We start from the raw sequence: 72,089 nt of genomic DNA on the forward strand, positions 1-72,089 counted from the left end.
GCAAAAAATGGGAATTCCAGAACACTTGTGTTCATGTGGAAGCTGTACCTAGACAAAGAGGCAGTCGTTGGATAGAACATGGGGATATTACACAGTTTAAAATCAGGAAAGGTGTGCATCAAGGTTGTATCCTTTCACCATACTTTTCAATCTGTATGTTCAGCAAATAATTGGAGAAGCTGGACAATATGAGGAAGAATGCAACATTAGAACTGGCAGCTCATTCACAACCTGTGATATGTAGATGACACAGCCTTGCTTGCTGAAAATGAAGAGGACTTGAAGCTCTTACTGATGGAGATCAAGGGCTACAGCCTTTCATTATGGATTATATTTCGACATAGAGAAAACAAAAATCTTCACAACTGGACCAATAAGCAACAGCATGATAAACAGAGAAAATACTTAAGTTGTCAAGGATTTCATTTTACTTGGATCCCTATCAACCCCCATGGAAGGAGCAGTCAAGAAATCAAACAACATATTGCATTGGGCAAATGTGCTGCAAAAGACCTCTTCGAAGTGTTAAAAAGCAAAGATATTACTTTGAGGACTAAGGTGCACCTGACCCTAGCCATGTATTTTCAATCTTTTCGCAGCCATGTGAAACCTCGACAGTGAATAAGGAAGACCAAAGAAGAATTGATGCATTTGAATTACCGTGTTGGTGAAGAAAACTGAATATACCATGGACTGCCAGAAGAACAAACAAATCTACATTGGGAGAAGTATAGCCACAATCCTCCTTACAAGTGAGGATGGCAAGACTTCTCCTTATATACTTTGGTCATGTTATCAGGATGAATCAGTCCCTGGAGAAGGACATCAAGCTTTGTAAAGTAGATGGTCACTGAAAAAGAGAAAGATTCTTAACGAAATGAATGAACACAGTGGCTACACCGATGGGCTCAAACATGGCAATGATTGTTAGGATAATGCAGGACTGTTGTATTGTCATCTGTATTGTTCTGTTGTATTGTCTTCACTATGATTTAGACTGGATGGCACATAACAACAGTAAAGGCAATTTACCTGGTAAGAATTCTCCACCTTCTCTGTTAATGGATCTCCTGTGCTTTGTGAAGTGTCTGTTATTGTTAAAATGAAATTACAGACTAACCGAAAAATGATAATGCTGCCCATCTAGATGTGACAAAGTAAAGATCTGTGTCTTGATTTCATTGATGCTGGAACTCCACTAGGGAATTATCCACGGTATTTAAAAAACAAAGAAACTCGAGCATTCTGAAATATAAAGACTTACTGTGAATATATAAATAGGTTTGAAAAGGTTGAGTTTTACCAAAGATTTTATATCAATAAAATAGTAAAGCAAATGAAGTGGCTCTCCATTTACTACATTAAAATTTGCAATCTATAGTAATACTTTATACTACAGCAAGATGATCTAATAGCAAAACGTTTGACATTTTCCTTAGTCAAGTACATTATTATTCGATTAACTGCAATAAGTTTTTGCACTGCCATGCCTTCTCTCAATATAAATTTATATTTTATAGAATTTCATAGAAATAGAATGGAGGTATACACTCTTTGAATTATTTCATTCAACAAAATTATTTTGAATTCATACATTTGTTGTTATGTATCAATAGTATGTTCTCTTGGTTTCCCAAAGCTCCAAATGAAAACCATTGTGGACAGATTAACAATTAGAACCAATATATTCAGCTAGCACAGATATAGTTAATTTTTAATTAGAAATTCATCAGTAGATATTGAGACAGTTTCTTTTGTTTGTATCCAGTTATTGAATTTATACTCTTTTAATATCTTAAATTATTTTATTAGTGTTAATATTTATACATTCTCTTATTATTCTTTTAACGTTTATAGGATCTCTAGTAGTGGCCCTTCTTTCACTTTCGATATTGGTAATTTGTGTTTTCTCTTTTTTTCTTGGTCCATCTAGCCAGGAACTTATCAATTTGATTGATTCCTTAAAAGAGCCATTTAGTTTCATGGATTTTCTTGTTCTTTTTTACTGATTTCTATCTTTTATTATATCCCATATTTTATTTAAGTGGGTTTAGTTTGCTCTTATTTTTCTTGCCTAAATTGGAAACTAAGACCATTATTTTTAACCTTTTTCTAACATAAACCTTATATTAGTTGTTCTGCATCTTCACTTAATTTCATAGATACCTTTGATCCATGAGTTATTAATATTATCTTCCTTGCCAAACTCATTCTGTCTTCCTCATCTCATTTTGGTCAACAGAGCTTTATCTTCCCAGTTATTCTAGCAAAAACCATCCTTGACTCCTTTTTCTCACAACCCAAATCTAATGTCAGCAAGTTCTGACATTTCTACCTTCAAAATATATCCAGAATTTGATCATTATTTTAGCACTTCTATTCCTACCTTTCTGGTCCAAGTCACCATTGTCTTTTGCTTAAATTGTTGCCACCTAAAAGGTTTCCATATTTTCAGACCTTAGGCCTGGTGGCGCAGTGGTTAAGAGCTATAGCTGCTAACCAAAAGGCTGGCAGCTCAAATACACCAGCTACTCCTTGGAAACTCTATTGGGGCAATTCTACTCTGCCCTATAGGATCACTATGAGTCAGAACTGACTTGACAGCAATGGGTTTGCTTTTAACCCCTTTAATTATATTCACACAGCAGCTGGTCTTTCCAAAGCTTAAAGTCAGAATGTGTTACTCTTCTGTTTAAACCTCTTATGGTCCTTCATGATTTACAATTACCCCTTCTCCCCAGGTCACTGTGCTCCAGCCACACTGGCTTCCAACATGCCAGGTGGGACTGCAACCTTAGGACCTTTGCATTGGCTGTTCCCGATGCTCAGAAACTCTTTTCCCAGATAACAAATCATTATAAACCCTGGGCACTGAGGATATCCTGAAAAATAAGCACTGTACCCTAGCAAAGTTACTTCACATATTTTATTTAATCCTTACCAGACAGGAGAGCTTTCACTTTTTTTTTTCCCTCTCCTTAAAGTTTAAAACAATGCCTAGAACCAACCCTAAGTACATGGAATCGGTACCTAGGTGTGTCTACGTATGGTTGTTTCAACCTATTCCTTTGCTACAATACTCCCAATAAACTATTAAGATGCCTCTGGGCCATGGAACACCATCATCTTCATAGCAATAGTTCACCTTCTTTAGGGAGCTTCTTATTTAAAAAACGTTCCCTCCACTATACAAATGAAAAGCAGCTTTAATACCAACCAAAACCCGTTGCTATCCAGTTGATTCCGACCCATAGCTACACTACTGGACAGAGTAGAACCGCCCTATAGGGTTTCCAAAGAGCTGCTGGTGGATTCGAACTGCCTACCTTTTGGTTAGCAGCCGTAGCTCTTAATCACAGCGCCACTAGGGCTCCAGCTTTAATACAGGGGGAAAGAAAAGGAAAAAAAAAAAAAGTGGAACGATCTTTTACTATGTTGGAATTATCTTCTTATGCTTTTCCACACTGTTCTTTTCTGACTAAAAAAAATTATTCCTTTATAATAAACAAGTTACATATATATATATAGGTTAAGCTGTCATTTTAGCCATTTTCTTAGCTTTTGCTATTACGGTTTCACAGGATGAGATGCAGGTCAAAAATGGATGTATCTTAATTATTTCCTTGGGTTTATTTTCAGGAGCGGAATTACCGAATCAAACGGTCTGAACATTTTTGGGGGTATTGATATTTAAACGGATTGTTAAAAGTTACCGAAATCTACCTCCCCATCATCAGTTCACAGAAATAACGCAATTACAGAACTGTGAAGATCGAGATTGAATTCACATATCTTTATCCACCCACCCTCACTGTACAAATAAACTTAAAAGTGAAGCCTAGAGATTTGATCCCAGAACCAAGTCGACTTCTCCCGGGATTCGATTTGTTATATGCTGGGCCATCCCTTACGGACCCACTCCACGCACTGGCAGAGCTTCTGCTCCTGGGATCACTGGGCTCTACACTGGTCCGGGCCCCTCACCCCACGCCCGTAAAAAGTAGGGAAAAAGCGTAGAAAGCACCTCGACCCCCCCATCACTTGACGACACTGCGCCGACAAGGTCGTACACCAAAAAATCTGGAAATTCCTAGACACCCCCGAATCCCACCACCGGCTACGCAGTCTGCCGAGGCAAGTGAGGCCGGCCTTCAGCCCAGACACATCGAGCGAGGACGCCACGCCGCGGGGCTTCGCAGGCTCAGGCCCTGCAAAGCCCAGGAACGCGGCTCTAGGTGTCCTTGGCGAACGCCAGACTGGACACTTTTGTCAACCCGGCAAATCCCGAGCCCGCTTGGGGCAGGCGGCAAATCAGTGCCCCTGCAGGCCAGGCCGAACGAGTCGAACGCGGAACTAGGGAGCAGGCAGAAGCCGACAAGAGGTTGTGGCTCATCAGGCCGGGCTTGGCTTTCGGCCCCGGGCCTCCCAGCCAGGTACTCTGCGCCTGCGCCCGTCCGGCCGCCGCCAACTCTCCCGGCGCGCCGCGGTCCCGGCTGCAGCGCGCCGCCGCGGTGTCTGGGCGATCGATGGGCAGAGGCGAGGGTCACGATGACAGATTACAGCGAGGAGCAGCGCAACGAGCTGGAAGCTCTGGAGTCCATCTACCCTGACTCCTTCACAGGTGACTTCCGCGGCCGCGGACCCGCATCCCCCCCGGGGCGGAGTGGGGCAGTCTGGAACTGCCCCAGCCCCCAGCCCCCAGCCCCCAGCGCCTGGCCGGGGTGAAGAAGGGGACAGCGAGGGCGTGCGCCCACCTCGGCCACGACTCTCCTCAAGTTCTGCCGAGTTACTTGCCAGTAACTGCGGCTGTTTCCCTTTCCTCCGCTTGTTTCCTGAAATTCAAAAGTCTGGATGACGCTAGTGAGGGCCCGGGAGAGTATCAGGCTTGGTTGAGTCAAGGGCACTTAGGTTTCTGTGCAGCACATAGCAACCTATGGCTTGGTGAAATACTAAAAAGAGAGAGAGAAAAACTCCTAACGGGATTAGTCTTTCCTTCCCAGGGCCGCGAAGGTGTCAGTTTTCACATTTTCAGGCTTTATTAAAGCTTTTTTTCCTCCCCTTCACACGGTGGTGTTATATTTTCAGATTTGGGGGATTCAGAGGGTTATTCTCAGAGTCACCCCAAATCGGTTTTGAGAGTAGCATAGTCCCTGAAATTTGTCACTTTTTTTTTTTTTTTAATGGCGTTCTGCAGAATACCTAATGAATGCTGTGTTCATTCTCAGTTCTGCTGTAGATTTACAGATTGTTAGACTGGGAGGGACTATAGACATAATATAGCTCAGACGCCTCTTGTACAAACACGGTATTGGAGGTTCAGGAAAGGTAATTGAAGAAAACAAGCACCGTTGCCATCGAGTCGATTCTGACTCATAGCGACCCTGTAGGACAGGGTAAAACTGCTGCTGGTGGATTCTAACTGTTGACCTTTTGGTTAGCAGCCAGGCTTTTAACCACTGCGCCACCAGGACTCCTCAGGAAAGGTGAATGGAAAAAACAAAAAACCCAAACCCTTTGCCGTTGAGTCGATTCCAACTCATAGCGACACTGTAGGACAGAATAGAACTGACCCATGGAGTTTCCAAGGCGCGCCTGGTGGATTGGAACTGCCGACTTTTTGTTTAGCAGCGGCATCATTTAACCGCTGTGCAGGTGGCCTGCTTTTCGTTGGCCAGCGAGTTAGCAGCGAGGCTAGTGCTGAGTTAGATCTGGCGGTCTCTCCTGAACTTTCACCTTACAGACAGACGTGTGGGACTTGGGATCCAGCTTCAATAGGGATGAGGGGGAAGAGAGGATTACATGGTAGTTTAAGCTAGTGTAAAATATTGATAATTTCATTAGGTATATTTAAAAATATATATTTTATATTAAGCCATGCTTCAGAAGATTCTGAAAACGCTGCAGATGACCTTATCAACATGGCTTCTCTCAAATTTCATTTTTGAGAAGTGATCAAATAAAACTAACATGAACAGGTAGAAACCTAAGTTTGTGGGGTTTATGGTTCCCATCCCTTCCTTTGAGTGTTGTCCATCATTGCTTGTCAGTAATTCAGAGTGTAAAGCATGTACATTAACTCATCAACTCCAACCTCTCTCTCTCTACATTGTTTTGCTTTGCTTTCTTGGCTCCACCCTTTGGCCATTGCTTGTGATGATAGCGTACTTTGTTCTGCTTAGTCAACAGGCAGATGTCTCTCAGCTTCACCTTTATAGGTCCAGTTATGTTCATGTTGTCTGTCACCAGCAGTACAGCTGTGCTGTAAGAATGTTAAGGGGGTGAGGGAAGGGGGCTTGAGAGAGTTGTGGGTGAGCATGTATGGAGTCTAGCTCCCTTCTCTATATCCTTGCTTATATGTTGATTTCTAAATAAAACAGAGTATAGCGTACTATGTTGGATATATTCTTAACCATGACATTTGCTTATTTCTGGTACTTTGGAAATATAATAGGTATGAACACTGAGGCAGTCAAGAAAGCATAGTATATGTCATTCTTTTCATTTCTTTGGACATAAGGTAAAAAATAAGGTAGCCGTCATTAAATACTATTCCTTTTAGCATTTATGAAAATGGTACATTTTTAACTTTAAAACAATTTTGTGGCTCTTCCAAATTACTCAGCCTTGACAGCTTGATGCAGTTCAATATATGAAATTCTGATCAGAATCACAGCACATGGGGATTACGAGCCAGGGTAATAAAAGTTAATTTATGAATCTTCGATGCATTCAGTATTCTGCAGTATCAGCTGGGCCCATTTGTCTCTAATTTCTATCAACATTTATACAAGCTTTGAAATAAATTAAGATAAAAAGTCTTGATTTGTAATTCTTAGGGAACTTTGCCTTACTCATGATCCTGTTCTTTATGAAATCTTTCAGGGAATAGGCAGAGGGCTTTGAAATGAAATGTTTCCGTGTTTGATCTTTTGAAATCTTGAGGATTTCCAGGGTTCACTGTTTTATAACCACCTTTTGTGTTTGAGATCCAATGCTTTTGTATCTTCATGCCAGGTTTAAGGAAGAGAGCTTGTTGCATCAGTTTGCTAATTTCATTTTTAATCACATTTCATATAAGGTTCTGGTAAATGCTCAGTGCAGTAGAATACTTCTGTGTGTGTGTTTAATGGGTGACGTAGCCCTTGACAAAGAAGCCTCTGTTTAGCATATCATGATCCCATGTGGATGCTGAAGAGGCACAGTCAGCCCCATAGACCTAGCCTAACTTCAGAATTAAATACTTGACCTATTTGCAAAGAACCTTTGCTCCAATGTTGCGTTCATTGATAACAAGTCATAACGCGGTTTCTTCTTTTTGCCCGTTCTGTAGTTTGATTCTACACTGATCCAACCCTCCTAACAACTAGCCTTCCAGAATAAAAACAGACTTTCCTGATCCCACATTCTGCTTCAGTAGCGCTTCACTTGAAGGGGTCATGCTGAGGTAGTAGAATTTGGTTATTTCCATATATGTATCAGAGTCGCTGGCTGTAGGCAGTTTTGCTGCAAACGGTTGGTATCAGGCTAGGCAAAAGCCAAGTTCCCATAATTTTGTTTGGTTTTACAAAGAAAGGTTCATAATCTTGTATTTATGTCAGTACTTCTAAGTAGCAGCCGTGAGCATCTTAGAGGTAGGGCCAAAGTCATCTTGTGAAAGCAGCTTTTCTAAGACATACTTTTTGAAATGACAGACATTCCCTGAGTCCCTGAGAACCAAAGGGACTCGTTTTGCTATAGACTTTCTGGTTCTTTGTGAAAACCTTATGGTCATTGTATGTGCCCTTAGCATCCCTTTTAACCACTGCTTCCATCATCCCTGTTCTCTCCAAAATTCTTAATTCTTCTCAGCTCATCATCATCTCCCCCTCCTGCCCTTCCACCAGTTCCTTCCACTATGCCCAACAACCTTCCTTTTTTTTTCAAAAGTACTTTGATTTACTCATGATGGGAGAAACCTGGCACTCTTCGTGAAGCCTGGTGGCACAATGGTTAAGTACTCAGTTGCTAACTGAAAGGTTGGCAATTGGAATTCACCAGCCACTCCACAGGAGAAAAGACCTGGTGATCTACTGCTATAAAGATTAAAAACAAAAAACCAAACTTGTTACCCTAGACTCGATTCTGACCCCTAAGGTTTCTGAGGCTGTAATCCTTACGGAAGCAGACTGCTACATCTTGTCTCCCACGGAGCAGCTGGTAGGTTTGAACCACTGACCTTTTGGTTAGTAGCTGAGTACTTAACCACTGCACCACCAGGACTCCTCCCCATAAAAATTACAGCCTCAGAAACCTTATGGGGCAATTCTACTCTGTCACATTGGATTGCTATGAGTCAAAAATTGACTGGACTGCACCCAACAACAACAACACAATTGTTACTTACCCCACCTCACGGTAGTGTGTTGGAATGAAATTATTCCTCTGTCAGAACTCAGGCATCACTCGCCTTTGCAAGTCCAGCTGAGTAACTCCCATCCCTACTTTATCTACCTCCACTCCAAGCTTTGGAATATTCTTCCTTTCTTCCTTCCTTTTTTTTTTTTTAGTATCAGCATCAGCAGTGATAGAAAACTCCAGCTAAACTAACAGTGGTTTTTGGAACCCTGGTGGCACAGTAGTTAAGAGCTTGGCTCCTAACTAAAAGGTCAGCGGTTCAAATCCACCAGCCACTCCTTGGAAATCCTATGAGGCAGTTCTGCTCAGTCCTGTGGGTCACTATGAGTTGGAATCGACTCGATGGCAACAGATTTTTGTTGTTGTTACTGTTGTTAACAATGGTTTAAATAAGGTAAAAGTTGCACATAAAAATATACTTGTGACAGTTGTAGTCCAGGAAGTCCTCAGGGACCTAAGTTTCTTCCATCTTAACTCTCTGTCATCCCTAAGATGTAGCCTTACTATCATGGTACAAGATGGCAACAGTACATTTCCAGGTAGTAGGATAGATAAAGGGATGAATAAAAAGAGAGGTAAAAATACCAGTTCTTAAAGGAAATTTCCTGGAAACTATCAAAGGACATATCTGCTTACATCCCATTAGTTGGAACTTAGTCATTTGGCAATGCCTACCTGGAAGAAAGACTGGGAAATAGTAGTTGCTATTCTGCATGGCCAGTGTGCTTGGTTAAAATTTATCTAACTTGAAGAAGGGAAGAGTGAATATTGGGGATATTAGCAGTGTCCACCAATACCCTTTTTCTTTGTTGCACCTGGTTCACAAATTTTTTTTCTGTAGTGGCAGCTTAATATAGAGGGTATTAGCTCTGAGCCTTGAACACAGCATTGAACCTCTCCAAACCTAGTTTCCATATCTGTATAATGGGGAATAACATCCATGCAAATACTTTATAACCATTGAACAAATAAATATGAGATATTCTTTAAAAGAAATTTACTTAGTTATTGATTCTTCTAATAATCTGGCTTCATAATTCCTTGTGTTCTTATCAACTAATAGTTTTGATTTACACCTACTTCAGTCACACATTGACTTAACCACGCCTTGAAAATGCCATCTCTAATATTTTGGCCTCTAAAATTCCTCTTTCTGTTCGTAACGTTTTAGCTTTACAGTTCTTTCACTTCCATGTTCTTACTGAACATACTTTTCCTTGTGATTGTTCACAGATAGCTTCTTCCTGGTCCCTTTTGCCTCCTCCCTTACTCTGGCTAGGAGCCCTGGTGGTTCAGTAGTTAAGCAAGCTGCTGCTAACCGAAAGGTTGGTGATTTCAACTCCCCAGCCACTCTGAGAGCAAAAGATGAGGCAGTCTGCTTCCATAACCTTGAACCCCATGGGGCAATTCTACTCTGTCCTATAGGGTCACTATGAGTTGGAGTCACCATCTTAGATTCTTCTCAGTTACCATTCCCATAGCTGCCAACCTAGTTCTGATCCTCGTTACCTTTTGCGTGGACTATTCCAGTAGTTGTCTAGTTTCATCCTGCCTTATTTCTCTCTTTACATTTTGTTTAACATCGCTAAATTTATCTTCCTTTATTTGGAAATACAATTCTGACCATATGATTGATGCTGTGTGCTGTTGAGTTGATTCCGACTCATAGTGACCCTATATGACAGAATAGAACTTTAGGCTGTAGTCTTTATGGGAGCAGATCACCAGGCCTTTTCTCCTGCAGAGATGTTGGGTGGGTTTGACTGCTGACCTTTGAGTTAGCCACCAAGTATTTAACCATTACCCCACCAGGGCTCCTTACTGACCACATTACTGCTGCTAAAAATGACCATTGCCCACAGCCAGACTTTCAGCTATATTTTCAACTAGCCCTTCTTGACACACATAGGTTCACCAAACTGAATAATTTGTTATTCCCCACAAAAAAAAAAAAAAAACCCTTTGCCATCGAATCAATTCTGACCCATAGTGACCGTGTAGAACAGAGCAGAACTGCGCACAGGGTTTCCAAGGCTTTAAATCTTTATGGAAGTAGACAGCCACATCTTTCTCTAGCAGAGTGGCTGGTGGTTTCAAACCACTGACCTTTTGGTTAGTTATTCCCTATGTATTCCCTAAGTTTTCCATCGTTTTACCCTTGCTGATGCAGTACCTCACTTGTAGTCCCTTTCTCCATCTCTGCTTGCCAATAACCAGTTACCATCCAGTCAGTTTTGATTCATGGCAATACCACGTGTGTCAGAGTGAAACTGTGCTTCATAGAGTTTTCAGTGGCTGATTTTTCAGAAGTGGATTGCAAGGCCTTTCTTCTGAGGCGCCTCTGGGTAGAGTCAAACTGCCAATCTTTTGTTTACCAGTCAGTTGCATTAACTGTTTATACCACCCAGGGACTTCACTTGCCAGTAAGCAGCTTGTAATTCATAGCCTAGCTCTATTGACTTTGCTGGAATCTCTCAGCTGGAAATAGAATTTTTTTTTTAATGAAACTGTACAGTTACTCAGTTCTGCCACTTACCCACTGTGTAGTCTTGGGCAAATTATTTAAAAGCTCTCTGTCTCAGCTTTCACGTCTGTAAAAAATTGGGATGATACTGTATTTCATTGATTCTGAGATACATTTTTTTTTCCACATAAAGTAGGTGTATCTCATACTTGATGGTATCTTAAATTTGGTGAAATATGGCAGTAGTGTAAGATCATGGTCTTGGCATGCAAATTAAAAGATCTTCATGTAAATGCATAACACAATCACAGGCAAAATAAATAAATTAATAATGCTCATCAAATGTTAGTTGCTATTGGGTATAGATGACCCCTGGTTTAACCTAACAGAGTTCTAGAAAATGGTCACAAGTTGGAATGTTACTGGGTTGAACCCTTACGTCTGTAGTTGTAGTTTACACTTCATGACATGTAAATACTAACACTGGTCATGAAAAGAAATAAGAATGAAATATGACAGATATATTTTATACACATTTGTTTTAAAAAAAGAAATAAGTAAAGCCAGTCATAAAAGCTTTGTTAAATTTACCTTTCAAAGGCTTTTTCAGCATGGGCTAGACTGTTTGAGCCTAACCCAAAACCAAACACATTGTGCTGAGTCGACTCTATAGAACTGCCCCATAGGGTCCCCAAGGCTGTAGTCTTTACAGACGCAGACTGCCACCTCTTTTTTCCTTGGAGCGGCTGGTGAGTTGGAACCGCCAACCTTTTGGTTAGCAGCTGTTGAGTGCTTAACCACTATGCTACCAGGATTCCTTGGACTATCTGAGGCCTATTAAAATATGAGTTCAGTGAGTAATATTTCTTCAGTCTTCCTGGCAAACATTTCTCTGGTAATTATAGGTGTTCACCATTTAATTTCAATTAAAATGAAGGCATTTATCTAGAGAATTTTATTGATAATGAATGTTTACGAAGATTTCTGAGACGTTCCTGAAAACCAGATAGTTTCCATGGTGATGCCTTCAGTGGTCCTTTGTTCTTTCCTTTTGGAGTCTGTCGAGTTGCTGCCACCTTTTAATAGGCGCTAGTGCTTCCCAGGCTTGGAGTGAAGCATAGACTCACTAGGTTTAGCAGCAGTCCCCGGTGGCTTGACGTTTCCTTGTTTACTCTTGTAACAGTCCTTTATCTTCTTTAATCCATTAATTTATATTCTTCCATTGAGCCAATATTTATTGAGTTTCTAGATACTCATAATGATCTAGGAATTCTCACAGTTTTTTAGTATTCTTATGGGGAAATAGATGATAGATATATAGCGTCATGTAGACAATAGGCTATAAATGATACATAAAGCTTTCTTATTTATATAAATGTTGGCTTACATGTCTTGTTTTACATAATGAATTGTTTGGATTCATAGCCAGTTCATTTTTTAATTCTGTAAAAGATGGTAGTGGCTCATTAAGTATTTGTGAAAGAATAAAGTTTGGTTTCAGAGATGATGTCAGAGAGAGATAACAAGAAGATACAAACTCTTAAATTAGTATTTACTCTTTGTTAGGGAGTTTCTAAGGTATAAGTTTAAAAATTATTGATAATACTGAATATTTATCAATGAGTGGGTTCCGGTTAGAAACATTTTTTTTTTTACTCCATTTGGGTTTTTTTTAGAATTTTAATTTTCCATACGTAAGTAGAGATATTTAAATAAAATGTAAATTCCTTAATTATTCTATTGATTTGATAAAACTCCAAGAAGATATCTACCATAGATACTTCTTTACAGATTAAGGGCAACCCTAGATTTAAACAGCACATCGATGTACATTTTATTACGTAAATGTTCTGTTCAGTCTGTATTTGTAGAAATGGAAATACAGGCTGGGAACCAGTTTCTAAGACTGGGTAGTGGTGTTTTACTAATAAGGAAAAAGCATCTGCCTTAAGAAGCGTCTTAATGACTTAACTTCTATTTATATTTTTTTTACAGTATTATCAGAAACTCCCCCCAGCTTCACCATTACAGTGACATCTGAGGCAGGAGAAAATGATGAAAGTAAGTGCTAACCAAAAATACTCATGATTTTCCCAAGCTTCTCTCTCAGGAGTTTCACTTACTCTGCAGCCATTGTGCTGGGCATTGCAGGTGTGGAGGTGCTATTAGGTGTGGTTCCAGTTAGTACTTGTTGTGTAAACATGAGTCCTAGAGAAATAGAGAGGAAGTCAGTGAGATGTATTTTGGCACAATAAGCTTATTTTTTTTAAGCAGAAACAGAAAAATTAATCCAGCAGATAGAGAAAAAGAAAGAGATATTTGTCCAAAAACAGGACTTTGCATGGAAACGTATTTCAGTGGTGGTGTGGTATTCTTTTGAGTGACTGTTATTTTTTTACATAACTTTTTCTCTTTGGATAGATTATTTATAGGACATTTGCTGTTATAAATGTGGCTGGAGAAACACCTATCTGCATGTCTTTCTCTCTTTAGGGTGGATATTATGCTAATGTTATTTAAATATGTATAAGCATGGAGCCAGATAAAAACAGCTATTATACAACTATAGAACCAAGACAAATGTACAAATTGAAATAAAGGAGCTATACAACCAGTATAGGAACCCTGGTAGTGCAGTGGTTAAAGCGCTTAGCTGCCAACCAAAATGTCAGTGGTTTGAACCCACCAGCCACTCAGTGGGAAAAGGATGTGGCAGTCTGCTTCCATAAAGATTACAACCTTGGAAACACTATGGGGCAGCTCTACTCTGACCTATAGGGTTGCTATGAGTCAGAATCAACTTGATGACAATAGGTTCATTTTATACAACCAATAAATTAAAATTATAAATTAATTTAAATGTGGCAGATATGAGGATCATAGGTTTAATTCTGCTTTTAATCGAGTTCATTTTTTATAGTTTATTAATAGTACTATAATTTTATTTAAAAATTATGTGAATTGGCATTAACATTCCCAAGGATTTTTTTTTCCTTCCTTTATGCTAGTCAACCAGAATTCTGCCATGGGTACTCAGCAATAGCCAATTTCACTTAAAAACTCAGTCTGTCTTCTGCAAATGAAAAATGAAGCTATTTTTGAGATATTCTTAAAATCTGAATTGGAAGCATATTAAGTAGAGCTATTTATTACTAGATTGGTACCCAATAAACTCTTGCAGGTTGATACCTAAAAAAAAATTTGTAATACATTAAAGCACACAATAAATATTGTGCTGACTGCTCTTCAAACTGTTGAAAATATCCGTTTGTAAAGAAGCCCATGGCATCATTTGGGCTTCATATGATGCCATTATGGGTGCTGAAATGGTATGACAGTGCTCACTTATAGAATCATCCAGAATATAATTTTCCTTAAGGTTACATTGAGATGAAAAATAAAATTTTAAAAGTTTCTAGAGAAAGCTCCCATATCCTTAATATCTCTGTAGTTCAATATCTGAAGTTTGAGAAGTAGCTTTTAAATTATTTCTTTAGAGCAAATTCCTAGATTGTACTAACCATTTTTTCCCCCAAAATGGCATTTTAATGAGCCTACCAGTAGAAAAGTGAACAAAGACATAGATGTACGGTTTCTAAAACTAGAAAATATAAGTGATCATTAAAAATAAGTAGTTAAAAATGATAAAAATTCAGTCTCACTAGTAATTAAACAAAGCAGATTAAAATGAAACTAAGATTCTATCTTATCCAACAAATTGTCAGTGTTGGTGAGAATGTGAAGTGATAAATGCATTCAGGAGAGCCGTTTGGAATCATGAAGCGGAGGCTTAAAAATATTCCTACATTTGATGCATTAAGCGTTCTATTTATGGAATATTTTTTCTGAGGAAAGAGTCATGACACAAAGATACTCATGCAGGGGTGTTTATTGGATCATTGTTCCCTAATGGGAGAAAAGAAATTTATTAAATAAACTAATAAATGGTGACATATTTATGGAATGGAATTATGCTTTTATTAGATATTTTATGACCTGGAAAGATACTTATGTTTGAGATTTTATATATACACTTTTACAATGTATATATAAATGTATGTAAATCTAATGTTATTTTGAAATGTAAAGCTAGGTATAAAAAAAAAACGACACCACTGCTGTTGAGTTGATCCTGACTCATAGCGACCCTATAGGACAGAGTAGAACTGCTCCATATGGTTTCCAAGGCTGTAAATCTTTACGGAAACAGACTGCCATATCTTTCTCCCACTGAGAGACTGGTGGGTTCGAACCACCAACCTTTTGGTTAGCAGCCAAGAGCTTTAACCACAGTGTTACTGGGGCTTCTTCTAAAGCTGTGTATAGAAAGATAAAAATCAAACAAACAAATTTGCTGCCATAGAGTCAATTCCAACTCAAGGTGGCCCATGTGTTACAGAGTAGAACTATTCCATAGGATTTTCTTGGCTGTAATCTTTATGAAAGCAGATTTCCAGGCCTTTTTTTTTTTGCAATGTTGCTGGATGGGTTCAAATTGCCAACCTTTGGGTTAGTCGAGTGCAAACCATTTGGATCACCCAGGGATCTGCATAGCGAGATACTTTGAAGTAAATATACCAAAACAGTAACAGTGATGAGTCCTTCCTGATGATGGATGATTTTATGTTTCCCCTATTCTGTATTCCTAAATTCGCTAAAATGAATGTTTATTATTTCTAAGAGAATCAGTGTATTAAAAAACAAACATAAAAAAAACCCCACTTACTCTAGCAATAAAGTTAGAAACATGTTAGTATAAAAAAGATAGAAAAATGTCAAAATACACTCTGTGTTGTGAATTGGTGTATAGCATAGGACAAAAGAATGAGTGAGAAGATGTGCTTGAATCAGGTTAAAAGTTTCCCAGACAACCTCTCAAGCTGTCCAGTTTAAAACCAGATCATCTGAAAACCTCTGGCATTATACAGATGTTGGGGAACTGGGAATTAGCCCTGGTAGAGGCCTGAAAACTGGCCTGAGGTGGTAATTTTTCTGTATCCTATGTTCAGTGCCTTTTGCCTATCTTTAGGAGGGTTTTAAAAAGTGGCTGTGTTCATCCTTTTTCCCTGACACGCAGTACATGTAATAAAATGCTGACAAGTAGAAAACGTATTTCACGTGTAAAGAGTGATTCTTTGGTATTCTCATGATTTGTTTTATCTTCTGGTAGTATGGGTTTGGTGTTTGTATCACTGATTATCTTTCCGGTCTTATAGTAACCTTGTTTTGCTTTTATATGAAAATGTATTGTGCTATTTTTGAATGATACATTGTAAATTAATGACTGATTAAAAGATGTTGACCTTTTTTATATTTTACATTTTCGATTATTCACATCAAACTCCTATCTTGTATTTTTAGCTGTCCAGACTACGCTCAAGTTTACATATAGTGAAAAATACCCAGATGATGCTCCCCTTTATGAAATATTCTCCCAGGAAAATCTAACAGATAGTGATGTCTCAGACATTTTAAAATTATTAGCATTACAGGTAAGGAAATAACATTTTGTTTTCTAGTGGCATTATTTTATTGGCCATAACTAGTATACATTAATTTCAACGGTCGGAAAATTTTATCAAATATGTGCAACCAGTACTTTGAACAAACACAACTCACTATGTATAATCAAAAAGCATCTTTATTTTTGTTTTTCACTGTCCCTTTGAGTAAGAGAAGGCCCCCCTACACATACCCCACCTGTGGTTGAAACTCATTTAGCCCCATGACTTTTCTGCTCACTCTTAGGTCATGAAATGTCTGACAGGTAACGGTTGCACACACAGTTTTAATTTGGTTCTTAGAGTGTCTAGTCTCATGTATAGTTAAAAATTCCAATTGTTTTAAAAATTAAAGCTCCTAATCCCTCTGACCTGTTGTGGGCTAGTTGCCTGCAGCATAAGAAGAGGACTCATGGTAGATTTTTTTTTTTCTTCCCCTACCTCTTCTCTCTCAATTTACAAACAGCAGCCATGGTTTCTGGCCCTTAAAGGATTGGGGAAGATGGTGTAAGAGAAGAAATAGGTATAGGAAAGTTATAGCCTGACTAGTTTGTGATAGGAAGTTGACTGTTGCTTTGGTAGATAGTTTTCACAGGTTCTTCAGAGCAGCCACCACTCCCTGCTGCCAACACACATTGGCTTATCTGTCACCAGCACTTCTACCTGCTCTATTGCCAGAGCAGCCAACTAGCCTGTCTCACCTGAGGCTTATGTCTCAGATGGGAGTCAGACACCAGTCTACTCTGTCTACCTAACCATGGGGCCACATATTAAGTTCTGCGTAGTCCTTGACTGGAAGATAAGGGAGCTGTTCCCACCACTTCAGATAGGAGGAGAATGAAACCCACAGCATATTCATAGCTTCTGCTAGAGATCTTCCTACAGATCCTCTCTGTAATCTGGACCCTTCACATCTTTGTTGTGCTTGAAGGGTTTTTAGTTATGTAACTGATTTGGAGATATTTTCTTTGAAAATGTGTGCCTGGTACTTCACTTTGGAATGCCATATCCATTTTATATTGGTGCCTCAGTCAAAATTTATAATTTATCATACATATGCTACATATGTTTTGTTATGGATAATGATGCAAGTTTTATATTTTGGTAATTTTTCACATCTTTTAGTTTATTTTTAAATTTAACTTTTTTTTTTTAGCAATTAGAGGCATATAGTTTTAAAAAGATAAGGAGTACTAGAAGACTTGTAACAAAAAATTCTGCCGTTCCCATATATGCCCCCCCTTTCCCCAGACCTCGTGCAGTCTTTGTTCTCAGTGACAACCTCTTTCATCTCTAAGTTATTTCTTCTGGAATTTACTTTCATGTCTCTAAATGTATATCCTGCTATTTCTTGATTAAAGAATTTACGTCATTATCTATTATGGCAGAATATTTTAGTTTTCTAATATAACAGTAGTATTCCAGCTCCCTTCTCTCATTCTTCCGTTAAAATTTATAGCACAGTTTTTGGTTAAATCTCTTCAGTGTTTTTGTAATTATGATTGCATAAGCCAAAATGTATGTGGCTGAGCCAGTTAGTTTCCCATGATTGCATTCCCTTTCTTGAAACATTTTCTGTTTTTTCCTAGGGTTCAACAATTGCCTCATTTTTTTCATTTGAACTGAATCTTTTCTTATAATCCCGTAGCCTCTCAACACGAGTTTTCATAGAGCCAAACCTGTCTGATAGCCAGCCAGTCCCACTTCTTTCATGGATCCATCCCTTCTAGAGCCTTTGGTCTTGATTCCAGTTCAAGCCTACTGGGCAGTTGTTGACCCGTTTACCTTCATCCTGACAATTTCTTTTACCTCTTCTCTCTTGGATTTCCTGTTTCCTAGATCCCATGCCATCTTTCTTTGTTTACTCCTTTTCTTGGTAAAACATTCTCCAATAGCTCCCTGAAAAGGAGCATAGAGGAGAAAGATTTTTTGAAGTTTTGTATGTCTCAAAAAAAAAAAAAAAAAGTAACTGAGTGTGGAATTCTTGCATAGAAATTTTATTTCCTCCTCATTTTGAAGGTCTCGCCCTAGCTTTCACAGTTGCTGTTGAGATGTCTATTTGTATTCTGATTCTCAGTGCACTGTATGCAATCTCTCTTTTTTTCTTTTTCGGTTAATGAAAGCTTTTAAGATTTTTTCTTTTTCTTTAGTGTTCTGAAAATTCTTGTTGGTGTGCCTTGTTCTGAATCTGTTTTTAATCATTACACAGAATACTTTCAATCTAGGAAATTAATGTGTTTCATTTCTGGGAAGTTTTCATATATTATATATTTATAATTGTCTTTCCTCCCTTTTCTTTGTTCTCTCTGGAATTTCTGTTAATTGTGTGTTGGATTGCCTCCCCGTCTTAGAAGTGATTTCTGGAATCCAGGGACCACTGTCCTGCTGAGTATTGGCCTTATAAAAGCAGCTGGGGCTATCAGAAGATGAGGAGTGAAGCAGAATACGTCAGTCAGGAATTTAGACTGACCTTGGGCCCCATTCGCTCTGGAATTACGCTAAGTCTGACATCATTTGGTGTAACAGGTTCCGTTTTGAAACATTGCAGAGAACCGGGAAAGAGTATGCTGTATTCAGTCACACATTAATGTCGATTATTCAACCTGGGGGAATTTTTTCGTGTGTTTAATATTTTACTTATATTTCAACTCTTTCCTTCCAAAAAGACAGTTTTCATTTCTTTTTGACACTACCTGAGATTAGATGTTTGGTGGGAGTATTTGTATTTTTCTCCAGTAATAGTTGTATTAGTTTCCAATTATAAAAATAAAATTATTTTGCAAAAATAAAGAAAATCATGAAGAAAAATTGAAGATTACTTTTAATCCCCCAACCAGGTATAATTGTTAACATTTTGATGTGGTCGTATCCTAGAATATGTTTCTTAGCCTTATATACATAGTCCCCATTTTTACCCCAAATTGGATCATTCTGTACATAAGGTTTTATAACATGGATTTTTCACAGAACAGTATATTATTGGCATCTTTTATTTCAGAAAAACAACGTAAATGCACATATCCTTTTCAAAACAGCTTACGGTTTTTTTCTCATTTTTGGCTGATTTAATATATAATTCTTTGAACATGTCACTACTAGTAAGTCCTTAGAGCAGAGTTACTATTGAATCCTTAGTATCTTGCACATAGAAAACACACAAATATTTGTTGAATAAATGGATGAATTACTGATGGATGTACTAGTCCACTCTGGAGCCCTGGTGGCACAGTGGTTAAGAGCTAAGGCTACTGACGAAAAGATCGGCAGTTGGAATCCACCAGCCGCTCTTTGGAAACCCTGTGGGGCAGTTGTACTCTGTCCTGTAGGGTCACTGCAAGTTGGAATTGACTCAACGGCAACAGGTTTTTGGTTTTTTGTACTAGTCAAATGTTTTCTAGAAGTAGGATTGCTGGATTATAGGGTATGCATGGTTAAGAACTTTGTACACTCTGACCTGTCAGTTTGACCTGCAACATAGTTGTGCCAATTTTTGATTTCACTCACAGACCTTGAGATATTTGTTTGCCCACATTTGCTAACATTAGGCATTTTCATTTAAAAAGAAAAAACTGGTGACAAAGTGAAAATAATATCTAATTGTAATTTTCATTTCTTTAATTGCAAAACCAAACCAAAAAAACAAAACTCGTTGCTGTCGATTCCTACTTATGCATCTTTCCACATGGCTTTTGAGTTGTCTGTTTTTCATGTGAATGATTTTCTTTCTATTGGAATTTTAACTTTAAAAAACTAGATCACTATATGGAGTGAATGTTTTAAGTAGAGATGTTTAATTTTAGAGTGCTTTGGGTAGAAGTATGGGAGAAAGATGTGGCAGGCTGCTTGCGTAAAGATTTACAGCCCTGGAAACCCTACAGTACAGTTCTTCTCTTTTCTACAGGGTTGCAGTGAATTGGGATCAACTCAGTGACAGTGGGTTTGGCTTTGGTTGGGTTTGGGCAGTAGGCATTTGTTATTAAACTTTTGATATGTGCCAAGCATCATATTAAGTGACTAGGATAGGCACTTCCAGTCTCATAGATTTTACACTCTAGTGAGGAATATGGACTAGCAAACTAGAAATCATTGTTGTGTGCAAAAAATGGTATGATGGGTGAAGTATAGGATTGTGTGGATGGACATAGACCAGAGGCACTGCAGAAGCTGAGATCAGAAGGAAGAGTATGCTATACAGTAAAGGCAGTGGAAGAATTTGGGGGTAGATGAGTAAAGGTATGGAGGTGAGAGAGAAATCCTTATTTCTTCCTGGAACTTCCAGTCTAACTGAATTACTTGAACTTTTTTGAGGTAGGTGGTGATAAGTGATGGAACTAAAAAGGGTAATTCCTGAAGAGTGATTAGATCACTTTCATGTTTTAAAAAATCTCTTCAGCTTATAAATTAGATTAGCTGTGTGTGTATGTGTATTTCAGAGTCTGGGGAGGTTGATGACAGGGATGACAAGACCATATGGTTTAAAAAGACCAATTAGAAGTTTTCTGTAGTATTCCAAGCTAAAGATGATCCTGTCCTAGGCAAGAGTGATAACAATATTGACGGAGAACAGTAGGGGAATTTAAATGATAATTAAGAATAGATAAGAGATAGTAGTCGAGCTTATGATGGGATGGGGATGCTCAGGTTTGGTGAATGGTGGTGTGATTCACTGAGATGAATAACCTGAGAATAGGCTTTGTGGAAAAGATGGTTTTGGAGTTGAGGTACCTGTGAGACATCCAAACGGCCGTGTCCAGCAGTCAGCTTTAGTATGGGTCTGGCACTTAGGAGAGAGATTTTAATCATAGATTTAGGATCGTTAGCACATAGACAGGATAGGGAAGCCCCCTGAGGAGGATTACAGTATCTAGCTTGAAGCCTAGGACTCATAGAGGGCCCACCATGTAAAACACCCACTCAGATGCTGCCGAGGCCAGCCCTGTTAAAGAAATGCCTGAGATCTCTGCCTTACTGAATGATACAGTCCTTTGCTTCAAGGACCAAGATTCAGGCTAGTATATTTTGAAATTATCTTTTTGTCTGTTTCTTTGAATGCTGTCTACGGAGAAACAAGATACATTGCTTATTTTGTCTGCCTTCAACTTCCAAATCCAAAAAAAAAAAAAACCAAACCCGTTGCCATCGAGTCGATTCCAACTCATAGTGACCGTAAAGGACAGAGTAGAACTGCCCCATAGGGTTTCCAAGGAGTGCCTGGTGGATTTGAACTGCTGATCTTTTGGCTAGCAACCATAGCACTTAACCGCTATGCCAACAGGGTTTCCAACTTCCAGATAGACTTTAGAATTACAGCCCTTTCATGAGTTTGAGATGTTCTTACATTTACTTTTAAACCATTTCAAGTTTAGAGGGACAAAAGGTAAAGATGGATCATAAACATACCTATATTCTTTATTATTGTATTAAATTATAAAATCATTTTGGCCTCAAAATTCAGTTCATTTTTACCACTCAGAAGGAACTAAATATTCAGAAGGAACTAAAATACTGAAAACATGTTGGAAAACTAATATTACTAGTTATTGTTGGAAAAGGTTTTCTGAATTCTACCTTTACTTACTATTATTAAAGTTTACTGAAATTTCTGTTTTAGGTTAAATACAAGAAATTATTCACCTACCTTGTAAAGGATATTATGGCCAGCCCTGGTGGCACAGTTAAGCTCTCGACTGCCAACCAAAGGGTTGGCAGTTCAGGTCCGTCTAGCAGGACCATGGGAAAAAGACCTAGCTATCTGCTTCTGTAAAGATTACAGCCACGAAAACTCTATGGGGGCAGTTCTGCTCTGTCATATGGAGTCTCTATGAATCAAAATTCACTTGATGGCACTTAACAATAGCAAGGAACACATAGTGTAACTGAATTAGTAATCATATTATAAATGTATGGAATTTAGTGATTATGCTTAAATACTTTTTAACTCGTTAGTTTTATTTCTCTGGGACGTGTGTTTCTCACCACAGCCTTTTTATCTTGTCACATAGGCAGAAGAAAACCTTGGTATGGTGATGATCTTTACTTTAGTGTCAGCTGTGCAAGAAAAATTAAATGAAATAGTAGATCAAATAAAAACTAGAAGAGAGGAAGAAAAGAAACAAAAAGAAAAAGAAGCGGAGGAAGCTGAAAAGGTATATTAAAAAGCAGTTTTCCTTCATTATTCTTTAAATCTTTTCTTTTTTTTTGGAAATTGCATTTTTTTTAGAAATCACAAAAATAAAAGAAAATTTTAATTAAATTTTACTACTTTATTAGGGTAAATTTTAGAGAGCTCTTAATTTGATGGCATGGCATGAGTAATGAATAATAATCAGTAAAGGGCTCATGCAGGTAAGACCAAGAAATATATTTATTAAATATAAATTACTTCCTCTGTGCCAGGCGCTCCTTGGAAAATCTATGGGGCAGTTCTGCTTTGTCCTGTAGTGTCACTATGAGTCGGAATCAACTCGCCGGCACTGGGTTTGGGTTTTTTTTTTGGTTTTTTATAGTACAGGTAGATGAATTATAAAGCCCGCACCATGTGACCTGAATATATACTAAGTGTAAAGGAGACCTGAAATTCTAAAATGAAGTAAAAAAGCTAAGCTGTGATGTTATCAATGTAAATGAATATATATTCAAAATATGTCAATACTGGTAGCAATACCTTTTTTCTTAACATTGAATAGCTGTGGGGAAACATTGTGTATAATCTGTGTTCCTTGTAATAAGAATCAAAAACATACCTTTCCAAAGTAAGTTACCAAAATCAGTGAGAGTAGCAGTGCAGACAGAAATCAGATTAAATATTTCAAAATTTGAAACATTACTTTTCTGTGTTTCTCCTACAGGAGTTATGTTCATTTGTCTAAAAGATAGATTTAGGCTTTTTTTTTTAACTGTTGCCTCACTTATTTGGTGACTCATATCCTTTTTTTCACACACCCACCCCCCCCGCCCCCAGCAACTGTTTCATGGCACTCCTGTTACGATTGAGAATTTCTTAAGTTGGAAGGCCAAGTTTGATGCAGAACTCTTGGAAATTAAAAAGAAACGAATGAAAGAAGATGAACAAGCAGGAAAAAATAAATTAAGTGGTATGGCGTCTTCTCCCCAAACCCCCATCACATGTTATATAGCCAGAGGATCGTTTGGATAGATTTCTGAAAATAATATACATAGACATTTAGGACAAAAAGAGAAAATATATTTACATGATGATATTTCTTCACATATAATTTGTAATTAATTTTGAAGGCTTATCTTTGAAAAAAAAAACCTTTGATATAAGTGTTGTACCTGGTAGATCCTGAGGTGCAGGTCACATAACCCTCAGGATCACAAGCCTTAAAAGCGGTAGAGTCAAATCCATTTGTTTTTCTAGGACTGTAAGACAGACTAGGTTTTCACTTTTTCCATTTTAATGCAAATACATTTTATATGCCTCTCAGCTACTGAATGAGTTGATAAATTTATTGAAATTCACAGAAAAACGTAGGTTTTCAGACTTGGTTTCCTGTTGTGTTTTTTAAAGGGTTACAGGGAAGATACAGGTATACTGTGCTATTTGAATTAAGCATATTTATTTCTTTTAGGGAAACAGCTATTTGAAACAGATCATAACCTTGACACATCTGATATACAGTTCTTGGAGGATGGTAAGATAATAATTAGAATTCTGCATTTACATAATATGCTGTCTTTAATTTTAAACTGTGAAAATCAGAGTGATAACATTAATGTAAAATTTTCCATCCAAGGCCATGCAATTTAAAGACTAAATTTCTAAAATCCATTTGGAGTCATTGAAAATGTCTAGTTTATACAATCAAACTGAAAGTAATTCTACAGCAATGTGTTCTTTTAAGTTCTCTGACAACTAAGTAACATCAACAGTAGCAACAGATAGAAAAGTATGGTCATACTAGCATCTAACAACTATTAAAACTGGGCCATTTTGACTCAGGTGACTGTGTTTCCGGAAATATCTGAATGTGTGATAAAGTCAAAAGGAGATCATATTGCATGGTCTGTCACGGAGCTGAGATTTGGAACGGCTAGCATGTCCTCTAACCAAAACCTCTTACCTTCTTTCTGCCCTTGAAGTATCTAGTCACATCAGCTTTTCTTCTAGCCCTTATTCCCTTCTTGTCTACCATCCATCCACCTATCCACAGATACTTATTGTACCCCTTACTATAAGCTAAGCACCGTCCCAGCAACTAAGGATACACTGAGAACAGTATAAACAAATGCTCTTCCCCCTGGAGCTTATGGCCTATGTGGGTTTCTTAAACTGGGCCCCATGTTCAGTCACATATCCAGCAGCACCTTAGAGCCCTGCACTCCATTAACCTTCTGTCAGCCCTGTCTTGCCAGTGGGGGACTATAGGGTTTGATCTTTGAACCTTGATCCTGGATTACTTCTTGGAGAAAGTAAAGAAGCGGTATTGATGTGACGCACTGCTAAATCATGCTGTGTAACCAGAGCTGAGCCCTTACTGACACTTGGCATTTTTTTTTTTTTTATGTTATTACATTCTGTGTAACAGCTGCCCCACAATTTTTGTAATCTGCCTTTGTTACCTAGTGCTGCCTTAATAGAAATACCACATATGGATAGCTTTAAAGGGCAGAAATTTATTTTCTTACAGTTCTGAAGGCTAAAAGTTCAAATCAGTGTTTTGGCATTGTTGATTCCTTCTGTGAGACTCTTCTAGTTCTTGTATCTGCTAGTGATCCTTGGCTTTCCTTCGCTTGTAGATAATCCTTAAATGTCCTCAGTCTTCCCCGTGTGTGTCTTTGTATCTATTCTGTTTTTTTTTTTTTTTAACTGGGACGTGATTAAGTTTAGGATCCACCCTACGTTGGCATGACGTCATTAACAAAAGAAAAACCCTCTTTCCAAACAGGGTCATATTTACAGGTACAGGGGTCAGGACTTCCACATTTCTTTTTTGAGGAACACAATTTAATCCATAACAGAGTCTTAAAAAAAATTCAAAGCAAACACCAAGGATGACCTTTTCTATCCCCCTCTCACTTTAGGAGTTCATCTTACCTCCCTTTTTCCTGAAAAATTCTTGATCCAAAAAGCTTCATTTCCTTCATTTAGCAGTTTCTAGTATCTTTATTCATTCTTGATTTCTTTCCCTACTTAATGGATCAAGTATCTGCTCATATCCAATAAGTTACCAAAAGCTTCCTGTTGATTCTGCCTCTGGGATGTCTTCCCAGTTCTTTCCTCTTCTGATGTGAGACTTTTACCAGTTTTTGCCTGGACTTTGCAGCAGACTCTCAATTGTCTACCTACATCAGACTCCCTCTCCACCTAGGTCCCTTATCTACTCTACAGTTGCTGCCTCTGAGGAAATATTTCTAAAATCCATATTTAATCATGTCATTTCACTCCTTAAAATCCTTTGATAGTTCTTTACTGCTTAGAGGAAGAGATTGAGCAACATGATAATTCTCAATCTGGCCCTCATCTACGTAGCCTCCAGGCATTCTTCCTATAAAGAATTTTGTGTTCCAGTAGAATTATTCAGTCTCAGCTCTCTCTGCCTTTGCATAAACTCTACCTAGAATTGTTTCATCCTGGACCCTTTTTTTCCTGGTGGATTCCACTTTATCCTCAAGATATTTCAGATGCCATCTGCGCTGTGAAGCCTCTCTATTTCTCCCAGACAGAAGCAGTTATTCTTGGCCTGGGCTTAGAAAATTGTATTTTATTACTGAACTCTTCATAGGTGTAAAGCAAGATTCATTTTCATCATCTTCCCATTGAATTGAATATCGGTGGGCTGGAATGTAAAAGAGAGAAGGAAGACGTAACAAATTGTGGTGATTTAAGAGTGCTGTAACACTTTAGCTTTTTCTACTTCAGACAAATTGTAGAGTCATGATGTTTAATGTAGATGAATCCAGAGCCCAGGTACTGCTTCCTGGGCTTAGATATTTGGAATCTTCAAAAGGCATACTATTGGTTATCAGGGAGGCTGGGGTGGGGGGAGCGAGTTAAGATCATTTTAAGTCTGTCGATTAAATAAAATTCATTCTAGGAAACCTGCTTTTATAACTCGTTTTTTAGATTATGAACTGAAAGCTTAAAGTTACTCTAAAACATCTGAGTCTCTGCTGACCAATACAGATCATTTTTGATTTGCAGTGGTAGTTTGGGATTTTATCATGTGTACCTCACATGTACGTACATTTGGAAGTTTCTGTTTGGTACTGCCAATGAGTTATACCTTTTCTTTCTGAGTATAAGGCTGAAGGTGAAATCTCATTGACTTTTGCAGCTGGAAATAACGTGGAAGTAGATGAGTCTTTGTTCCAGGAAATGGATGACTTGGAGCTGGAGGATGATGAGGATGACCCAGATTACAATCCTGCTGACCCGGAGAGTGACTCAGCCGACTAATGGACTGTCCCCATCTGCAGAGAGGCGTGACTGCCACAGCATCTGTGGCTATGCTCAGAGGGTTTTGATTTTCCTTTCTGTTTTTTCTAAGAAAAAATAATTTCCAGGAGAATATTCTTCTGATAACTTTCATCATTGAACTTAATAAACTGACCTTAAAATTTCAAATATAAAATGTTTAATTCCTCTTGTGGTGGATAGAAAGACGTCTATTTAGAATCATTTAGTGTTGGAGAGAGCTCCTACCTGTAACACCAAGACTGGAAGAGAGGCTGCTGCTGTGCATAAGCATGAGCTTTATGCGATGAATTGGAATAACTCGGAGTTTCTGTCCTGGGGGCAGTGCTTGCTTTTGGGTTCTGTGTTGCCATTCATATGAAGTATTAGAGGACTGAGGTGAAGCGAACATTAGATCTTCAAGATTCTAGTCTTTAGGCATGATAAATTTAGGTCTTAACAAAACTGTAGCCCATATTATAGCCAGAAATACAATTCTCACCTATAGTATTTGAATCATAGTATTTTAGTCTTTAGTAGTATTTGAATCAGAACCATCTTCATCTATGGAGTTTTTGTTTGTTTGTTTGTTTGTTTAATATACACTCCTTGGCTCTTCTCAGCTTAGATTCATAAACATTGAGCCCCAATCTGAATAATAAAACAGCGGAATCTCACATGCCAGTCCTGTGGTGGTTCTGACGCACGCTCCTACTTAAGAAGCACTGTCCTACAGTTGTGAAAACTTGAAGCCTATGCATTTTGGTGTTACCCTCCCTCTTTCTAGTTACCCAGGCTTAAGGGATCTAAATTCTTAGAGTTGCGTGTTATCTGTGGGAGCAGCCACATACCTGCAGCCATGTTATACGGAACCTTATTCATAATAATCTGCAATGACTGACCTGAGGCCAAATATGTACAGGCAGAGAGCCAGGCTTCATGTAAGTTAATCCAGTTGCTCCAGTTTTGGAGGATTGAATTTGAACCCCAATAGGAAATCAATCACTTGTGCTCTGGCAAATTGCTGCCTCCAGTCAAAAACATACACCACGTGCCCACAAACACAAATATGAATTCCACATTTATTTTTGGAGTCAGACCTTATGATTAAAAACAAATTATTTAAGATAATCAAAACTGTCACTGGGGATTTTAATACTTCCCAAGGAATAGCCGTAATGTTCAGGGTTTCTCTGCAGAGGGAATCCCAAAAGTTTATGTTATGTGAGATTCTTGCTTTTCCTGGGGAGATATCCTTTGTCAAGCTGTTCAGCAGGTGCCTGGAGCCAGGAAGAAGCCTTTCAGTTAAGCTTAAAAAGAGTGATGGTGAGCAGTGTGGTGCTGAGGTCAATGAAGACTTGACCTTGAAGAGTCAAGGTTGATTCCTCTCCCCTTCACACGTGATTATTGTGTGTTTTTTTTTTTAATAGTAATCTCTTTAGAAAAAGATGTTAAAGATGTCTTCTTAATGTTGAAAATAGACTTTAACATTCAATTGTCAAGGTTTTCTTCAGAATTAGTTTAATATGTTTCCTCCAGAATTGGTAACAGAAAAGAAGGACCTTTGTGGAGTGGTAGATGCATGTTGGGAAATCATGAGAGATACTAATTCTTTAATTTTTCAGTGTGATCCCCTTAGGTGCCTCATGGAACTAAAGTTAAAAATTAAAAAATTAAGTAGCCTAATAGCCCCTGGCATCAGGGTATGATCTGGTGGTGGAGAATGTCCTGCATTGTTCCAAGGAATTGAAAGGAGAACAGGACTTGGATAAAAAACCAAACCAAACCAAACCAAACCCAGTGCCGTCGAGTCGATTCTGACTCATAACGACCCTACATTGTTAATTGTTGCAGTGGTGTTGGGATAGTGCCATCCCTGAAATTGGGCTGCTAAGTAGAACTCTGGAGAGAGGGCTGTGTGTAAAGGAACTTATTTTGATGTGGGCAGCTAGTTTAAACGCAGTGGTGGCACAGTCATGTTACACAATCTTTAGTGAAGGAGATACTTGTTTTGGCAGCTTAGTGTAGGAGCAGGCCCTAAACTCTAAGCTTTGTTGAAAGGGCTGTATTTGTAGCTTAGCTCGGGCCTCAATGTCTGAGAAGAACTAGAGCTATCTGATGGCTAGAGGCATATCCTATGTGTTACTGAGGTGGTGAGCAGGCTCTGTAGGACAGGCCTTTCAACAGGAGACAAATACCCTGAGGAAGCTTTCCTACTGAGGTCTCAAAGTGGTGGCTGTGTGACTGAGTGGGACTCAGACTAGTATCCTGCTAATAATGACAATTTAAGACAGCTTTAATAAAACTTTTTTTTTTTTTTTTTGCTCTGCCGTACGTATCTCTTGAAGATTCTCTCACATTTGTCCTCATTACTTCATACCTAGACTGTGTTCCCTACCTCCAGTCCGTACCCTTTTCCATTACAGCCCCTACTGCAAACACACACACACCTCTGAGATACTCACCTTGCCCAAAGCCTGCTTTTATTGTTAGACTACTTGGCTCAAAATTCTCCATTTGGTTTCCTTTACCAGTATGCAGTGTGCCTCTCAAACAGCAGAAGAGAATAAACACATTTGCCTGGTGGTCTGCAAGTGTAACTGAAGCAGACCTTTGTTAGACATTTTCTTGAAGTCTCATGTTTATACTAAAAGCTTGCAATTTTCATTCCACTTCATAATATATCCACTGTTATATGTAAAAAGAAAAGCTTAAAAATTACTTATCAGGGCAAAAAATTTTTCCAGTTTCCATTAGTTTCTACCTTTTTCCATTGCTGAGCAAGATTATATTGAATTGACTAATAATTTTGGAAATTTGGGATAAATTAGAAGAAAAATTGACTCTGCGTATCAAATTGAGTAGCCTAGTTTTTTTTTTCTTTTTGGTGTTAAAATATTTTAAGAACCCAGATCCGTATAAATATGTACATGTATGTGACCTTAGTTTGTTCACTGCTTTAGGAGCTGTGTCAGGGTAACTGAGATGAAAGAATTTTGCTAGAGAGGTTATATATCATTAAGTTTTCAGGCTTCTTCTGTTGGTGAAAAGTTTGATATAATCCTCCTAAAAGATCAAGTTACTGCTGTCAGAGAGTGGAATGAAGGGACCATTTTAATTATTGGGCAAACTCATCAAAGGTTTTTTTTATTATTATCAAAGAAAACTGGTCAATGATATTTTTTATCTCTAAAACTGATTTGCATTATTCTATGTATGTGACTGAATTTCAACTCAGTTCTCATTTTTGGTCCAATTTTTAATTTCATTTTCATTGACACCATGGACAAAACCAAAAACCAAACCCATTACCATTGTGTTGATTCCAGCTCATGGCAATCCCATGTTACAGACTAGAACTGCTTCGTAGGGTTTTCTTGGGTGTAATCTTTACCAAAACAGATCGCTAGCCCTTTTTTCCATGGTGCCAGTGGGTGGGTTTGAACTGCCAACCTTTAGGTTAGTAGTAGACCACAAACTTTTTGCACCCCCAGTAGCACATGACACCATGGACAGAACAGTAAAAGAAATACACAATTTGTCCTGCAGTTGTTGATTTAAAATGATCACTTAAAAAAATCCATCAAAGAAGTCAGCTTATTGAGCCACTCTTCCTCATTAAGGTGAACAGTTTGAGTGCTTACTGTGTGTGAAGGTCATCCTTTGTGGTAAGGTCTTTTTTTCCTCCCCTGTATGAAGGGAAGAAAATAATACAATTCAGCCCTGAGTTTTAGTATTCTGACCAGCATCTTATCCACTTGCTGCTAAGCCAGCAAATATGCTATGTAATATATCAAACTTTCGGAGTTACCTCCCAATATAACGGAGTCTTGGACAGAATAGTGCTGTCCAGGGTCCTGAACAGTCATTGATTAGCATCTCTTTGTGCCTTCCAACCCTGAATCGTCACCATTGTTTGCTAAATAACAAACAGTGCACTGTGGGATCAATTGGCTGAAAATAAATTGGAAATACAGAAGAAAGATAAAATTCAAAAAAAAATTTTTAAAGATAAAGTACTTAACCAAAGATAAGTTGCAAAACCACCTTGTGGTGCACCAATATACCGATATCAAAATAAAAATTCACCACAACAACAAAATTAGCAATTGGGAAGTTATGGCTTTGATGAACGTAACATTTCAAAGTCATGTTTGCCGCTTTGCTCCTACCCAAATAGCTTTAGACCAATTTCTCCAAATTATTTTCAGTAAACTATTTTCAGATTTGTCTTTTTTTTTTTTTTTTAAGTCAGATTTACTGGAGAAGTAGTTTCTAGGTGGCTACTGGAAATAAGGCTGGAAAGGTATGTTGTAGCCATATTGGCGAAAGCCGAGACAGTAGGATGGGAGTGAAGATCAAGTTTCAATTATATCCTAAGCTGCTTTGCAAGCTAGCTCCTTCCCACTGCATACATAATTGAAAAAAATTTCACCTGTTACTTTATCATCAAGTCCTGTGTAAATCAACAGTTTTTCTTACTGTTACAACTATATGTTTAAAACACCAATAAAGCTGCCAGATCACTGGTATTCCTGCTTTCATCCATTATAAGGTAATATGCTAGGCCTTCAGATATGCCTTTGAACAGAAAACGGATGGAGCTGAAAATTTATTTAAGATTCCTTTATAGGAGAAACAAACTTCCTAACCTAAATTCAAGATTCTTTTTATAGCGCCTTTTTTTTTTTTTTTTTGGTTATTTTCTTATCTAAGTATAAAATCATTACCTATTTTTTACAGTAAAATCAAAACCAAGAAGAACATTAGAAAAGTTGAAATCCCATCCACTTAAAGACACCATTATTGACATCTGGTTGCATAAGTTGCCAGACCCTTTTCTAGTTATTTCTGTTTAAAAGGAAGACACACTACAATGCAAACGTGTCCCCGTCTGTCTGCTCCATCACTTTTTTTTCAGTGCTAGAATAGTGCCTGGTAGAGAGCAGGCACTCAACAAATACTTGAAATGAATAAATAAGTCCTTTTTTTAATTGTACATACTATATTGTAACATACTATAATTTTTTAAAATACACAAATGGTCAGATATTTTGGTTGGAATTATTCAAAACGAATCTGAAAAAAGGAACCCCCCAATTCAGAAAAATGAATAAAAATGTTTAAGGCTGCACAAAGCTTTGAGAAACTGTCCCTCCCCTCTCCCCTGCTCACTAATGCACTGGTATTAAAAACCATATAAAATAAGAAACATATTTATTTACTGTAATAAAAAATATCTGGCTAAAATTGCCCTGTTAATGAGTTTGCTTTATGCCAGAATGCATTGGCCAATGTCTTAGTTATCCAGCGCTGCTAAAACAGAAATATCACAAGTGGATGGCTTTAACAAACAAGCTTATTCTTATCCACTTGCTACTAGGAGGGTAAAAGTCCAAATTAAGGGCACCAGCTCCAGGGCAAGGCTTTCTCTCTCTGTCAGCTCTGGGAGATGGTCCTTGTCATCAGTCTTCCCCTGGTCTAAGAGCTTCTCAGTGCAAGGATCCTGGGTCCAAAGGACATGCTCTGCTCCTGGCTTTTCTCACTTGGTAGTAATGAGGTCCCACTCCTCTCTGTGTGCTTGCTTCTTTCTCTTATATCTCAAAAGAGATTGACTCAAGATACAACCTAATCTTGTAGATTGAGTCCTGCCTTATTAACATAACTGCCTCTAATCCTGCCTCATTAACATCGTAGAGGTTAGGGTTTACAACACATAGAATATTCACAGAAGATCACAAAATGGTGGCCAACCACACAATACTAGGAATCATGGCCTAGCCAAGTTGACACAGTTTTGGGGGACACAATTCAATCCATAACATGCCAAATTGCATTTAGTCAAATTGTCTTCAGCCAGACCTTATGCTCACATGCTAGGCAATGGAATAATAGAGATAGAGGACCTAGCCTCTCTTCTGGAGGAATCCTCATGTTTCTAGGGGAGATAAATACAGTGCCGAATAATAACCACAGGATGCTATGGGCCCGCATACGAGGGACATCCAATCAACCTGAGGTACTTGAGATGGCCAGTTGGCAGGCAGGAGCTGTGTTTGAGTTGGCTTTATTATTTCTAGATTGGTAGAGAATCTATGCAGGGGAAAGATGTGCCAGTCTGCTCCCATAAAGATTACAGCCTTAGAAACCCTGTGGGGCAGTTCTACTTTGCCCTCTAGGGTCAGTATGAGTTGGAATCGACTTGACAGCAATGAATAGAGAATCTATATTCAATAATTTATAGGATGAATAAAATCAAGTTTAGGATGGAGGGGATGATGTATCCTTTCACATCATTTAGGCTGGATGGAAAAAATAAAATTTAGAAGGAACATGTGGAGTAAATCTCCTGAAAAAAATAAAATAATGGAAATAAGGCAAAGTGAATTGGAAGGAGGGAAGGTTGAGATTTGAGGGCAGAATAAGAGAATTTAAGATTTCTGAGGAGAAGCTGTTTCAGGTTATAAGTTTCAGAGTGGCTCTGGGGGGGGTGGTGGGAGGGTAGGAGATGGCTAAAATGGAGAGAATATAATGGTATTAAGGGTATTAATAAGCTATGAGGTTATGGTGTTGGGGATAGGTTATATACGAGGACATTGTATCTGCTGGTGGTAATGATGGGATGTAGAGTGGAGAGGAATTCCGGGAGACTGTTGGAAAGTAAGAGGAGGTGTGCTGATGAGGAGGAGTAATTCTCTTTTAACTGTGAAGCTCTTTTAGATATGTTCTACTTACGCGAACAGATCACGCTGCTCTTAGCAGGCAAGGTAAAAAGACAGCTGTGATCTTAGATCTGCGGTATTTGTGCCAGATTTAGAAGATGGAATCCTGAGGTCGTGCATATTTGATGCTGGCCCTGTAGTGACTACAACTTGAAAATCTCATATTACAGAGTTAAGCAGGAATATCAATTATAGATGTTTTCACATATAAAATTGTCAAAAATGAAAGAGAGTGGTGATACCCAAGTATAAAGCAGGGTACACGCAGATTTTTTGGTGGCAGTGTAAACTCAGTGCAACATTTTGGAATGCAGCATGCACCAAGAGTTAACACATTTTTATACCTAATTATCCCACTTCTGGAAATATCTGCCAAGAAAATAATCTCAGATATAAAAATGTTTTATGCATAAAGATGTATGTATATTAGTTTCCTATTGCTGCTGTAGCAAATTACCATGAACTTAGTGACTTAAAACAACGTAAATAATTTTCTTACTGTTATGGAGATTATAAGTCTGAAATGAGTTTTACAGGTTTAAAATCAAGGTGTCAGCAGGGCTGGTTTCTTCTGGAGGCTCTAAGGGAGAGTCCTTCCCTTGCCTCTTTTGTTTTCTAGAGACTGTGCTCATTCCTCGGCTCATGGTTGGCATCACAGTGCCTTTTCTCCCACTGCCTCTGTCCTCATATTGTCTTCTACTGACCCTTATCCCCTACTCTTTCACCTTTAAGGACTCTGTAATTATCCTGATAATCCTGTGTAATCCCCCCTCAAGATCCTTTAATTTAATCAAATTTGTAAAATTCCTTTTGTCACGTAAGGTTAATATTCACAAGTTCTGAGGATTTAGGTCATGGACATTTTGGGGGGCCATTATTCAGCCTACCATAGACGGTAACTGCACTTGTTTTTGCAATGATAATAATAAATGTAAGCATCCAACCAATTCAGATAGTTTAGTCACTAAGCAAACATGGCATACCTTTCTGAGAGACTATTATCTAATTGTTAAAGTTTGATTTACAGAGGATGATCTTTTCTCCTAGTTTGTAAAACCGAGAAGATTTGGGCTTGGTTCCCCACAGTAGGTAAAACCATTTGAGAGAACGCATCCAACAAAGAAAACATGGTTGATTAAAAAGAGTGTCTGACAGTGTTAGTCTTTAACTCAGTCTCTACAGAAGCGGATCTGCTCCAGCCCTTTACTCCTTGGTTACACAGGCCATGTAACAGAAGCAGAAAAGGAAAATGTTTAGGTAGCGGTGCATTGCCTGGCTCCCCCTTTTGGACTGAAATATATTCCGCCATCTGCTGGGACTATTGGCTCCTGATGGCTCACACCTGTTGCTCCCAGCCGCAGAAAGCCGTCTCTCAAGCTCAAGTTCCTGGCTCCTTGGTGGCAGCTTACATCCAACCACTGGCCAAAGTTAGTGGCCCTCTTGCCTCTGAATGAACAGCTCAGCTCCAGAGCTCCCTCACAGTGTTGTACCCAGGATTGTGTCATAATAAATTTCCTGCTTGCAAATCTCCATCTTAAAAAAAAAAAAAAAATTTTTTTTTTTTTTTTTAACCCAACCTAAAATCATTGGCAACAAGAACAGTTTGAGGAAGCAGACTCCAAAATGAGGTATTTGGAGCTGGGTCAACCACTGCTGGCTGGCAATGAGGACCCTATCACTGGGGGTAGTATCATAATTGTTAAAATACCTGAAATGCCATAGTGGGTGCTGTGGGGTATGTCCCAGATTCCCCTTTTGGAAATAGGCATATTCCCTAGTGGCCTGGAATGTTGACTGCTAGTTCTCAGCTTTCTGGGGATTTCTCTTAACTGAAGGGCAATAGCCTTACCTCAGGTTATGCTACATCCCTGGTGCAGCCTACCGTCAATGACCGGCCAAGATGAGATCAGGTCCCTTGCCTCAATTTAGGACAATTCTGAAGGCCATCCCAGCTCCTTAGCTCCCTAGCTTCTTATTGGATCAGCAGTGGCCTTTGTTCCAACTGCACTGTAGTTCAACTTCTCCCTCTTCCCAATTTTGCTTCCTTTACTCCCTCTAAAAAATTGTTCCTGAGTGCACTTCCCAACAAACTTCAGGTATGCAAATCTCAGAGTCTGTTTCCTGGGGGAACCTAACTTAAGACAGTTTACAAAATGGTTTAAAGTATCATGCCCAATGGCAGAATGGCAGTAGATCAGAATAACTACGGCCAGATTTAGGTGGATGGGCCAGATCTAGAGCCCCTGGTTAACCACAGATCCCAAGTGATACAGGTGAGTGGTTCTGGGGTGGAGTTTGGAAATATGTGGGAGCAGTTTTCATTGTCATAGTATGTTTGAGTAGATAGGAACGAGGGCTGCTAGACATTTTGCAGTTTGAAGACAATCCTACAAAATGAAAATCTGTCCTGAATTCTGCACAACTATCTAATGTTCCTCTCAACATTCGTGGCTGTAAAAAATCTATATATATTTGTTTATCAGAGTATAGACTCTAATTCCACTTTGCATGTAAACTCAAAGTTTGCTTTGCATGGTTTTAATGACCACCGAAGGTTGTAGGAATGCCTTTACCATGTAAATTGAGGAAAGATTTTTTGCGTGTGCGTTCAGAAATCTATCAAGAGTTTTTTAACATTTAAAAAATAACATTATGATGACAATGCCTCATATCATATGTGAGTTGCTAAGGCAGTGTATCTGTTGTATGCATTTGTAGTTGTTGAGTTTATGGAGATTGTAGTTATAGGTGCAATACTTTCACTACTTTATTATGTGTCTTCTAGTGTAGTAATACTCGAGTATTTCATATATAAATATATATTATTTTACTTTGTTACTTTCTATTTATTTTATTTATATATGCTATTTCCTTTATAGTTAGGGCATTATATTTATTTTTTTCAAATTATGCATATAGTTAGGTCATGTTATTTGTGGATTTTTGTCTCAGGAAAGTAATTATGATTTTTTCAATAAATAAACCACAATAAGATATCACTTCATACTCACTAGAATGTCTAAAATTCAAAAGACTGAAAATACTAATGCTGGTGAGGATGGTATGCAACTGGAAATCCCTCACACTGATGCTGGAGCCTAAATGGTACTATCACTTTGGAAAACTGGCAGTTTCTTACAAATCAGGCATACACCTGCTCTATGACCCAGGAGTTTTATTCCTAGATAAGCAGGAAGTAGAAAAATGTATGTCCATAAAAAAAAATCTTGTATAAGAATATTCTATTATTATTCATAATAGCCCTAAACTGGAAACAAATGTCCATCAACAGGTAAACAAACAAATTGTTAGATTTATACAATGGAATGTTGTTGTTAGGTGCTATTGAATATGTTGCAACGCATAGTGACCCTATGTACAGTAGAACGAAACAATGCATACTCCTGCACCATCCTCATAATCGTTATGTTTGAGCCCATTGTTACAGCAACTCCGTCAATCCATCTTATTGAAAAAGAGGTCTTCCTCTTTTTCCCTGACCTTCTACTTTACCAAGCATGGTACTTTATGGTGTCCTTCTCCAGGGACTGGTCCCTCCTGATAACATGTCCAAAGTATGTGAGTCGAAGTCTTGCCCTTCTTGCGTCTGAGGAGTGTTCTGTCTGTACTTCTTCCAAGACAGATTTGCTTATTCTTCTGGCAAACCAAACCCATCACCATCAAGTCAATTCCGACTCATAGTGACCCTGTAGGACAGAGTAGAACTGTTCCATAGAGTTTCCAAGAAGCACCTGGTGGATTCGAACTGCTGACCTTTGGTTAGCATCCGTAGCTCTTGACCACCACACCACCAGGCTTTCAGTTCTTCTGGCAGTCCATGGTATATTCAATATTCTTGGCCAACACAATTCAAAGGTGTCAATTCTTCTTTGGTCTTCCTTATTTATTGTCCAGCTTTCACATGCATATGAGGCAATTGAAAATACCATGGCTTGAGTCAGACGCACTTTAGTCCTCAAAGTGACATCTCTGCTTTTTAATGCTTTAAAGAAGATCTTTTGCAGCAGATTTGCCCAATGCAACACATCGTTTGGTTTCTTAACTGCTGCTTCCATATGTCTTGATTGTGGATCCAAATGAAATCCTCGACAACTTCGATCTTTTCTCCATTTATCATGATGTTGCTTATTGGTCCAGTTGTAAGGATTTTTGTTTTCTTTATGTTGAGGTGTAATCCATACTGAAGTCTGTAGTCTATGGTCTTCATCAGCAAGTGCTTCAAGTCCTCTTCACTTTCAGCAAGCAAAGTTGTGTCATCCGCATAATGCAAGTTGTTAATGAGCCTTCCTCCAATTCCGATGCCCCATTCTTCTTCATATAGTTCAGCTTCTCAGATTATTTGCTCGGCATACAAATTCAATACGTATGGTGAAATGATACAAGTGTGACACCTGATGCCTTGTTCTGTTAGAACGACTGCCTCTTGGCCTAAGTACAGGTTCCTCAGGAGCATAATTAAGTGTTCTGGAATTCCCATTCTTTGCAATGTTATCCGTAATTTGTTAGGATCCATGCAGTCTAATGCCTTAGCATAGTCAATAAAACACAGGTAAACATCTTTCTGGCATTCTCTGCTTTCAGCCAAGATCCATCTGACATCAGCAAAGATATCCTCAGAATACTACTCAGCATTAAAAATGAACCAACTGCTGGTACACATGAAAACATGGAAGAATCTCAACACTATTATGGTTAGCAAAAGCTGATTGATTTTATGCTGTTAAGAAAAAAATCAAAGCATTTGTTGTGTCTTAGTTGTGAGGAATTGACTGGAAAAGTTTACCTGGAAACTTTCTGGGTTGATGGAAATGTATATATTTGATAAAACTCATCTACTGTACACTTAAACATCATGAGTATTAAGTATATAAATTATATCTCAATTAAACAAAGGTATTGAGAAAAAATGGAAAAAATTAAAATGAAAAGGATGGGAATATGATAGGATTGAAAACAGTTTTTCTAGGATATAGAGAATTCCAACGTGCTCCTGTAAAGGATGAAGTGCTCAGAGAATCTACTGACCTACTCGATAGGAATAATGAGGCTACCTAGTATATGAAACTTGAAACCCTAGGCAAGGCAAGGTCCATGGTCACAGCAGTGGTTGCCAGTTTCATGCCGCCCCTCAGCAGATGCCTGTGCTAGATGCTGAGATGGAATGAAAGACATCTTAATGGAGGCAAGTAAAGACCAGGGAGACAACATAGCTCAAGCTAGAAAATCCTTCCTCCACCAACATACTGGGACACTAGGCTTCTTTCTATGTTATACGCTATTTTGGGAAAGAAGAATAGGAAGGAAGGTCCACTGAGGGGGAGAAACAGCCCTGACAGGGACTTTACATTGTCTTAATTAATATTTATTTAAAGTCACTGTTTAATACTGGAGGAGATATGTGCCCTCTAATCTATAGCTTTAGGGGCTTTTTTAATAGTAGGAATGAAGATATGAGAATAAAATGAGACTGGTTATAGAAAATAAATAATCTTTTGTTTTTGGAAACATGACTGAGTTCTAATTATGTAAAAGTTTTGACCCCCACCCTATAGGGTTTTAGGAGAAATAAATGAGATAAAATACCCAAAGTCCTTAGCTTGAATTTAAAAAATACTGGGAAGGAACTCCTAGGGGGCAAATCACTTAGCTAATGAATAAGCACAGAGGACTGGCCTATTAAATATACCTGTGAATATTTAAGTTATGTCACAGGCAGCTATACTTCAAAAATATTGTTAGTTATATCTAAAATATGTACATATATATAAAAGAGACAGCAGTGCTTGTGTTTGAGCAAGTGAGACAGGTTTCTTTCTACAGTCCAGTATTTTTATAATGAAAAAATAAACACATACACAGATTTACCTGACGTGGTTGTGATTGGGAGAAATGAGATTTATGTGGATGTCAGTCTGAATCATCACGTGATACAAATACACGATTACCATTTCATAAGAAATCTTTTTTTCATAATAGGTATTCTTTTGCTAAGCACAAGTGTGTTTCTTATAATGCTTGTATCGGTGAATGGTAAGCCATGTTCAATTTAAATGCCTCTTCCACGGTGCAGTGGTTAAGTGTTTGGCTGCTAACCAAAAGGTGGCAGTTCGAATCCACTAGCTGCTGCTGGTTGGAAATCTTATGGGGCAGTTCTACTGTGTCCTATAGGGTTGCTAGGAGTTGAAGTCAACTCAAAGGCAACAAATTCGGCTTTTTTGATTATGAAGAGAGCCCTATCGCCGTCTACCAACCAAATTGAGTAAATTGTCTTTATAGTGTGCTCACGAGTGCCATCTAGTGGTGTAAATATCTACCTACTGGCTTTTTAGGCGCCAGTGCCATTCTGCAGGAGCCCTGGTGGCATACTGGTTAAGAGCTTGGCTACTAACCAAAAAGAAAAAAAAAAAAAAAAAAGGTCGGCAGTTCGAATCCACCAGCCACTCCTTGAAAACCCTATGGGGAAGTTCTCCTCTGTCCTTTAGGGTCACTATGAGTTGGAATTGACTCGACGATGGTTTTTTGTTGTCGTTTGGTCGTTCTGTAATTGTGGCCCACTGCAGGGGCCAAAACCCATTGCCTGGAGTTGATCCCAACTCATAGCGGCTATGTAGGACTGCTTCATAGGGTTTCCGAAGCTGTAATATTTACGGAAGCAGACTGCCACATGTTTCTCAGACAGACCAGCTATTGGGTTCGAACCTCTGACCTTTCACTTAGCAGCCGAGCACTTCAGCATTGTGCACCATCAGGGCTCTCTGATGCAGGGGCAAAGGGAAAACAAATAAACAAACATCAGAAACTCGCCCCTCGTCCTGGCCACTTCTGCAAGTTTTGTTTTCCTTCTGCAATCTGCCTGCTTTTGTTTGCTCGTCAATATCTTTAGCTAGCTGTGTTTCTTTGTATTTTTCCAGACTTTATAGATGTTTGAGATATGGTCTCTAGGGGGCTCACACGGCATTACTGGAACCAGGACTTAGGGGAAAGAGTTTTGATTCTAGGATTTTAGCAAACTTTGGATGTCTGTGCTGGGTTAGCTGGACTTCCAAGCTCTTTTAGATTGGACTGATGTCAGACAAAATACTGACCTCTCAGGTATCCGTCTCTCTCCTCTCTCTCTTCTCCTATGGATAAGGTCTCTATACAGAACAATAGACACATGTAAGTTCTTCCTGGGAATATGCCTCTTTCTGATTCCTTGCCTGACTTTTCTTGTTTCCCTCTTTTTTCCAGGTAACAATTTCTACTGCCAATTAAACTTCATCTCAGGCCTAACTTAGACAAAATTCCAGGGATAAAAGATTACTTATTTCTAATATCACAATCACCCATTGAAATGAGGGAGCTAGACAGACCCTTGACATTCTTGAGGGTTGATCTGAGAGTTCAAGATGTTCCCAAGCTCATCTAAACCAGTTTGCATATTTGTCACAATAAAAGGCACGTATAAGTGAAAGTTTACATTTCTTTTTTGGACATTCCTACGAGTCCTGTATGTTTCAGAATCTGTAAAGATTTTTCACAACTTGCCTGTCAGTTTGCTGTACTGTGGTTACTTGCATCTTGCTGTGATGCTGAAAGGCATGCCACTGGTATTTCAAATACCAGCAGAGTCACCCATGCTGGACAGGTTTCAGCAGAGCTTCCAGACTAAGATTAGGAAGAAGGGCCTAGTGATCTACTTCTGAAAAATTTGGCCACTGAAAACCTTATGAATAGCAGTGAAACACTGTCTGATATAGTGCCAGAAGATGAGCCTCTCAGATTGGAAGGCACTCAAAATACAAATGGGGAAGAGCTGCCTCCTCAAAGTAGAGTCTACTTTAATGACATGGATGGAGTACATTTTCAGGGATGTCATTTGCTGACATGGCATGATTCAAAATAAGAAGAAACAGCTGCAAACATCCATTAGTAATTGGAATGTGAAATGTACAAAGTATGAATCCAGGAAAATTGGAAGTTGGAACTTCCAACTTCTATTCCAAAAAAATGAAATGGAATGCTTGAAAATCAATATTCAAGACATTAGTGAGCTGAAATGGACTGGTATTTGCTATTTTGATTTGGACAATCATATGGTCTACTCTTCCAGGAGTAACAAATCGAAGAGGAATGGTGCTACATTCATTGTCAAAAAGAGCATTTCAAGATCTATCCTGAAGATCGATGCTGTCAGTGATAGGATAATATCTATATGGCTGCAAGGAATACCGGTTAATACACTATTATTCAAATTTGCTCACCGACGACTAATGCCAAAGAGGAAGAAATTGAAGATTTTTGCCAACTTCTTCAGTCTGAAATTTATCAAACATTCACTGATAATTACTTATGGTTAGAATGTAAAAGTTAGAAACAAAGAAGTATCAGTAGTTGGAATATACCACCTCGGTAATAGAAACGACACCAGAGATCACAGGATAGAGTTTTGCAAGAGCAATTACTTTTCACTGGAAATACCTTTTTCAACAACATAAATGGTGCCTACACACATGGACCTTGCCATATGGATTATACAGCTATCAAATAAACTACATCTGATGAAAGAGATGATGGTGAAGCTCAATCTTGTCAGTCAGAGCAAGGCCAGGGACCAACCATGGAAGAGATCATCATTTGCTTGTATGCAAGTTAAAGTTGAAGCTGAAGAAAACTGAAACAAGTCCACGAGAGTATAACCTTGAGTATCTCCCACCTGAGTTTAGAGATGATCTCAAGAACAGATTTGACACATTGAACACTAATGGGCGAAGACCAAATGAGTTGTGGGATGACATCACAAACAATACCTGAAGAAAGCAAAAGGTCATTAAAAAGATTGGAAAGAAAGAAAAGACCAAAATGGCTGTCAGAAGAGACTCTGAAACTTGCTCTTGAACATAGAATAGCTAAAGAGAATGGAAGAAATGATGAAATAAAAGAGCTGAACAGAGTATTTCAAAAGATGGCTCCAGAGGACAAAGTAAAATATTATAATGACATCCAGGAGTTAGAAAACCAAAAGAGAAGAACACACTCAGCATTTCTCAAGCTGAAAAACTAAAGAAAAAATTCAAGCCTCGAGTTGCAATCTTAAAGGATTCTGTCAGCAAAATATTGAATAATACAGGAACCATCAAAAGAAGATGAAAGGAATATACAGTTACTGTACCAAAAAGAATTGGTTGACCTTCAACCATTGCAGGAGGTAGCATATGATCGAGAACTGATGGTACTGAAAGAAGAAGTCTAAGCTGCACTGAATGCACTGGCAAAAAAATAAGGCTCCAGAAATTGATGGAATACCAATTGAGATGTTTCGATAGGCAGATGCAACACTGGAAGTGCTCATTCCTTTACGTCAAGAAATTTGGAAGACAGCTAGCTACCTGCCCAACTGTCTGGAAGAGATCTGTATTTGTGCCCATTCCAAAGAAAAGTGATCCAACAGAATGTGGAAATTATTGAATAATATTATTAATATAACATGTAAATAAAATTTTTACTGAAGATAATTCAAAAGTGGTTACAGCGGTACATCATCAGGAGACTGCCAGAAATTCAAGCCAGATGCAGAAGAAGACAGGTGTGATAGTTAAGGTTGTGTGCCAACTTGGCTGGGCAGTGATTCTCAGTGAACTGGCAGTTATGATGTGGTTTGGCAGTCCTATAATGATGTGATCACCTCCATAATGAGATTTGATATAATGTGATCACCTCCATGATGGGATCTGCTTGGAGTAGCCAATCAGTTGAAAGGGAGTTTCCTTGGGTTGTGGCCTGCATCCAAAACCTCAGGGGCTTTTGCTTTCTCTGGATCCTGCAGCAGGTTCCTGTTCATCTAACGTCTGGTTCTTGGGACTTAAGCTTACCTGCCCCCTTGCCTGCTAATCTTGGAATTCACTGGTCTCCATAGCCTGTGAGCCAGGAGAAGCCTCCAGTCTGATCCATGGACTTGGGACCTTCCAGCCATTGGCACGAGCCATTTCCTTGATATAAATCTCTCTCTATATGTATATTTATAGGCTTTACTGATTTTGCTTCTCTAGAGAACCCAGCCTAAGACATTTGGTATCAAGAGTGGTTCTAGAGAAACAAAATTGTAAGCATGAGTTTTCTAAATTGTTTTTCAAATCTTAAAGATGTTGATGACTCTGCTTCCAGTAGTAAAGAGGGCACTGCAGGCGAATACCTTTGCATAGTCAATAAAACACAGGTAAACATCCTTTTGGTATTCTCTGCTTCCAGCCAAGATCCGTCTGATGTCAGCAATGATATCTCTTGTTCCACTTCCTCTTCTGAATCTGGCTTGAATTTCTGCTGCAACCAATTTTGAATGATCTTCAGCAAAATTTTACTTGTGTGTAATATTAATGATATTGTTTGATGATTTTCACATTCTGGTTTCATAGAAAAACCAAAAAACCAAACCTGTTGCTGTCGAGTCAATTGTGACTCATAACAACCCTACAGGACAGAGTAGAACTGCCCCATAGAGTTTCCAAGGAGCACCTGGTGGATTCGAACTGCTGACCTTCTGGTTAGCAGCCGTAGCACTTAACCACTATACCACCAGCACTGCTAGTTGGTAGACCCTTAAATATCTTTGTGAAACATTTAATTTTCATCTGTATCTTTCTCCATGAGTAACCAAAAAAAAAAAAAATCAAACCCATTGCCGTCAAGTCAATTCCAACTCATAGTGACCCAAAGGACAGAGTAGAACTACCCCCATGGAGTTTCCAAGAAGTGCCTGTTGTGATTCATACTGCTGACCTTTTGGCTAGCAGACAAAGCACTTAACCACTATGCCGCCAGGGTTTCCTTTACATCAGTAGCATCACAATTATCCGTCTCCCTTGCATTTATATCAGACTTAAGACTTCTCTCTCAGCTAAGTTCTACGGTGAGTAGTTTCATTCTTGTCTATACTGTACTAGTTATATGTAGTTAAATTGTTAGGTGATTTTTCTCCTCAAGTGCCTGATATTCTTCCCCTCACCCTGTAACTCTTCTTTGAAGGTTGAAATATAGGAGGTTTCTGGGTTACCAACATCCTACTTAAGTTTAACCTCCCTAAAGCCTATTATGTTAAAAATTCGACGTACATACAGTGGTTCCTGAAAACAAATGGGCACTGGACTGTGACACACGCTGAAACATTCTTCTTATTATTACTGAATTATTATGTTAAAGATATTTTAGTGTGTCTGGAAGTGTTTCTTTAATGTTTGTTATGCATATAAAGGCACACTATGTACAAAGACAAACATATGATACAAACCATACCTAACCGTTCCAATTTATGTACAAATTTGACTTAAAGACAGACTTAGGAACAAAACTCATTTGTAATCCGGGGACTGCCTGTATACTATAGCTGTTTCTAAACAGTAGGATACATATGTACAACACATCTGCTCTGCTCTACAAGAGGCAAAAATATTCTGTAACTGTTTTGCTTTGTTATTGAGTAAACTCAACGATGATGTAGTTCCAAAATATTTACTTAGAGTTTGAGAAATTATTCTTCTAAAACAAAGATATAACCATCATTAAAAAAAAAAAAAAAAAAAAACTTCTTCTGAAAGATATAATTCACCATGACAGCAGGACTTATGTATAGTGCATAGAAATTTCCTGGGACCTTGATACAGGAGGTTTGGAGTGGGCCCAGAAATATAAATTTTTATAAAGTACTGAACTGATTTATATTTAAGTGGTCCACTGATCAGACTTTGGAATTGACTCAACGGCAATGGGTTTAGAAAACATCGACTACTCCCAGTTAGGTTTTTTGTTTATGCAATAATATTTTTCTTCAGATTAATATTGACAAAGTTAACAGAAGAAATTTTATATTCATACTTTGATATCTTCTTGGTGTAACTAGAGATTTTTAAAAATTATATTACTGATCACAATGTTTCTAAATTCATTTCATTAGACTAGATGAGATTTCCAATTTGGAATAGATATTAGGTACAGCTTGTTTGTCTTCTATTCCACTCCCCCTTATGATTAATACATCATGCTCAACTTTGTCCAAATTATGTGAGACGCCATCTTGCCATCCTTGCTTCTAAGGAGCATTCTGGTTGTACTTCTGCCGAGACAGATTTGTTCATTCTTGTGGCAGTCCATGGCATAGTCAATATTCTTCGCCAACGCCACAATTCAAAGGTGCCAGTTCTTCTTCGATCTTCCTTATTCATTGCCCAGCTTTCACATGCATGTGATGTGACTGAAAATACCATGGCCTAGGTCAGGCGCACCTTAGTCTTCAAGGTAACATCTTTGCATTCCAACACTTTAAAGAGGTCTTTTGCAGCAGATTTGTCCAATGCAATGCATCTTTTGATTTCTTGACTGCTGCTTCCATGGATGTTGATTGTGGATCCAAGTAAAATGAAAACCTTGACGACCTCCAACTTTTCTTGGTTTATCATGATGCTGCTTATTGGTCCAGTTGTGGGGATTCTTGTTTTCTTTATGTTGAGGTATAATCCATACCAAAGGGTGTGGTCTTTGATCTTCATCAGTAAGTGCTTCAAGTCCTCTTCACTTTCAGCAAGCGAAGTTGTGTCATCTGTATAATGCAGGTTGTCAATGATTCTTCCTCTAATCCTGATGCCCCCTTGTTCATATAGTCCAGCCTCTCAGATTATTTGCCCAGCATACAGATTGAATTACCTATTTCCTTTTTTTCTGTAATGGCTTTGTCAGGAAAAGACGACTTTGAGTGCAGTCAGTGAGACAGGGGATAATATGTTGACCACGCTAATTTTAATCTGGATTTTAGGCTAACAACTATGTTTTTGAGAAAAAAATGTTTTCCTTCGCTGGTCAAAACCAGAATGTGAAACCATACACCTGGAGGTATCTTAATGAAGTGACCATCTGCACACCTTAAATACCCGTACTCTGATGGCGTAGTGGTTAAGAGATGTGCCTCCTAACCAAAGGTTGGCAGTTTGGATCCACCAGGCACTCCTTGGAAACTCCATGGGGCAGTTCTACTCTGTCCTGTAGGGTTGCTATAAGTCCAAAACAACTAACTGACTGCAAAGTGTTCGATTTTTTCAGTTTCCTGTAACAGTGCTTGTCTGAGTGCTGTTTCCAGCAAGGTGGTTTTTCTTTTTGCAAAGTAGACATAGAAACCACATGTAAGCATCCTGTGACTATGATGATATAAGCATCTTGTGAAACTATCTATAAACACTAATTATACTACAAATAATCAGTAACCAATCAGAGTATGATTATTACAATATTCATTGATTTTCCTGTAATTGCTGTCCCTATGGTTTGGTTCCTCTTTTTACCCCTGTAAGAACACCTGTATAATGACTCTGCCATGGGACCACCTGGATCCATTTTCAATGGACTATGTAGTTCCCCAATTACAATTGTTTCAAACCCTAATAAATCTCTCTGTTTTAACTTGAAAACAGCATTCGAGGTTTTCTCTACAACTGACCCTTGGTCCCGGCTTCCTGGAATTCCTTCCAAATTGTGTAGCTCTGTTGCACTTTTTGTCAGCTACTCCAATATACCAATTATTTGAAAAGAAAATGAGAAAGAAATTGGTATTCTTTCTGGAAGAAAGCCAAAATCAATTAAAACCTCAGAGTCCTACCTTTTCAAAAACAATGCTGGTCTTCTGTCTATTCTTTTTCATAGGCCTATTTTAATGGACATAATTTGCTCTGAGATTTTCTTTCATGTTTTGTAAGTTGTTTGTTTCACTACAGATTTCACATTCTTATTAGTCAACTACTTTCCAAGATATTTGCTGATATTTAACACAGTGCTTCTGAGATCCTGAAATGGTTTAAGTAGATCACACATGAATACCAAGACAAGGAGATATATGCATATCAGAGTAAAGATCCACATGTAACTGGATGTGTGAATAAACATTGTGTAGGGTTTTTTTTTTTAGGGTAGATATATTTGAAAGACATGGGAGTGCATCTGATACAATTGAAAAAAAGTGAGAAAATGTTGAAAAATCAGGAAGAAATATGAGAAAAAACTTTTTCTAACACATTCCATTAATCTCCACTTACCTGTGCACTCATGAGGCCTACCTGACTACCGTATTTAATAATGCAACCTGCCCAACACCCCTCCTTGCATGTCTAATGACCACCTCCTGCTCTGTTTTTCATTTTTTTCCCCAGGGCATTCATGTCCTTCTAATATGTTAAACAATTTACTTTATTATGTTTATTTTATAGTGTGCCTTTCCCTACTAGCATGTTAGCTGTAAAGGAACAAGAAGTTCTGTCAAGTTTTGCTCAGTACTTATTGCTGTGTCCAGCATGTACCCAGCATGAAGTAAATATTTGTTAGATGAAAGAATAAATGGATAAACTACTGTTTTCTAACTTAAAGAGAAGTATGAAAGCATATGAATAATTTTAAACAATGCATTTGTTAAGTCTTCTAGCCAAGTTTCACTCATTTATAACTGCAAATATGTTTTTTCATCTAAAAGGCCTTAGGCAAGTCTACTATGGTGAATGTCATTAATGTCACTAAACTTGACATGTAAACATGGTGGAAATTGTAAATGTTTTGTTATATAGCCTTTACCAAAATGAGAAAAAAAAAATGTGCTCAGTCAATATTCAAAAGTTACAGGTTGCATGATGACATTCATTTAATATTCTTGCAATAAAATCACGCTGATGGAGAATAAATTAGGGGTTGTCAGAGATTGTGGTGATGGATACATGGAACTGCACATGTGATAAAATTCCACAGAACACGCACACACACAAATAAGTGTCTACAAAAAACTGAAACCAAACCCACTGCTGTCAAGTTCAACTCATAGCAACCCTATAGGAGAGAGTAGAACTGCCCTATAGGGTTTCCAAAGAGTGGCTGGTGGATTTGAACTGCTGACCTTTTGGTTAGCAGCCAAACACTTAGTCACTTGCGCCACCAGGGTTCCAAGTACTTATAGTTCTGATAAAATATAAATAATATCTGGGGATTTTTCCAGTGCCAATTTCCTGGTTTGGATTTGCATATTATAGCTATGCAAGATGTTACCATGGGGTAGTTGGATTAAGAGTGCATCGGACACCCTGTACATTTATTTTGGTAACTTTATGTGAGCTTAAAACTATTTCAAAGTAAGAAGCTAAAAAATGCTGAATTTGCAAATAAGCCGTAGGAAATATGTATTCAAATACATATATCATTTCCCCGTTACAAGCTGATTCACAAATAATTTTACTAGAGTTCACTCAAAGCGTACTACAAACCTTCGTCATTTCTTCATAGGTAATAAAGAGAATATTAAAGTCATCCTTATGGGTGTACCAGCCTCTAATATGATCAAACCAGGAACTGCCAATCACTGGTGAAAACAAAGAATATATAAATCAGAAATTTAAAAATCTAACAGCAAGACCTGAAGGAAAGTATAATTCCATGCACACTATCCAGATGCTTTTACCTTTCTGGATTGTGTTCAACTAACCAGTAGTTTTTCTGCCTGACATAGAAGATCAAATACAAACTCTCACTGGTCAGAAGTACAGCAGAGATGCAGGAGTGAGCAAAGACAAAAGCAGGCTTTTCACAGTCACAATTTACCTGCTGTGACCCTGGTCTATGGACTGAACTATGTTGAGCCTCATTTCCTCCTGTACCATGAGGTAGTAAGGATATCTACTTCTGAGGAGGTGGGGAATAAAAGATCACAAATGTGACAGCACCCTGCACTTATCACACGAAGACAACATGCAATATGTATTTCCTGTGCTAGGTATTTAAATAACTAGAGGTAGCTTGCTATAATGCTTCCTTTAATTTTAAGGACATGGGATTTTTGTGAAGTCACTAAGTTATTATTTATTTCCACATTATGACATTTTATCTTTGCCACCATTCCCTTTGAGGGTCTCCTTGGAAGCTCTATGGGGTAGTTCTACTCTGCCGTATAGGGTTACTATGAGTCGGAATCGACTCGACTGGGCAACGGGTTTTTTTTTTTTTTTTTTTTTTTGGTTCATGGTATGGAATCCTGAATATTGTCATAAATGACATATTTGTGCCCTCTGCTCTGAGCATGTTACTTTCCTCCCGAATACCTCATAGCCTACTACATGAAAGTCACCAAGCTGTATGCTTGCTGTATTTAATTAATAGGTTAAATATTACTTTCACCAGTGCGAAAATTTTCTATAAATCCCTCCATTGTCTTTGGCTTCAAAATTAGTTTGACTGTTTTTGAAAAGCGAAAATAAGATGTCATCACATCTTTAGGGTTTGCGAATACATACACGATCTGAAAGTAAAACAAGGTAATTTATAATAATTATAAACATTATTAAACATACTACATTTGATGAAACTATTAAGCAGTTTTAAGTAATAAATTAGGATATTGAGGCAAATTCTCCTAAACCCAAGTAATTCCAGGGTTTATATTTGTCAGCCATCCATACTTCCTCCTTCTGGGTACTCCAGCGATCTGGAGGGTGTGTTACTAGTTCAAGATTATCTATAATCCACTTCTGATCCAATTCTTTAATGAAGATAACAGATCTCCATATCTGAAAAATGTTCTTTTAGACATTCTGGGCATCCCACACGCTTTGAAAAGGAGAAATAAGTAGGGAAAGATACATAGAGATCTGATCCACACAGGTTTGATCTTTTATTCTTGTTGCTAGGGATTCAGACCTCTGACCCCACACATTGCCCCGTGTTTCTCAAGATTCAAAGGGCCATGTGAAGTGCTCAGGATGAGCATTGACAAGGGTACTAGAGGACACACATAGATAAAATGTTAAAGGCTGTCGTGCTCTCCTAGGATGGGGAAGAGGGAAACATCCAGTATATTCACATTCCAGTATAATCGAGTTGCATTTCAGGTTTCCTCACTCTCAGTGGCTACTTTCTGGTATGGTGTAAGCAGGCCATCAATGGAAAACTAGGAGACGGAATAAAGGAGTAGAAATGCATAGGAGAAGCCACAAGATGGATCATTTGCCATTAAATTACTGACAAACTCTTTAGCAGTAATGACCAGTTTTAACTAATTGAATCTATATCAACATAGCTGTCAGAATTTGCTTTTTATGTTTTTTTGTTTCTTCCAGAAATACTGTATGGCTCAATCAGTTATTAAAAATTGTCTTTTCAAACAAAACTTAATACAATTACAATCTACTCTTCCCTTCTTGGCTTTCAAACTTTTGGGAACCAAGTAATAAGGCACATGCCTGGAAAAGAGACAGGGTGATGGCCTACTGTAATAGTCAATTTTCTGATTATTGTCTTCAATCCATGGAGCTCTCTTAGAGGTAATTAAATTTTCAGTTTCGTTCAGATGGCCACCAAGTAAAATTAAGTTCACCACCTGATGTGTCTATCTAGTACCTGCCAAAGGGGGTGGGGGGAGGGAATCCTGATGTTTGTTCCATTGCTTTGATTTTAAAAATAAGAGAGAAGAACTAAATATTATCTCTCCCTGTAATTCCTACATTGATTAAGTTTTTTAATGCAAGTAACAAACCCTGGAAGCCAATTTTTAGATAAGGAATGTGTTACAAGAATCTTGGAAAAGCTCCAGGAATGGAAGAAAAAAGCTAAGAACCAGGACAGCCCTAAAGTCCTCTAGAATGAATTCTAAAGTTTCAGCCTCATTCTCTCTGTTAAAATTTTAAAATTCAGGTACCGAAAATCTCATTGACCCTGCTTGGGTCAGAACCACTACCCTTAATTTTAGCTGAAACAAGTAGCAAGGTGGGAAAAACAATTATCTCCATTGATGGAAATCATTGTAATATAAACAACCAACCCATAGCAAGGGCCTTTGTAGTCTTAGACAAAGTTGAGTCCAAAGTGATGTGATATAAGCACAGTGTTTCTCCTTTGGTCGTTAAGAATTCTTGCTAGCAAGAATGTGCAAGAATCTAAAAGGCAACATTTGACTAAAGATTGCACATCTGTAAAGGGAAATATTTTAAGAGGGGCAAATTGAAGGACGGTGAGCGATGGTAATGTTTTGCTGGCAGTTCTTTTCAGACTCAAAGGCTTTTATTTTGGTTGCCAATATATTATAACTAGAATTACGTGATCTGGGTAAACCATCCAGATCCACAAGCCAGAGGCAGTAACTGAGTTAAGGAAAGGCAGTGTGAATCCGAAGACAATGTCTGCATCCAAGAGTTAAGTATGGCTCACATTCTAGGTCTTTAAAGTCAATAATCAATGATTGGAAATTACTAGCCTCCCTCAGAACTATGAAAGAAAAATGATTCATACTTCTGAAAATGAAATGAAACATTCTGTTCAAACACCCATCCTCTCTTTGGACATTTTTGGGGAAATAAATACCTTAGTAATATTAATATGTACATTAACATGCATTTACAAAATAAAAATAATTATATGACTTACTTGATTTTGCCAATGCTGTAAACTATGCCACCAGTATTTCAAATACCAGCAGGGTCACCCATGGTGGACAAGTTTCAGTGGAGCTTCCAGGCTGACAGAATAGGAGAAAGGACTCACCAGACTACTTCTGAAATAATTGGATGGTTTAAAACTTACAAATAGCAGTGAAACATTGTCTGATATAGGGCTGAAAATTGAGCCCTGCAGGTTGAAGTGCCCTCAAAATACGGCTGGGGAAAAGCTGCCTCCTCAAAGTAGAGTGGACCTTATTGATGTGGACGAAGTAAAACTTTTGGGACCTTGATTTGCTGACATGGCGTGACTCAAAATGAGAAAAACAGCTCCAAAATTCATTAATAATTAAAACATAATATGTTCAAAGTATGAATCTAGGAAAATTGAAAGTCATCAAAAATAAAATGGAACACATAAATATCGATATCCTAGGCATTAGTGTGCTAAAACGGATTGGCATTCACTGTCAGAAAGAACGTCTCAAGATCTATCCAGAAATACAACCCAGTCAATGATAGGATAATATTCATATGCCTACAAGGAAGACCAGTTAATATGACCACTATTCAGATTTATGCACCAATCACTAATGCCAAAGATGAATTGATGATTTTTACCAACTTCTACAGTCTGAAATAGATCAAACCTGCAATCAAAATGCATTGATGATTATTGGTGATTGGAATGAGAAAACCGGAAACAAATAAGTAGGATTGTTAGTTGGAAAATACGGCCTTTGTGATAGAAATGATGCTGGAGATCACATGCTAGAAATTTACAAGACCTGAGACTTATTCATTGCAAATACCTTTTTTCAACAACAAAAATGGTGACTGTACATGTGGACCTCACCATGGAATACACAGGAATCAAAGTGACTACATCTGTGGAAAGAGATGATGGAGAAGCTCAGTATCATCAGTTAGATCAAGGCTGAGGCTGACTGCAGAACAGATCATCAATTGCTCATAGGCAACTTCGAGTTGAAGCTGAGGAAAATTGAAACAAGTCCCCAAAAGCCAAAGTACGACCTCGAGTACATCCCACCTGAATTTAGAGACCATCTTAAGAATAGCTTTGACGCATTGAACACTAGTGTCTGAAGACCAGATGAGTTGTAAGGCTACTTCAAGGACATCATACATGAAGAAAGCAAGAGGTTATTAAAATACAGGAAAAAAAAAATAGATGTCAAAGGAGACTGTGAAACTTGCTCTTGAACACAGAGCAACTAAAACAAAAAGAAGACATGATGAAGTAAAATAACAGAACAGAAGATTTCAGAGTGCATCTGGAGAGGACAAAGTAAAGTATTAAAATGAAATGTGCAAACGCCTGGAGTTAGGAAACCAAAAAAGAAGAACATACTCAGCATCCCTCAAACTGAAAGAGTTGAGGAAAAAATTCAGTCCTCTAGTTGTGATATTGAAGAATGTTATGGGCAAAATATCAAACAATGCAGGGATCATCAAAAGAAGATGGAAGGAATACACAGAGTCACTGTACCAAAAAGAATTGGTCAATGTTCAACCACTCAGGAGGTATCATAAATCAAGAACTGATGATCCCGAAGGAAGAACTCCAAGCTGCACTGAAGCACTGGCAAAACACAAGGCTCCAGGAATTAACAGAATACCCACTGAGATGTTTCAACAAATGGATGCAGCTCTGGAGGTCCTTGTGCTTGGTAAAGTAGAGGGTCAGTGAAAGAGATGAAGACCCACAATGAGGTGGTTTGAAGTAGTGGTTGCAATGATGGACTCAGGCATAGCAACGTTGTAAAGACGGTGCAGGACTGTGCAGTGTTCCATTCTGTTGTATATAAGGTTGCTATGAGTCGGAACCATCTTGACAGCACCTAACAACATTAACAAAAACAGGCAGGGACTTGGGACCTATAATTAAAGCCATATTTAATGACTAAGTGTACAAGAAGGAGAACATTTAACTTACACTAGCTATCCTAGTAGGTAATAACCCCAAAACATTTTTTGAGACCCCTTAAAGCAATATTATAAATATTGATTTGTGCAGGGAAGACTTCCAGAGGCTGCCTCTTGCCTCTTGTCCTCAGCACTGAGCTCTTTTTTCTCAGCTCACTCCCAAGTGTCTGCCTCAGTGCCTAGTGTCTTCAGTCTCTCTCTTCACCTGACTTTTTCTGCTTGATGACCCCAATGACTAATTCCTGATTTTTATTTCATTTTCTATTCTACATAGTTCCTCTCAGGTTATCCAGTTTTATTTCATGTACCAAAGTCACATTCTGTCCCTGTCCCCACTCATCCAGTCTGTTTGGTAGTTCATCACTCTAAGCCCATTTCCAGTGTCCAGGGTTCATGACTGCTTCAAACGAAGCAATCAAGTGGTGGCTTTTCCGACTACTAACCCTTGAGACCAACTTCACTCTAACTGGAATTAATCTAAGTAGTCATCACTAGAATTTCTCAAATCTCACTAAGGGCTAAATCATCATTTTTCCCTTTATATATGTGAGGTCTTCCTCCAATCCTGATGCCCCGTTCTTCTTCATATAGTCCAGCTTCTCATTGACAACCTGCGTTATGCAGATGACACAACCTTGCTTGCTGAAAGTGACGAGGAATTGAAGCACTTACTAATGAAGATCAAAGACCACAGCCTTCAGTAAGGATTGCATCTCAACATAAAGAAAACAAAAATCCTCACAACTGGACCAATGAGCAACATCATGATAAACGGAGAAAAGATTGAAGTTGTCAAGGATTTCATTTTACTTGTATCCACAATCAACAGCCATGGAAGCAGCAGTCAAGAAATCAAAAGACGCGTCGCATTGGGTAATTTGCTGCAAAGGACCTCTTCAAAGTGCGAAGAGCAAAGGTGTCACCTTGAAGACTAAGGTGCACCTGACCCAAGCCATGGTATTTTCAATCGCATCACATGCACGTGAAAGCTGGACAATGAATAAGGAAGACTGAAGAAGAGCTGAAGCCTTTGAATTGTGGTGTTGGTGAAGAATATTGAATATACTGTGGACTGCCAAAAGAATGAACAAATCTGTCTTAGAGGAAGTACAACCAGAATGCTCCTTAGAAGCAAGGATGGTGAGGCTGCATCTTACATACTTTGGACATACTGTCAGGAGGGATCAGTCCCTGGAGAAGAACATCATACTTGGCAGAGTACAGGGTCAGCGGAAAAGAGGAAGACCCTCAACAAGATGGACTGACATAGTGGCTGCAACAATGAGCTCAAGCATAACAACAATTGTAAGGATGGCTCAGGACCAGGCAGTGTTTTGTTCTGTTGTGCATAGGGTCGCTATGAGTAGGAAACTACTCAATGGCACCTAACAACAACATATGTGAGGTCATAGGCTCTCTATTAGGTTTCTATGAAAAACGTCATTTCCTTAAGTAGAGATCATAGGAAAAGTAAGGAAACATGGAGAAGGTAGAAAAGATTAAAAATAACTTCTGCAAAGAACATCTTTTTTTTTTTTTTCTGTGTATATATTAGCTAATGACCTTGGAGTGGAACTTAAGCATGAAATCTATAGGTGGCCATAGAAGACAGTTTAAAAAAGACCATATATGAAGCAGAAGAAATCACAAGGAAGGAGTGAAAGAATAAAAGTGTGTGACAAATGTTCACAGAGTTTAGAATGGAACATCTCTTTAAAAAGAAAACAGAAGCAATATTTGTTGTCTTTTACCTATGTTGTTGTTGTTAGATGCCATCGAGTCAGTTCCTTCTCAGACATCTCATGTACAACAGAATGAAACACTGCCCACTCCTGCACCATCCCCACAATTGTTGTTATGCTTGAGCCCATTGTTGCAGCCTCTGTGTCAATCCATCTCATTGAGGGTCTTCCTCTTTTTTGCTGACCCTCTACTCTATCAAGCATGGTGCCCTTCTCCAGGGACTGGTCCCTCCTGTTAACAAGTCCAAATTATGTGAGAAGTCTAGCTATCCTGCCTCGAGTGAGCATTTTGGCTGTACTTCTTCCAAGACAGATTTGTTTGTTCTTCTGGCCATTCATGGTATTCTTCACCAACAACTTAATTCGAAGCCTTCGATTCTTTTTTGGTCTTCCTTGTTCATTGCCCAGCTTTCATGTGCATATGAGGCAATTGAAAACACCATTGCTTGGGTTAGGCGCACCTTAGTCCTTAAAGTGACACCTCTGCTTTTTAACACCTTAAAGAGATCTTTTTTTTTTTTTTGCAGCAGATTTGCCCAGTGCTACATTGTTTGATTTCTTGACTGCTGCTCCCGTTGGTATTGATTGTGGATCCAAATAAGGTGCCTGTGGCCTGCTAACGGGATTGGATAGCCTGATAATTATGCAAATAAGGTGCATGGAACCACAAACAAGGTGAAATCATCAAAATAAGGTATATGGAACCCTAACAAGGAATTGGTCAGTTTTGCCATCCTGATAAGCGTGTTGTTGTTAGGTGTCGTCGAGTTTGTTCTTACTCATAGTGACCCTATGTACAACAGATTAAAACACTGCATGGTCCTGTGCCATCCTCAAAATCCTTGTTATGTGTGAGCCCATTGTAGCAGCACTGTGTTGATTCATCTTGTCGAGGGTCTTCCTCTTTTCGCTGACCCTCTACTTTACCAAGCTCTGTTGATGGAAGTCTGCATGCCCACCCAGAGAGAGAGAGCTGAGATCCTTGAGGCAGGATGCTTCCTGGTGGAGTGGGGTTCATCCAAACACTTATCAGCAGAGCTAAAGGGCTTCGTAACATTTCCTGAAGCAAGGCAGAGACTAGGGACGAGGGTCCAGGGAGAGGCCTGCCTGCAGGAACAGCTAAGAAGAAGCTGTCCTGATGGAAGAACTGCATCCTGAGTTGTTCCTGAACTGTAACCTGTTAGTTCCCTAATAAACCTCATAACTGTGAGTGTGATCTGTGAGTTCTGTGTGGCCATCGTAATGAATTCTAAAAGCCAGCAGAGAAGTAGAGAGTACAGTATAAAGGAAGACTGGTGTTTGAATTGGTAGAAAGATTGTAGGGTAGAGATATGTTTGACCTCAACCTCATAGGGATCAGCCTTAGGCTGATGATCTTGATACTGTCTCCTCCCCCTTGTGAAGTTAGACAAGGTCTGACTCCATCATGCCATTTACACAGCCACAAATCTCATATTCTACATCTCTAAATTGAATTGCTTTCCTACGTTCCCAAAGGACTATTTTATGTTTTCTTTTCTTTCCATTAAACCTCAACAATAAGCCCTCCGATGGCTTCTACTTGAGATTGACCTAGAAGGTCCACCATAATCCAGAGGTTCTAAATCTCTCCAGCTCATTGAATGCCTCCACATATCTTGCTCCTTGTGCCTCACATACCCTGGCCCTCTTGAGTCTCTATAATCACTCTAAACACATTCTAAAACTGGGGCTTTTGTACCTTCTGTTCCTTTCTGCCAGGAATATTCTACCTTTAGATTATCCTATGTCTGGCCCCCCAATTTTTTTTTTTTTATGTCTGGCTCCTTTTTGTCTTTTAGGTATCAGCACACACACACACACACACAAAACCCAAAAACAAAACAAAAAAAAACCTTCTCAGAGAGGTTCTAGAGAGCTTCCAGCCCCATTCATCTTCATTACATTATTCGGCTTCTTTTACTTCATAGTTTTTATCTATAGCTGAGATTACTTTGACTAGTTGTCTCTGTCTGTGTATGTGTCTTCTCCAATTTGAACATGCATCCCATAAGATCAGAAACCATGTTTTCTTTGTTAATTTTGTTAATGCCAATTGTTGTAGGTCAGGTTCCCCAGGAAGCATACTGGGATGCAGATTAGCATGTAAGGAGTATATTAGGGAGTGCTCTTGCATGAAGGGATCTTGGAAGAGGGAAGGAGGCAGTATTAGACAGACAGAGAAGTTGGGCTAAGATGCAGTCTCAATAAAGACCTCAGCCAGCACCTGTAGGGAACTGTGAGGCTGTGATAACCCTTTAGAACTGTCTCAGGTTGAGGCAAGGGGACCAGGCCTTTATGCCTCTGCATCACCAGTCATGGCACGTGGCCTGCCCGCAGGGAAGGAGCATGAATTTGTGCAAGGTGACCTTCTTCAACTAAGGGCAATTTCCAGAAAGGAGTTCACTGAGAGTTTTCAGCCAGCAGCACTCCCAGTAGCTGGGGAATAAGTCTTTCATTTCCGAAGGATTTTGGGGAGTACATCACAGCATCCACTACAGCAATGCCTACATTAGTGCTTGACACATGATGATTACTCGATAAATATTTTTACATGGATGAATGAACATTAAATAAAGAGTATGGGCTTTGGCATCTACGTGAGCTGGGTTGAAATCATGCTTGAATAATATTTAACAAGTGTCCATTGACTCCTTTGATGAACAAAATGATAGACAATAAAAAGCAGAGATGAAGCAGTTAAGGATGTGAAGCAGATCTGCATACTTGTGATGTTCAGTGAGTGAACAGCAGATTACTTGAGACCCATGAAAAACAGTAAGGCACAGGAAATATGAGAGTTCTTCAAAGTGTTCATTTTCCTGGAGATGTGACTCAACCTTAAAATTAAGAAGAATAAACAAAAATTAACAATGACTATTAGCTAGACAGAAATACTCAAAGCTCTTTGCTAGGCTTATAGCTGAGATGAGAGGAAGGAGAAGATCCATAACTTTGTCTCTGATCTCTCCCACTAGCTGAACTCATTTGAATCACATGGAACTTTATGACAAGTGGAGGAGGGGGATAGGTAGATAATTTAGTCAAGCATGTTAACTTCTTGGAATTACGCTCTGTGATTACATAGCTTCAGTAAGGAGCACTCGTGGCTCTGTGTTTAAAGCACTCAGCTGCTAACCTAAAAGTGGGAAATCTGAACCCACCAGCCACTCTGTGGTAGAAGGATGTGGCAATTTGCTTCCATAAAGATTTACAACCTTGGAAATCTATGGTAAGTTCTACTCTGTCCTATAGGGTCGCTATGATGAGTTGGGATAGACTCAATGGCAATGGGCTTAGTTCGTTACAGTAGTCAAATATTCCTGGGGGAGTTTGGAGATTTGATTCTGGAATCTTGTATCAAAGTGTTTTAAAAAAGTAAAAGGACTGGAGAATACTGGGCATGACCTTATAGAAGAAGAGACACCTTCATTTTACTGTGCAATAATACCTGTACTCTCCTTCTCAGGAGAGGGCAGCTGGGAGGAAAACGGGGGCTTCAGTGCCCAGAATGTATTATGGGAGCATGGATTACCTCAGAGGGGGAGGGTCAGAACACATGGCATAAGCTTCTCAATGAAACCACTGTCGCTTTTACGTAAGCAAATAGATGTGTGACAAGAAACCATTCTCAAATCCAAAGCTAGACACAAAACACCTCAGCTAAGGACTGAAAGAGAGCTCTTCTCTTCATGTCCAGGAGGGGTGTTCTTTTCTTTGCAGAAATATCAACCATGGTCTTGATGAAACTTTCCCAGGGCTGGAGGACTCTCTTCTCAGGGATGGTGGGGTATGACGCTCAGGGATGAAGAAACCCTCAATTGGCACCCTACAGGATGAGAAAACCATACTTTCAATTTTATAATATGATTTGAAAACTTCTTAGTAATGATGATAGTAATTATTTTTATTCACATATAATGTTATAGTCTATGAAACACTTTCACATGCATTAGGCTCATGTGTTTAGGGGCAGATGAATGAAGTTTCTCTGTCTGCCTGGGGGGTTAAGGTGTAACTTCTGAGATGCATCTTGAAGAGTGATTGAAAATTAACCATGGAGAGAGAGGCATTGCAGACAAGTGGAAAAGCTACATACGAAGGAGAGGGCTGAGTATGTCATGACATGGTTAGGAAATTATGAAAACTTAAAATACTGGGCTTAACCCAATGGAAATGTATCCAGATGAAAATATGGTAGAATGAAAGCAACAGAAACAACAATCCCTTTCTTTCTTTGCAGATTATTATGTATATAGAACCCTACGGATCTTATGTGATCTTATTTTCATTTTTCAAACATGTTGACAGCATTTAAAGATACAGCAACCATTGAGGAATTCATGACACTCTAGAAGAAAAAGGTAACTGAATTTATAAACCAAGCAGTAAGTTTGCTGTCATGCGGTGAGTGGTGAGTTTTTAAGCTTAGTGAATTTGGAGGAAGGAAGAAAAAAAGTGGTGGATACAGTAGGCAATGGATACTTCATCGAGCCAGTTGATAAGATCGTCTTGGGTAACCATGACCTGCCATCCGTATGGATGTCTCCCACTCTCACTCATGCCATAAGACAATCTGAAAGGTTTGTCTAGACTGAGAAATCATATTAGCAACGAATATATAAATTGATCCATGAAAGGAATGTGAGCAGGTTAGTGTTTCACCAGCTCATAGGTGTGTGTTCCAGCTCAGCTGAATTTAGACCACAGGAGATTTGGTGCCTTACCACTGCACACTGTGTGTGGCACCTCTCAGGACTTCCATTGTATGTAGTCCTGTGTCGCTGTCTTTTTCTGAGGAGTCAATGTAGCCTTTTGAGTAGGAGCAAGGCCTCTCACATAGATGCTCTGGGTTTAGGTTTGGTCCACGGTGCATAGCTGAAGTGAGTCATCAGGGAAACTATAGTGGTATGCAGAGAGGGGCATAGTTGTACACACTTGAGGATAGTGAGAGGAGCAGGAAAGAGAGGAATTTTTCCTCTGACTATTCTTCATTTTTCTTTTATTGCTTATCCCACTTTAAGCTGCTTTTCTGTTTACACAAAGTACATTTGTAAGTGATTTACACAAAGTACATTTGTAAGTGATTTCCCCCTTGAATTCATGTAACTGTTGCCTGCTGGCAGCTGAATAATATTTCTATAACCATGTGACAGGGACAATTTTTCTTCTTTGTTAAAAATATTTCTGTACCTCATCAGAAGATTTAAAATATTTTTCACCCCATTCAACATACTTACCTAATTACTTATTTATTCTTCCCACAGTGGTAGGAAGCCTTTGGTTTGACCAAATCAAAGGTTGGTATGAGCACAAAGGCCACTTCAATATTAAGTTTATGATATATTAGGAGATGAAAAAGGTGAGATGAAATCACATTTGTGATTAGATCTGAGCTATAGCCTGGCGTGGCCTGTTGAATTTGTAGTCCATGCCCAGGACAATACAGAATTTGAAATCCAAGATGAAATGTAACCATTTTGTCTGCATCATATCTGAATTTTTTTCACTAGGTTTTCATTTACAGTTAATGACATAAAATTTTTTTCTTTTAAAAATTTGTATGTGAGTGAGAGATTGCCTGTGTGTGTATGTATACCTGTACATGCTTCATTTTTTCTTTTTAACCAGGTTATTAAGATCTCAAAGTCATGGATTATTAATTCTGTTTTTCTTCATTGTTTATCTTTTTAACATTTCAGATTTTATGTTCATCACAGTGGGATGCAGTTGTTGGGAAACTGTGTAATCTTGTTCTTGTCTACATTGTGTTCAGTGAAGCATTGCATGATAAATTAAATGAAAACATCTGTGTATTTGTTAGGAAGAATCCAGCCCACAGTAGCAGTCAACTGTAAGTGACTTAAGACATAAGAACATTTATTGTTTATTGTCTAAAGTCCGGAGGTAGATTGCACCAAGGTTGAGTATGGAAACTACCCGAACATGTAAATTTCCCAAGCATATTCTATCTTTCCATTTTATAATTCTTGGTTTGTCAATGGTGTCTCCCTTCATAGTTGTGAGATGGTTGCCACAGATTTAAAACACATGTCCTCACATGATAGATAGCAACTGAACAAAGGATTAAGGGACTGGGACAAAAAGAACTTTTTCCTTTGCTCTGTCCCTACCTTTACTCCAGGAGGAAAACTAATGTTATGAGCTTCTATTTAATTTCCTCTTTCTGTTCCAATGGCCAAAATTGGGTCATATGGCCACCCCAGCCAATCTTTTGCAAAGGAGAACGAAATTACCTTGAAGCTGTAAGATCAATTAGGGTTCAACCTCTGAAAGGGACGGGGCTCTGCTGCCAAAACAGCACTGGGGAATCTGCTACCAAAAAAGAAGGGAAAGAGCTGAAAATGTAGGCAATAAACAATGACTTCCAACTTCTACACAATTATGAATAGATTTGGTTAAAACCTGCCCCGAAGTCATGGTACCAAACCTAGACTCTCCTGTTGCCTATACATCACCTACAAAAAAAAAAAAAAAAGTTTCAAGTATTTGGTTAACTTTGTAGCACTTTTCACTTCCCGGCCCCATCCATGCTCTGCAGCCATGTCCCCCGACTGTCTCATTCCAGACCTGTTCACATCAAGCTCCAGGAATGCTAACTTCTAACTTTTCTGTAAGTCGATTTTTCACACATTCTACACAACCATAGTATTGCATATACAGTTTCTTATGTCTAGGCTAGCTCCAATTTTGTCCACTTAACTAATTCCTGTTTTTCCTTCAAGACCCAAAACAAATTTCTTCTTTGTTGATACTTTCTCTGAAGTTGGTTACAAAATTAGTCTTCTCCTCATAGTGCTTTGTACTCAACTCTCAGCACTGATTCCCTTGTACAATGATTACATGCTTTCCTGTCTCTCCCTCACAGAAATGGATATATCTGTGGATAAGTCAGCCACTATGGTGTTTTACCCCACTGCTCACTAGTACCATTACCTATGACAGTGTCTGACATATAATAGTTGCTCCTAAAAAGTTTGCTTACTTATTAAAGGAAAAAAGTTAAGGACAAATGCTCTTAACATTAACCAAAAGAAGCACTAAAACAGGAGACAAATGAAGGATTAATTTCCCAAGAAGCACCCACATTTTTCACTACTTTTTTTTTTATATATTTAGCCGTGACACTTGTGTAATTCTTCTTCCTCGTAAATTGTATCATTTATTATATTCTGATTTATTTCAGGATCTCAGAAGTTCTGAACTAAAAATATGTAAATTTCTGGGGAAAGAACTGAGTGAGGAGCCCATGGATAATTTTGTGAGACAGATCATGTTTTAAAAGATGAAGTATGACCCACTTGCAAATTATGAAAATGTGCTAAACAGCCAACCTGGGCTAAAAAGAGAAGAAGGTCATTTCTTATGTAAAGGTTAAGCTCAGTGGAGAAGCAATGAATTTTTGTTTTGGACTGTGAAGCAGATGGACCAAATCTCATCCCCTAGGTGTGCTGCCAGAGTTTCAAAAAATGGAGGCTTCATGTCTCTGTTCTCTTCTCTAGACATCTTAATTCCCGTGATTTCTGCATAAGACTATATTATCATCAGGTGACTATATTATCTGGTCCCTGAAGTACCCTTCTGATGAGTAATCTAAAATCACAAGATCTTCTACATGACCCCTGAAAATCTACCAGTGCCCAGCATATTGCCTACTACAAAATGGATGTTCATTTAGTATTTGATACTTTCCCCTCATCAACATGGTCACAGCATCTAACGACTGAGTAATGACAGGTCTGTTGGCCATCATTGGCCCCTCTTCCATTCATTCTCCATGATTTATCCTGAACCTCTGCCAGGGGTGAAATAATAACAAACACTGGCTCTATTCTTGTTATTTTAACTTGTCTTTTAAAATCACACATTATAAATATTTATGGTAATACATCTCATTTATCTGACTTTTGGTGAATGAATTTTAGGACAAATGAATTCTTCATATAACAGATTAAATTTGAACCTATTAAAATATATTATTGTTTTGTGCAACCATTTAAAATTATATTTCATGATTTTCCAGCTTAATATCATGAATACTGCACAACTCAGCATTACAGTATAGATTTTGCACTTCATTATTGGGTTATCTGCCTCCATGTCAAGTAGCAATAGATGTTGGCTTGTATTTCTCTAAGTTAGTACAGTAAGTGCCCTCTTATCTGTGGGGGATACATTCCAAGGCCTTCAGTGAATGCCTGACATGGAGGATAGTACCAAACTCTCTCTCTATATATTTTTTTTTTACATACATTCCTATGATAAAGTTTAATTGATAAATTAAGCACAGTAAGAAATTAACAATAATAGGTAATAATAAATTAGAACAATTTTAATAATATACTGTAATAAAAGTTGTGAATGTGGTCCTCTTTCTTTCTCTCAAAGTACCTTAAGTCAAGAACTTTCAACTTGGACTTCTACGGCTTCTCATTGGCATATCCAAACTGCCGATATAACTACTCTTGTGCTTTGGGGCCATTATTAAGTAAAACAAAGGTTACTTAAACTCAAGCACTTCGATACCTTGACAGTCCATCTGATAACCCAGAAGGCTACTAATTGAGTAACAGGTGGGTAGCATACAGTGTTCATATGCTGGACAAAGGGACGATTCACTTCCAGGTTGGGATGGAGCAGGATGGCGCCAGATTTCATCATACTACTGAGAACGGTGTGCAATTTAAAAGTGAGGAATTGTTTATTTCTGGAATTTTTCGTTTAGTAGTTTTGGATCACAGTTGGCTGTGGGTAACTGAAGCCGTGAAAAGTGGAGCCGCCTCTCTTAGGCACATTATTCCCCTTTCCGTTGAAAAATCCGAAGCACTGCTAACACTGAGCCAACTTGAGGAGGAGACCTGACCCTAGTCTTTAACTACTGTTGTCAACTTTCATTATTGTTACACTTGTATTTTGTTTCGTTTTGTTTATTTGAGACAAGAATTTTTTCTGTGTTTGTGTGTCTTTAGTGAAACCTGAAAATGAGAGACTGAAATGGTTGGTAAGAAAAAAGGAGCGAGCAAAATTTCTTTGTGAAAGTGAAGCACCTGCCCGTATGACACTTCTGTCGTGGAAGTTACCTTCCTAAACCTCGTTTACATCAACTTTTCCTTGCCTACACTGGGTTTTAGTTTCTGTGTATTTATTTAAGTCAGCGTTTCTTTCCTTGCCTGTCTTTTGTCAGCTTCTATTTCTCATGGCAGCTCTAAATCTCTAAATTTGGTTTTAGGCTGTCTAATGCCTAAACGGAGTAAAGGTAGAGTAATTTCAGCTCTGCCATTGTAAACTGGCTGCTAACCGAAAGGCTCGGAGTTCTAATCCACTCTGTCCTATAGGGTCGCTATGAGTTGGAATACTCTCCACAGCAACTTTTTTTTTTATTATTATTATGAACTGTAAGACCTCAGGCTATTTTTTAAAACCTCTCTGCGCGTTCATGACTTCATTAGCAAACATCAGCCCAATGATATCTGATCTTGTGGAATTTTTAAGAAACTTCTGTAAGATACAGTAACCAATGTCATGCCTGAAACAAAGTAGTGATCACGTTGTATTAATTCTCTTTTTTCCCAGGTAACTGACAGTTGAAAAAGTGGCTATGATGTATCTAGAATCACAGAATAACTGCAATGGTAAGTTTGTTTACCTGATTGTCATGAAGTGGAAGAGTGAAAAGTGAAGAGTCATAGCCAAGTGGATGAGTAAGTTGGAGTTTAGCGGGGAGACAAGTAAAAGTCGGAAAAATAGTTTCTCCCAACACTGTGTTATCGTGTGTGTGTGTGTGTTTGTGTGTGTGTGTGTGCTTCCGTTCCAAACTTCATTGAAGCAATTCCTGTTTTTCCTACCAGGTAGTATTGGTGAATGGAAAAAAAAAAAAAAAAATCACGTGACTGTGGAACAGAGTGAAAAGGTTTGACAGGATCTTCCAAAGGAAGATGACTTTCCCTTGACGATCATCTGAGATATAAATGAGGTATAGAATTCTAAGTTCAGCACACAGAGTCCTAAGAATGCACTTTCAGAAAAAATATATTTAATTGTACACTTCGGTTTTTTGAATATCATTGGATTATTTATTGAAAAACCAGGGCTCCTGAGAAACCTCAGTGATTAATAAATACTAATATAATAGCTTTGAGACCACATGCTATCTTCAGCCTGTTTTCCATTTCCAGGGATCCTTCAGTTTCTGGTCCAGTTAGAGGATTCCCGTTACTGTTTTGGCAGACAATGATTAAATATTTTTCATTTTACTTTTCAGTAAGTCCTAAGTTCTTGAGCAGAAAAGTGATCATAATATGGGATCAATTTGCCATCTTGATGTGGAATCTTTGTCAATTTCTGTTTAAACTTTGCTTATGGTCTTTTTGTCATATACAAGACTTTAATTTTTATGTATCAATTGAGTCAACTTTTCATTTTATGGCTTCTAAGTTTTGTGTTTTACTTAGGAGGGTCCCTATCCTAGACATAGTTATATGTTACTAAACTCATACTTTATTTTATCTGGATAGTACTATTATGTTTGTTGTAAGAAAACAATCCAATTATTTTTTCAAATAGAGGTCAAAGTGACCCAACATCATTTATTGAATATTCTGTTACATTCCCTTTGATTGAAATTGACATCTTGTTCAAAATGATTTTGTGTGCATGAGTTGACTCTGTGCATATTGTTCTATTGACCTACTTATTGTTTCTTTTGCCAAGACCATAACATTTTAATTTCTAAAATACAATAAACAGTAAACTTCCATAAATAATTCTGTTGTAATGTTGTTAGGGATTGTTTCACGTTTTAAAAACAATTTAAACAGAATTGACATCATTACAAAATGAGTCTTCCCATCTACAATATTGTAAGTCTCACCATTTATCTGTGTTTTGTTTCAGGTTGTATGGTAAACACATAGAATTATTATAAAAGCCTTGCTCATATCTTAAGTTTATTCCCAAATATATGATAGTATTTGTTGCCATAGTGAGTAGGACACTTTTTTCAGTTACATTTTATACCTGCTTATTGCTGCTCATATGTTTTTGCTTGCTTATTCACCATCTGGAGCCCTAGTAGCACAGTGGTTAAGAGCTCGGCTGCTAACAAAAAGGTCAACAGTTTGAATCCACCAGAAGCTCCTTCGAAACCCTATGGAGTAGTTCTACTCAGTCCTATAGGCTTACTATCAGTCAGAATCCACTAAATGGCAATGGATTTTGTTTTGGTTTGTTATCCACCATCTGGGCTTCTGGTATTAGGCCTGGCTAAGTGAGAAGCAATACAATTAGTCTGATGTCAGCAACAGTGCAAATTCTGACACCACCCACCATCTGACTCTGCAGTCCCACTGGGACATCTCCATTCCTTCATGCCCAACTTATGGCTTCTGGCTGCCTCACCTGCTTTTATTTCAACTTGCTTTATCACTCTGCTAATCCTTCCTAAGAAACAGACATCATTTTTTTTTTTTTTCCATAAGCTGCTGCTTTAAGCAAGGATATAAAGAACCCTGAAATACTTGCACTGAGAAAGGATTTCCCATTCCATGTCCCCTCATTGCGCATCACTGCCTGCCTTTCTGGATTCCTTTGTGAAAGGGTTCACAACTTCCACCAGTCTGGGCTTAATCCATTGCCATTGAGTTGGCTTCAACTCATAGCAACTCTATAGGGCAGAGTAGAACGGCCTCATACTGTTCCCAAGGCTGTAAATCTTTACAGAAGCATGCTGTCACATCTTCTCCTGTGGATCCCCTGGTAGGTTCAAACCACAGACATTTCATTTAGCAGCTGAACTGTTTAACCACTGTGCCACCAGGGCTCCTATAGTCTGGGCTTAGGAAGGGATATAAGTCTCAAGAGAGGTATTCCTTTTCTCATCCTTTCTCCTCAGCCAAGGGTTTTGGTTGGCAGTAGGAAGGAACTCTTGTGCATTAAACAGTAAGTGTTGAACACCTTCTGTATACTAGATATTGAGCTTAGAATTTTATATCAATGATTTCATTTAATAATACCAATAACCTTACAATGTAGGTATTATTTCATAAATGAGAAAACAGAAATTTAGAGAGGCAAAATTTAGTGTTATCACCATGATTCAAAATCTGTTCTAACTTAAGAATCAAAAGTCTTTAATACTCTTTTCTTTAGCTTTTAATTCCCAATGCAGGATCAAGTTGCTTGGGGGCTAGGTTGTTCTTTTACTATGATTCAATTGACCTCTGATTCATCCACATTCCACTGAGAACCCAGAAGGTTTTGTTTTGTTTCTCAGCCCTTACAAATTAAAAGATTCACTTCTTATTGTATGAGGTTTAGATCTCTTTCCTAAAATTTTAAATTTACACAAAGGTTCTGACTGTGTGTTTGAGGCCAGCCCCCCTCTTTCTGCTGGCACTTTTTCTCATAAGTAATATGGAACTTCAGGGATTCCACTCTGATTCATAGAATTATTTGGCCCAAGCCCACTAACCTCCAATTCTGCCCCAGAACTCAGGAAATGTCCCAGGGGAGTAGGGAGGGGAAGAGAATTCTGACCGGGCATCTGAGGGAAGTCTAGATTCCAATCCATCATGCCAACCTATAGGCCCATGAAAACCTCTGCTAAGCCACCCCCTTCAAGGCCAAGTGTGATCCTTAGACTAAGCCCAAAATTGGGAAATGCACCCCGGAATGAAAACCAACAATAATTTACTTTAAAAGGGCTCTTCCCCCTCTGGAATTGTAGTTCTGGAATTGTTGCTTCCACAGATTTGATGCTTCTAAAAGTATGATTTTTGGCCTTGTGGATTGAATGTGTACCCCCAAAATATCTGTCCACTTGGGTACTCCATGATTCCCAGTATTGTGTGATTGTCCACCATTTTGTCATCAGATATGGTTTTCCTATGTGTTGTAAATTCTACTCTTTGATGTTGATGAGGTAGGATTAGTGGCAGTTATGTTAATGAGGCAGGATTCAATCTACAAGATTACATTGTGTTTTAAGCCAATCTCTTTTGAGATATAAAAGAGAGAAGCCAGAGAGAGATATGGGGACCTCATACCACCAAGAAAGAAGAGCCAGGAGAATAGTACATCCTTTGGACTTGGAGTCCCTGTACTGAGAATCTTCTCGACTGGGGAAGATTGCTGACAAGGACCTTCCCCCAGAGCCAACAGAGAAAGAAAGCCTTTCACTGGAGCTGGCACCCAGGATTCGGACTTCTAGCCTCCTAAACTGTGAGAGAATAAATTTCTCTTTGTTAAAGCCACCCACTTGGGACACTTCTGTTATAGTAGCACTAGGTGACTAAGACAGCACTTTACCTGTTTTTTGCTGGTTGTTGCAATGGAAGCATTGACCACCTATGACCTACACCCTACTCAGGAGAGGAAGTTCGAGCCAGATTTTTAATGATTTGCACTAAGATTTGTCACTAACTCCCCATCTAGCTACTATAATAGAACAGTCGTGATGACCATTCTCCAATTCTGAAGAGTTTATGTTGTCTAGTCTTTCAGTTGTAGCCAAGAAAATCAACTAACACTGTGTGATAGTTAATTTCATTCTTGGTACTTTTAATCTAAAATACATTTGTAGGGCAACACGGGTCTTAAGTGAGAGTCACAGTCTATAAATAGGTAATCCAAGTACATGGCCCTATTGGTGGCTCAAGTACTTTATCCAATGATTCCCAAAGCTATGACACACTTTGTAATATAAGGCATTCTTCTATTTTAACATTCCTTGAGTGTGTTCCAGTTGTCTTATCATATTAGAATATTGATAATAAAAAACCCCACAACTTTGAATATTTAAACAGCACTGTCACATGTTCTTTTACTAAACTATTATGTATTATGGAAAGAGAGATAAACTGATGAACATAATTTATCTGTGGAAAGACCAATATTTCTGATATGTTGTTGTTGTCAGGTGCCACCAAGTCGGTTCCAACTCACAGCAACCTTATGTACAAAGGAACGAAACACTGCCCAGTCCTATGCCATCCTCACAATCATTGTTATGGCTGATCCAATTGTTGAAGCCACTGCATCAATTCATCTGCTTGAAGGTCTTCCTCTTTTTCACTGACCCTCTACTTTACTAAGCCTGTTGTCCTTCTCCAGGAACAGGTCCCTCCTGATAACATGTCCAATGTATGTGAGACCAAGTCTCACCATCCTCACTTCCAAGAAGAAGTCTGGCTGTACTTCTTCCAAGACAGATTTGTTCATTCTTCTGGTAGTCCATGGTTTATTCAATATTCTTTGCCAACACCATAAATCAAAGGTGTCAATTCTTCTTTGGTCTCTCTTATTCATTGTCCAGCTTTCATGTGCATATGAGACGATGGAAAATACCATAGCTTGAATCAGGTACACCTTAGTCCTTAAAGTGACATCTTTGCTTTTTAATGCTTTAAAGAGGTATTTTGCAGCAGATTTGTCCAAAGTAAAAAGTCTTTGCTTTGGCACAAGTATCATTTATATACCATTTGTGGTATGTAGTTTATTTAACAGTATGTCTGGAGACTCTTGTCTTCATTAGCTGAGTATTTGTTACTAAGTTTCACATATATCCATCCCCAAATTTCCCTTCCTCAAATGGCCTTCTCTGAGTTGAGGCAAAGGTTTTATTGCAACCAAGATTAACTTATACTGTAACAGTGGTTTTGAACTTTAGAATATAGGAGTCTCCTGGTATATGTGTAAAAATACTAATTTCAAGCTCCCATCCCACAGAGATTCTGATTTAACAGGTCTTGGGAAGATCAGTAAGTTTGAAATTTTTGGGTATTTGCAGCAGCATTTTGAGTGACATTAATGTATGACTTTCTCGTATTTGTCAGAGTTGTTATCTGATGTGTATGTGTGTGTATCTATGTCTCCACCTGTCTTAGTTATTAGTGCAACTATAACAGAAATACAATAAGTTGATTGCTTTAACAAGTAGAAATTTATCCTCTCACAGTCTAGGAGGCTAGAAGTCTGAATTCAGGGTGCCAGCTTCAGGGAAAGGCTTTCTTTCTCTGTTGGCTCTGGGGGAAGGTCCTTGTCATCAATCTGCCTTGGTCGAGAAGCTTTTCAGTGCAGGGACCCCAGGTCCAAAGGATGCACTATTCTCATGGCTCTTCTTTCTTGGTGGTATGAGGTCCCCATGTCTCTCTGCCAGCTTCTCTCTTTTATATCTCAAAAGAGATTGGCCTAAAACACAATGTAATCTTGTAGATTGAATCCTGCCTCATTAACATAACTGCCACTAATCCTACCTCATTGACATCATAGAGTAGAATTTACAACACATAGGAAAATCACATCAGATGACAAAATGGTGGACAATCACACAGTACTGGGAATCATGGACTAGCCAAGTTGACACATATTTTTTGGGGGACACAATTCAATCCAAAGCACTACCTTTCTACAAAGCTATTTCATACCAAAATTTCATTTTGGAATATTTAATCATTGGTTTATAAACTCAGATTCTAAAGCTACCTTTATTAATATTTTCTGAATCTCTTTATCTTCAACACTCTGAAAGAGGTTTTGATGGATTCCGGTAACAAAGGGCTGCTTTTGTTTGTGTGTTAGATGTCCTCAAGTGGGTTCTGACTCACAGCGACCATATGTACAACAGAACGAAACACTGCATGGTCGTGAACTATCCTCACAGTTGTTGCTATGTTTGAGCTCATTGTTGTAGCCACTGTGTCAATCCATCTTATCGACGGTCTTCTTCTTTTTTGCTGACCCTCTACTTTACCGAACATGATGTCCCTTTCCAGGGACTGGTTCCTCGGGATAACATGCTCCAAGTACATGAGACAAGCCTCTCTATTCTTGCTTCTAAGGAGCATTCTGGCTGTATTTCTTCCAAGACAAGTTTGTTTGTTCCTCTGGCAAACCAAGATATGTTCAAGATTCTATGCCAACACCATAATTCAAAGGTATCAATTCTTCTTTGGTTTTCCTTATTCTGTTCCTTGCCCAGTTTTTGCATCCATTTGGTGATCAAAAACACCATGGCTTGGGTTAGACACACCTTAGTCCTTAAAGTGACATCTTTGCTTTTTAACACTTTCAAGAGGTTTTTTGCAGTAGGTTTGCCCAATGCAATATATTCTTCAATAGTTTGACTACTGCTTCCATGGGAACTGATTGTGGATCCAAATAAAATGAAATCCTTGGCAACTTCAATACTTTCTCCCTTAATCATGCTGTTGCTTATTGGTCCAGTTGAGAGGATTTTTGTTTATGTTGAGGTATAATCCATACTGAGGGCTATGGTCTTTGATCTCCATCAGTTAAGTGCTTCAAGTCCTCTTCACTTTCAGCTAACAAAGTTGTGTCATCTGCATATCACAGGTTGTTTATGAGTCTTTCTCCAATCCTCATGCACCCATTCTTCTTCATATAGTCCAGCTTCTCAAGTTATTTG

At 38.5% G+C, this 72,089-nt stretch overlaps 1 protein-coding gene across 2 annotated transcripts; it reads left to right on the forward strand.

Moving 5' to 3' along the window:
* The first annotated feature begins 4,443 nt into the window (after positions 1 to 4,443).
* RWDD1 (RWD domain containing 1) lies at positions 4,444 to 26,954 on the forward strand. 2 transcript variants are annotated; one of them, XM_003404268.3, is made up of 7 exons: positions 4,444 to 4,621; positions 12,854 to 12,919; positions 16,220 to 16,350; positions 22,362 to 22,505; positions 23,321 to 23,453; positions 23,952 to 24,014; positions 26,658 to 26,954. In XM_003404268.3, the coding sequence occupies exons 1-7, from the start codon at positions 4,549 to 4,551 to the stop codon at positions 26,777 to 26,779; spliced, it is 732 nt and encodes a 243-aa protein (XP_003404316.1). In that variant the 5' UTR covers positions 4,444 to 4,548; the 3' UTR covers positions 26,780 to 26,954. The 2 variants fall into 2 exon arrangements, with proteins under 2 accessions (XP_003404316.1, XP_010595513.1); XM_010597211.3 differs by lacking the exon at positions 16,220 to 16,350 and having other exon boundaries at positions 4,585 to 4,621.
* The last annotated feature ends 45,135 nt before the right edge of the window (positions 26,955 to 72,089 follow it).

This window comes from Loxodonta africana, chromosome 1, assembly GCF_030014295.1.
Source record: "Loxodonta africana isolate mLoxAfr1 chromosome 1, mLoxAfr1.hap2, whole genome shotgun sequence".
In the NCBI taxonomy this organism is placed as follows: Eukaryota; Metazoa; Chordata; class Mammalia; order Proboscidea; family Elephantidae; genus Loxodonta; species Loxodonta africana.

What these genes read in the sequence shown, in the direction of transcription:
- RWDD1 (XM_003404268.3), top strand. Translation starts at nt 4,549, where the DNA reads ATGACAGATTACAGCGAGGAGCAGCGCAACGAGCTGGAAGCTCTGGAG. An exon ending in CTACCCTGACTCCTTCACAG is followed by an intron (nt 4,622 to 12,853) that starts GTGACTTCCGCG and finishes TTTTTTTTACAG; the next exon opens with TATTATCAGAAACTCCCCCC. An exon ending in GGCAGGAGAAAATGATGAAA is followed by an intron (nt 12,920 to 16,219) that starts GTAAGTGCTAAC and finishes TTGTATTTTTAG; the next exon opens with CTGTCCAGACTACGCTCAAG.